Source organism: Benincasa hispida, chromosome 11 (assembly GCF_009727055.1).
Source record: "Benincasa hispida cultivar B227 chromosome 11, ASM972705v1, whole genome shotgun sequence".
Lineage (NCBI taxonomy): Eukaryota > Viridiplantae > Streptophyta > Magnoliopsida > Cucurbitales > Cucurbitaceae > Benincasa > Benincasa hispida.
Genome location: NC_052359.1, coordinates 82,690,186 through 82,762,274, shown reverse-complemented (window position 1 = coordinate 82,762,274; position 72,089 = coordinate 82,690,186). Strand labels below are relative to the sequence as shown.

The following is a 72,089-nucleotide window of genomic DNA, read 5'->3' as shown; positions in this document are numbered from 1 at the left end:
GTTTTTGAACCAACCGGCCATCATGGAAAACGATTGGCTTAGGCAATTTATCGACGGTGACCGGCTTAACCTCCTGCTTCGCTGGAACTACATATCCCTCTTTGCAGAGCTTCATAAAGGGGTAATCAGTTTTTCGGTCACCAATCCCAATGTCTGGCTCTGGAATTTGTTCGACAGCTGTAGCCTTATTCTTGCCGACTATGATTCCAGGACTCTGAATCAAACCTGTGGCTCGTTGGCCGATTGTGTGAATTTCAGTTCCAATGACCACGTCAGCACCTAAGAACTCTTTGAGAAATGGTTCCACCATGATTCTAGGGTTCGCAGTTAAAACACACCGTTTTCCACATGATGAGAATACCCTCCATGTCTCCACATGCAAGTCATGTGCGTAGAACTTTGGTAGAACTGCTCGTGCCACTGACTCGATGTCGGAAACCTTTGTTGCAAAGATACACAAAAACAATATTATCTGAGTTCAATATCTTGTTTCCATTTTAACTTTTAAAATTTAGATACAAAATAGTCTTTTTTTAATATTATTTGGTGGTAATTTAACTAGTATTTATTAACAAAATGAACAATACAACAAATTAAAATCCTTCGTAACATTTTCTGTTTTCAGTTTTCATGCATATATCTATATATCTATATACCATCTAAAAAAAACTATGATAAAAATATTTGATTTCTCATTTTACCTATGATGATTATAGGGTTATTTGGGATAATTTAACATTTAAATCATTAAAAAAAAATCTCATACCAATTGACTTTATCATTCACGTGGATTTATTAGTTTCAAATTTGATTTTTATTTGAATTTTTTCTAATATTTGATTTAACATCAAGATATTATCATGATTGAGTTATTTATTTTTCTTTTTCAATTTTGTATCTCATAAATTATTGGTCTATTCAACATATATATATATATATTAATTTAAGTATTTACTAAACATAAAATTTAAATTTTAGAATTTTATTTTACATAAAATTCAATTTATATATTATACATCAATTATCCATAAATATTAAAATTGAAAATTTAAGGATATAATAGATTAGACAGAAAATTCAATGATATTAGACATAAAACTTAAAATTTAAAGATTTATTAAACACTTTTAAAAAATTCAATGATCAAACAGACACAAGTTTAAAAGCTGAAAAACTAAGGCTCTGTTTGGTAACTATTTGGTTTTTTGTTTTAGTTTTTTAAAATTAAGTCTATTTCATACATATTTTTTACAATAATTTGTATCTTTTTAAAGTAAATGGTTGAATTGTTAGTCAAATTCTAAAAACAAAAATAATCATTGATAAAAGAATAGATAACAAAGAAGAAATTTGAAAATAAAAGTAATATCCATAAGTTTAATTTAAAAAAAAAAAAAAAAAAAAGTAAAATAATTAAGAAACGACAACTAAGGAATTGAGTTGAATCGAAGAATTAAGTAAACTCACATTCATTCCCGCAAAAGTGGCAAATATGAGCACACGGATTCCAGCAGACTCGGAAATGAAGTAGTACAAAATTCCAGCAAAGGGGGAGGCCAACAACAAGAACAAAAGCCTCAACACTCCACCGGCCTCAAACGCGATGAGGGCAAAGTAAGGGAACGAGCTACGGCCACAAAGCAACGTCCCGTCCATGTCGGCAACTACCGTGTGCTTCTCCCGACCGATGGACGAACATCGGTCAATACTCGGAAACGTCTGGTGGTTCATGAGAGATTGTTGATCTTTACCTTCCGCCATTGTTATTGGAGAAGTTGGTGTACACAGTAATTTGAATTTAGTAGCTTTGTGTTTTAGAAGTTCAATTATGGATTTCGTTTATATATATAAAGAAATGAATAGTGGAAGTTATGAAAACGACAACTTGTTTGGCTTAAGAGACCAAAGAGCAAAGGCGGCGCCGAGAGATCTCATAAACCGACAAGTCGTTCTAGGACTCACCGATCTTTCTATGTTCTTTATAACTTTCTATGCTTTGGAAAATCAACTTTGGCTCCTCATGGGTTAGAACTTAGAATTAGCTACATCTCCAAGCCTAATATATACATAATAATCATATATTAAAGATCACTGAAAAAATATATTATCTATAAATAATAAAAATAAAGTACCTTTTTAATTTATTTCACACGAAAAGTTCTTTTATTTGTACTTTCAACATATCGTTGGTTGATATTTAATTGAATTTTTTTCTTAATGAATTGAAAGCTTAAAAATACTTTTAAACTTTAAAAGATAGTTCAAAAATATTTTTACCACTAGTTTTGGATAGAAAACGTTAGTATTTTGTTTCAAAATATCTTTAAACTTTAAAAAATAGTTCAAAAATACTCTTGCAGTTTGGTTTTGAATGAAAATCGTTAGTGTTTTATTTCCAAAGTACCTCTAAACTTTCATAATTTTTAAAAACCCTTAAATTTAAACAAAAAAAAAAAACCCTTCACTTCAAAAATACCCTTACGGTTAGTATATATGAATACAAATCGTTAAGGGTCATTTTCAAATATAGAAAATTGAATAAAAATCTTTACAAATATAACAAAATTACACTGTCTATCTGCAATATACCGCAATCGACTACTATCTGTGTCTATCTGGATCATGATAGACACAAATAATAGTCTATCATGGTCTATTGCAGATAGACTGTGATATTTGTTATTATTTATAACATTTTCAGCAGTTTTGTCATTTAAAATAATTTTTCAACTGTTAATACTCATTTCAAAAATATCATTAAGCTTTCAAAAGTTGTATTAATACTCTTAATCTTTCTAAAAGGGTTAAAATATGCTCATATCATGTATAATGATCAATTTATTTGAAGCTTTTTTGAGCTTGAAAAGTACCAATTTTAAAATAAATTATATAGATATCTATTTTTTTTCCCAAATAGATACTTTCATTTTTCTTTCATTTGTCTAATTCTTACCCGGTTTTCTCACAACAAAATATAAAATAAACCTTCAAAGCTAAAGCATTAAAATCCCGCAAAATCTCACAAAATTTCAATGTTTGAATCTTCTCTTAAAAATTAGCAAAACAATAAATAGTCAAATACCTAAAGAATATATTTGACTATTAACACGCACTTAACTATTAACTATTAATGTATAATCTTGTTAAATAGTTTATTGAGAGTACTCTTTCCCTAATCTTTATTAGTCGTCCCGAAGAAAATATGATGTCAGTGCTAAAATTTTCATGATTATTTTCTGATCCGATATTTTTATTATTTATTACTACTAGACTGAATGAGGCAATGGTTCAATTTCCCTGGATCAAGATAGAGATTTCCCATAAAAAATCGTAAGGATCAAGTTATTTGTAGAATTAATAGTTTTGTGTTTTGTTTTTTTTTTGTTTTTCTCTTTTGAAAAAATACACTTGAGATTTGGTTTAAGTTGCATCTTAGTGCATGTATTTTTAAACTTGATAATTTTATTCTCGACATTTGCTTTTAGTAGCACCCAAGATCCATTCATTACTTCTTCTTTTTTACTTCGAACAAATGGTTAAAAGACAACTATTTTTATTAATAAAATCATTATTTTAAATTATTATATTTTATAACATTTATTTTTCTCTTCTTTTTTCTCTATAAAATTTTGGCAAAATATTTCCACATCTAGAAAATTAAAGAAGTGATGGACTCCAATGACTATATAAAAGGAGCCTATGACAATTTTAGTTTCAAATTGACTCAATTATACATACATATATATATATATATATATATATTATCAAATATGATAGTGGAGAAAAATATGTGAGTGATACAAAACCTTTGATAGTGTGTTCTTGTAATTGAGATCTAAAAGAGAATTATGTATGATTGTAGTTATAATTCTTTTACATAATAGATTTCTTTCATGTGGGTCGCGGTGATTTCTCCAAATTTGGATTTCATATGGTTTTTTTTTTTTAATTTTCTCAAGTACTTTCTAATTATTTTTGTAGAAGAAGTAGGAATTTTTTTTCTAACATTCTCTTATGTCTTATTTCTCCGGACCTTTTATTGTTGGTCATCATTGGAAATTGTCATTCAATAACTAAATAGATACCAAGAATATAAGAAAGGAAAGTACTAATTAAGAGAATTGCAGCTCATACATAATTAAAATAAACATAAACCATAGTTTTATATTAACAAAATCATACAGGTGTTATAATCAAAGTTTGTGTAACAAAATATAACAACATGCATAGGAACAAAGTAACACAATTCAGAATGGAGAAATTGAATCTTTCTATAAATCAATCAGTATAGATATAGTGAAAGAGTAAACCATCAAAACATAGTAAAATTGCAACTATTAAAAAAAACGTGAAGACAACAAAATATAGAAAGTAGCATGTACCCATTTGATCAACACAATAATAATATTTTTGTACATCATATAAAAAACTTAATAAATATACACAAAATATATATTTAAGGAGCCGTGCCCTGTGAATTCACCTTACTTACTAGTCTAAGTAATTGATAACATATGTTAATACATTTGTGTTAAATGAGACCTAACAAAATAAGAATAAACCAATTTAGAGAGAATATACTTTTTTTTAGAGGGGAAAGAGATGTATTATTAAAACATTTTAAGACTCAAAAAAGAAATAATAATAGTAAAATTGATATCATAGGTAAAGAGATTAAAGACAAAAGTTATAACAAAATCACTTAAAATTGTCAATTAAAATAAAATTAAAAAGTCATAATATTAAGAAGAAATAGGTGAAAAAAAATCCCTCGAAGAAATCCACAACTTTGTTTAGTTCGCCAACTTGCCAAGGTTTCGTGGTGACCTAGGTCATAGATGCTCCCTCCATTGTTGGACCGTGACTAACACGATGTCGTTTCGTTGATCATTTTCAAGTGAAAAAAATCAAATATTGAAAAATAAGAAAGATTTGAAAAAGACGGGCAAATACCATATTGAACGTTTAAAATCTTTTTTTTTTATATGGACAAAACAGTTCATAAGAAATATAAAACAATACAAATATATTTCCAATGCTTATCGATACATACTCGTAAACACCACGGCGAGTTGCACAATCTTTTTCAACTTTCTTTCTACTTTTTTGGTAAAGGTTTTTTTTAAAAAAAAAAAATAATATTTTTGGTTTCTAGGTTTACGTCTAATTTTTATTAGTTTCCAAGCTTTAAAAGGTTGTAATTTTGGTCTTTTAACTTTTAGGTTTAATATGAATTTAGTTTACAGGTTTCAAAATATTATAATTTTATTCTTGGGATTTTTGTTTTGTTTTTTCCTACCAATTTTAAGATTTATACTTTAATCTCGATTTTTTTATTAAATACCATCCCAATATTTGATACTAACGTCGATTAATTAATTTCAAAATAATTATGATGTGAAATTTTAAAGTTAATTTTAAATAGTGAAAATTTTTTCTTTTTTTTAGGAAAAGAACAATTAGATTTAGAAATTAGAAATGCCCAAAGGGATATTAACCCGAAATGTCTGTTAAGATAAGGGATATTTAAAGATTCAATCCCTTTTTAAAACTTATTTTTATAAATATGCAAACTTTTTGATATTTTCGTATATAAGATTTAATCGATTTTTTAAGTAAAATACGTGTATGTACAGTTGGAGAGAGAAATAGCACTTTCCATATGTTTAGGAGAGAAATTGCATTTATTTCTTGAGAAAATGTTGGAAAGAGAAAATGTTTGATACTTTTGTATATAAGATTTCATGGGTTTTTCAAACTAAAATACCACTTTCCATATTAGCACTCTTAATATATGTTGATGAGAGAAAATCCATTTATTTCTTGAGATGTTATTCACTTTGAGAGAAAATCCATTTATTTCCTGAGATGTTATTCATTTTGGTTAACGAAGGAGAGAAAATATATTTATTTGTTAATATTTTATTCATTTGTTTAACTAAGAGAAGTGCATTTATTTGTTGAGATTTCTTTCTCATTTCAAGGTGCATTTATTTGTTGAGATTTCTTTCTCATTTCTAATGGGGGAAAATGTATTTAAACTGATTTTATTTTTCATTTAATGTATTTCACATATCAAATAACTAGTTCTACTCACCAAAAAATCATGGTTATTTTAAAATATACCTTAGAACAGTGTATACCATATATAAAATATAATGGTAAATATATTTGATATGTACTCAATTACAACTGGTTTCACGACAACTTATTGGGTTTTTTTTTTTTTTTTTTTTTTTTGCAGAGATTCATGATTATTTTTAAATATACTTTAGAACATTATATTAGATGTTTGAAAATAACCTAACCAATGTATGCAATATAATGGTAAATCTATTTGAAATGTAATCAAATATTTCACGACAACTTGTTGGTTTTTCTGGCAGATTCATGGTTATTTTTAAATATTCCACAGTTTTCTTTTTGTGTCTTTTTACTAATTGTTAGCATAAACATACCTTTGTATGTGTTGAATGTAATATCTACCCTAGGTATTTTGATTTTTTCTATTATATTTCACGTTGATATCACATATGTACCAATATATTTCATATAAACCTTTTACATCAACGAGAAATCCAAAACAATCATTAATACGCATATACTTGATAAACCCCCAAACAGTATCATATGACATGGTATATATCAGAAAACATTGTAGTATATATAAGTTAACATTTTTTATGGATCATTTATACCAAAATATATAATATAAATCACTCTTCGATATCCCAATATATTTCATATAAACCTTTTTAAAGTAGTAATAGAAATCCACACATTCATTAAGAAATAGATACATAATAAATCCCCAAACATATCATATGATAGAGTATATAGTATAAAACCTAAAGCCTAAGTCCCAAATCATCTTAGTACTCGGATGTATATTACAGTATATATAATAAAAATAGTACATTATTTCAATCGTATATAACATATTCTAATTGTCAAAAGAAGAAGAAAATCCCAACTGTATGTCAAAAATCAAAGAAATCACAAAAACTAGAACTAAATTGGTTTCCTAGGTCCGAAATCATTAAAAAGTCGTCTAAATAGCTAAATCATTTAGTCACCGACGAAATTGAAGGGAAATCGTCTGAATTGTCCTTGCTTGGTCTCTTTTTTTTTCTTTTTTTTTTTTTTTGAAAATCATCGGATGACAGCTGGATCTAGTCGTAGGTGGAAGGATTTGGTCAGCGAGTTGAACAGAGAAAGCCATGACTATGGCTATCGATGGCAAACTTTGGAAAGAAAGTTGAAGTCTAGAGAGAAAAGCTAATGGAGAAAGTGTTTGATTTAGTGTCCTAAATCTCGTATATATTATAGTTTATATTTTGAAAGAAAAAATTATTTGTTTAATAAAATAAGAGGTATTTTATTTGACATTCAGACTGTATTAATTCAATCCAATAAACTAAGATCCAAGGTTATATGATATCACTTGAACAGTATATGGTAGACATAAAAGTGGTGAAAGAAATCAAGTATGAGGATTTTCATGAGCAGCAGAAGGATCGTTCCAAATTTCATTCGAATTGAACATACACAATTACAGTACAAGAATAGAAACTAACAGGTCATGCATAACTAGAAATTACAACATGCTTTCATAGAATCAAGTGATAGAGTATGCATGCCTTTGAAGAAACTCTTCAAGAATCCCTTGATCAATCTCCATGCATCTAAGAACAGCAACACAACCCTCGAATGCAACGATCGATGCACAACACGATCAACAGCACGAACACAACGAATGACCAACGACTCCTTGAAACCAATCGAGTTGAGTGAGGACACCACCACAATGGTTACCTTGGTATTCTCGATGTGAGAATCTAGGAGTTGTGGGCTCTGTATGAACTTGGTTAGAGGAAAAGATTGGAGGACAACAATCGTGTAGACGATTGAGCAAGTGGGAGATATGAAGTTTTCTATCGTATAAACGATGTACTCAATCGTGTAGTAAATGGCATCATATCGTATGACAAAGCCACGCATTCGTTTAGCTAGATTAGCTGATGAACTATCACATAATCAAACTCCATGATTGTTTACTCTTTCTATAGCTATCACTTAGTGAAACACTTTTACTTGATAGTGTTGCCTTTTTGGTCCTTAATCTCAAATTAATTAATTTTAATTAATTAATTAATCAATTTTTTTATGATAATAAACTCAATTTTTAATTACTGAAAATCTTAGTATTTTAATATGTCCATAGCGGAGAGCTCAGAACAATGATTCCAACACCTCTTGATCACTCAAATCGGAGCTAAAACGAAGACGATATGACCGAAACAAGTCTATAGAGAAAATATCGTGGTAGATATGTGGCAACATATTGGTTGAATGGTGGATCATTAAGAGATTAACATATGACGGACTTTTGATTTTTGGATTGATTTAAAATAAAAAAAATTGAAATTTAAAAGAAATTTAAAAGGAAAATAAATTTAATATTATTTTATATTTGTGTCTAACGACTAGTTTTTTTACACATGGTATATTTTTTGCTTTTGGATTGACTTTAAAGAGAATGAATTTAAAAAAAAAATGAATTTAATATTATTTTATGTTTGTGTCTAACGATTAGTTTTTGACACATTGTATGTTTTTTTATTTTTTTGATTAATTTTAAAAAGAAAATAAATTTCAAAAGAAAATGAATTTAATATTAATTTTGTTTGTATCTAACGACTAGTTTAGTTTAAAATCTCCACCATTGACTTTTCTTTTCCAAAATCTAATGGTCCAAATTAATTGTGATTTCTAAAAAATTTTCCATTTCTATATAAAACTATCTTCCTCTCCAAATTTTAAACCAACAAATTTTACATTTCATAATCCTCCAAAAAGTTCAAATGTTGCTCTCTCTAAGCTCCCATTTTTTTTTTCCTTTTCATCTTATTCTTGAGAGAGTGTTATTGTATTGTGAGGATAAACTTGTTGAGTGCTTAAATTTGTAAATCCACTATAGTGAGAGTTGTATTGTGTTATTCAAAAATTCCAACATTTGTAATGGTTTGATCCTAAACCGTAGAAAGGATCGGGTTTTCTCTTGAACCCGTAAAATGAGCGGTGGTGTAACGGTTGGACTCTAATCCGTGAAAAGAGTCGGAAAGATTTTATTCAAATTCCCAAGAGGCGCTTGGGGAGTAGAGTAAGTTGAGTTTAACCAAACCACTATAAAAATTATGGTGTCTTCTTCTCTAACTCTTTCTTTTTTATTTTTGCAATTAATTTAAGTAATTTATTGTATGTTTTAATTTGTTCTTATTTATTTGCTAAAATTTGATAGAATTAAATTATCATATTTTTTGTCATCTTATTTGTTGCACAATTTGAATTTTTCTTATTATTTATAAAAAGTGTATTAATTAGTTTAATTGGGTTAATTTAGAAAAAAAAAAAGTTTAATTAAACCCTATTCACCCCCTCTAAGGTTGTCATATCGATCCAACAAATAGCTTTCTCCATGAGTTTTTTCGAAAGTGGAAACTCTTCTAAATTTAGGAAAACATTTTTCCTTTTATCTCACGGTTACCATAAAACCACCAATAACCTCACATTCAATCGGTTATTAGAGAAAAATATTTAATTATCATATAATTAATATTATTGTAAATAAATATGATAACCAACTTACCATATTATATTTATAACCTATAGTTTTAATCTTTCATCTCATGAAATATACAAACCATAGTTCTTTTTCTATTTTATGGTACTTAAGTAAATCATATTTATATTAATCCTCCACTTGATATATCTCATACATCACACAAATAATATCATATATAATTGAATTTCCCTTCGATAATTTGAACACTTCAAACTAACTCCAAGAACTGATTCTCAACTTGAATCCATTGAGCTACAAGGGGACCTTATGAACATGTAGCTTGAAGCTCCAACGGTACGTAAATACCTAACTAAACTCTTTAGTCACAGGATCAACCATTCGTTAACTACCGGTCACTCCACTAAAGACCGACAGCTGTACTCTTCTCACTATAGATATATTTCTGTGTTCATATCAGCCAATCAACAGTGCGATAACCCTTCACAGATTGCTAGTAAGAACAACTGGGCCAATATATTGTTTTACCCCTATAGTTATATCTAACTGAAGGAATGATATATCATGCAACGAAAGATTATAGAATTAATAAGCACTTAAACTACATTTAATTTGAGTTTTAAGCATGTTGGTCATATGATATTCATAAGAGGGTTTGAAACATATAGTATCTTTGAAGATTTCTCCACGAATTTAGTTGAAAAATACCAAGATAGAGCTTGAATCACAGAGAGGACTACCACAAAGATCTTCTCTATTATGCTCAAGCTGGAACGTGTGGTGGAAACACTAAATCAAGTTGAATTGATGAAGAACACAAGTAGGGTTTTCAAGTTATCACTTCAGCAAGCATATCATCGAATTCTCATTGTTCTTCATGCATGGAGCTTCTATATATAGATAGAAATCATGCAAATATACAGGGTTGCATGAAGAGCAGCTTCAGCTTGAAGATCATCATCAACTAAAATGGATTTTGGTGATTATCCATCAAGTGTGTTAGTGGGTTTTTCCCAAAAATGGAAAAACCCATTAACCTAAAATGATTTCAAAAAATCATTTTATATAAATTAATTTTATAAATAATTCAAAATAATTAATTTAAATAAAACTAATTTTAATTTATTTTTAATAATATTAATTTAATATCTAAATATTAAATTAATAAAATATTAATTTCACCAATGAATCAATTTTATATTTAAATCATAATTTAAATATTAATTGATTTTCCAATTTCGTTTAATTTCAATTAAATTGAACGTTTATAATTGTATCATATACAATCAATCAAAAACCCTAAAAATGAATTTGAACATTTCAAATTCGTAACCTGAATTTCATACATCAATACTTAATTTGTTATTCCAATTTAATGAGCTAGTAGAGGGACCTAATGGTCCTACAGATCATGAGCTCCAACGATCTGTAATTAATTTGTTAAAACTCTTTAACCGAATTAATTAATATTCGTTAACTATCAAGACACACCACTATAGCTCAATATTTGCACTCTCTTCACTGTAGATATATTTTTGTCCATATAAACCATAATCAGTGAGTCGATTCTTCAGCTGTTTGTAATTACAGCTAGGTCAAAATTACCATTTTATCCCTATAAATACATATCGTTCCTTAAGTTCTCACTGACTCTCTAATGAACAATTCAATTCATAATACTACTTATGAACCATGTCCTTCTCTATCATAAAAAGGTGGGCCCCTGATTGTTCAAAACCTAGAATCAGTACTTAAGAGAACAACCTATCTGCTAACCCTAAAATGGATAGGAGTGAATTCCATCTTGCAGGGCTTGTCCCCAGCTATTCATCCGATCTTATCCCCAAAATGGAAGGCTTATTGAGCAGTGCTGTTGGACTACTCTCACCCATGCAGATCAAAGGATAATCCCGAATAAACATGAGTTCATAGCTAGCTCAGGATTAAGATCAAGTTATCTTAAGTTACTTAAGTATGAAATAAACAGTTTTAACAATAAACAGTCATATAAATAAAAGTGACTATTTCGTGGTCCAGTCTATATGCAAACTCATTGCATAGGATGCCTACACTCACATGCCTCTACATGAATGATCTGTGGATCACATCATTTGTATTACCTATACAAAATAGGTTGCATCCAATAGTGTTACCAGGATGAGATACCCAATTTCATCCATATACTTATAGACTATTTAGGCTATATACTATTAACTCGATCCCGTTTATGTCACCACATAAAGTTAAAGTATTCATACTATAGCTATGGATATGTTTATTGATTTTTATAATAGAGTGCAAAATCATTAACTCTATTGAATAAAATACTCAATAATATTTTATTGATAAATAGAATGCTTAACACAAAATTTACGAACTGCGAGTTCTAGGACATTTCCAAAAATCCTCCACTTGGACTAAAACTCCAGTGAGACAAATATATACAATACAATATTGAGAAACATAAAGGAAAAATACAATAAACTAGGGCATTCTCTAACACCATAGATATTTTCCCACTTGCCCTAGATTACGTTGCTCGGAGTCCTAGTCCAACCAGGTGACCCTCGAACACTTTAGCTGAAAGGGCCTTCGTAAATGGATCGGCAAGGTTATCTGCAGATGCTATCTTCGTGACGATCACGTCTCCTCGGTGTACTATCTCTCTGATGAGATGATACTTTCTTTCAATATGTTTTCCACGTTTGTGACTCCTGATGTGTTATTTTATGTGGTGAAATTATGGAATGAATTTCGGTGATGGAAATGCATTGAGCAACAAGTTTTCTCAGCAAAATCCAAGTATAAATCCCACTAAGTTTCCTGGTAAGTTCAGGGTCAAATTCAGGGACTAAGGAAAACGGTATGCAGTGATAATTTTCAATAAGACTTTGCGGTAACTAATAAATCAAATAGTTGTTTTGGATTATTGTTTGCAGTATAAAATAAATTTATGCGACAGATTTGAGAAAAGATCGATTATGCGGTAGATACACTGAGTATGCAGAGGAACAGGTTGAGAAGGTCTTTAGCTAGTGTTTCCCGGGAATACATCAAACTATGCGTTCATGCTACACTCAGGTGACAGCAAATCATTTTCCAATGCAAATGCGGTGCTCCTAGTCCTAGGACGTATGTGTTGAATACAATAATGTTTATAGAGCTTATTACTAAGTCTCTACTTTTTTCCTATGCGATGATTCAAGATGCTCACAAAGATAAGGTGACTGCACACAATCATATCCTATCTCTAGGATGCATGTGATGCGTTAATAGAAAACAGTATTTATTCCTAAGCTCATATCTCTTGATTATGCGTTCTAATCTAACTCTCTCGAGCCTAGAAGTAGGCTATTCTATCTAAAGAAAAACTAAGAACAAAGCTATTCTATCTAAGGAAAAATTCTCTAACTATCCGAACTTCTTTACTGAAGGTTTCCTTCAGTATTTATAGAGCTTCCGGTGAAAGGCATATTCTCCTTTATGATTGCACTAATGGGATGGCATTAATTCTCTGTCTGATGCACCGAATATTTGTCACCGAAAAGTTGAGTGTACTTGCTACAGTAGTTCATTAGTGGCTTGTCAACTTAATTCGGACTCGACCATCATCAGCTTTCTGTCCCATCGTGATTTATTATGCTTTTCACCCAGATGTGGCGACTCTATGCGGCAATCCTTCTTGAGCAGATAATTGCGAGCATAAATCACCGAAAAGCCTTGTGGTAATGCTGCGCTCGATCGTTGCTTTCTTGTGATCACATTTTATGCTTTGCGTCAACGAATATTCTGCACAAAAATACAAAAGTTAACTGTTTTTATTCGATGAACGCATATGACCACAATGTCATAAACTTAATGCTTTTTGGACGCGATCTTATATATTTTATCAATGCAAACCTGCATTGTTTAATAACTTAGAACTGTAATAACGTGCATTTCTGCCGTTATCACACCCTCAAATTTAAACAATGCTTTTCCTCAAGCATAAGCTAAATATTTTCTTTACAAAGTCGACCGCAATCTCTTTTCCTAGATTTCTCACGGATACTTCATTCAAATCCTATACACCAAAATTTCCTTAATTCTTATTCAAGTCTCTTCTTAAAATATTTCTAAAATCTAGGAACTGCAAGTTTAACCTTAGAAAGAACTTTTACTAGATTCTAGGACATCGCATGATTTATTTCAAAAAAAGCTTTTTTCACTGGGGTGTTAGATGATTTTTTTATCCTTGCATATTTTTGACATTATTATTTTTCTCTGACCTCGCGCTGATCCAAGTGCCTCGCCTTCGTTTTGGCTTGCCTCACGTGTGTCATGTGGACATCCAACTACGAGCAAGACGCTCTTTCTCAGACTAAACTCATACCTACACGACAGCGGAGTTGCGGTCATTTATTTATGCGTTGATCACGATTCCTACCTTCATTTTGGCTTGCCCCCACGTGTGTCATGCGGACATCCGTGAGGTGACTTTTCTAAGTTTAAGATGACTCTAGTGTATACGAAAAAATAGAAGCATGTGTTTCATCATTGAAATCATAATTGGTAAAAAAAAATCATGCGGCGACTTACTAAATTTATCAAAGTTAAATGATTGCGGTAACCAAAGAGGATGCAGTGATAAAATTTTCAAAATTAAAATGTGATGCGATAGTGCAGAATTTGGAATAAAGTCGAGGAAAAATACAACCCCCAAATTTGCACTGTCACCCGCATTATTTGTTGACATATCCTGCTTTGCAACGATCTTCTTTCTTTGCAATGTGGTGAAGAAATAAAGTAGTTGTGTCTTCATGTAGCACCTCCACAATCGTGTACCTTGATCGTTTGCAAAGAAAACATTGAGAGGGTCAAATAATAATAAAAAGAAGTTAACAAAATCATTTATCGCAATTGTTCAGCACGATCGCATTTTTTTAAAAGCGAAAAAGTAAATATGCGATAACAAATAATAACAAGGTGATGAAAGTTCATGAAGTATTGATGTAGAAAAAGGATATTCAAAAGGTTTGCGTCCCTGATGAGGTTAAATCACATAATGACTCAGGGACTACTTATTCCAAGCTGGGTTTTTCACGTCCATGATGGCTTTTTCTTCTTTTCTCGATCTTCCGGAATCTTGACTTCCTTAATCCGAAGCTTTTCCCTATTGATGTTCATTATGATTTCCCCCTTGTACACATCAATCTGAGCGCGACCGGTCGAGAGGAATGATCGTCTCAATATGATGGGCGCATCTTTGTCCGCTTTATAATCCAAAATGATGAAGTCTGGCAGCAAGATGAATTTATCAATTGAGATTGCGGCATCTTTCAACTCTTCTTCAGGATGTATTCGGGATCTATTCGCAAGCAGGAGAATATCTGTCGTGGGCGTGAGTTTTCCCATATTCAATCATTTGAAGATTGATAGCGGCATTACGTTTATATCGCACCAAGATCGCATAGTGATTGGCCACTGTAGACCTCTCCAATGGAGCATGGTATCGTGAAGATTCCTGGGTCGCACATTTTTTGTGGGATCATAGCATTTTGTGTTACTGCCACTATCGCGATCTTTTCTTCATCATTTTGTTTCTCTTTCACTCTTTGTGGGACTGGTGGTAGCTGGACTTCTTCTGTCTCATTTTCTAAAGGCTTGAAGGTGGACGCAACTTTGAGATTCATTTTCTCGAGCTTTTCCGAATTATAAGTCAACGGGTCCTTGGATGTTACCGCATTCAAGTTGGTCGTGATGGGTTCCACCCTAACTTCCGTAGTCATTTTGTCGCTTAGTAGGGAGACTGCTAAGCATTATTCCTTCCCTGTACCCTCAGCGTTGCGAGGAAGCTCAGTTGAGCTCGGCAAAGCTCCTTGCGGTCTATTTTTGAGCTTACCTACAATTTATCCCAACTGAATTTCGAGATTTTGAATGGACGTTGCTTGATTCTGAAGCACTGATTCGTTCTTCTCAATGTACTTCTTTAATAAGTTCTCTAAGGACGAAGATTTCGGTGTCTGCAAACTGCTGGCTTGGTTATGCGTTGGACCATTGGTTCGCGGGAAAAATCCAAGTAGCCCTTCTTTTTTCACCACTGGTTGAAAGCTTTGTTGTTGATTTTTTTACGCGAAATTTGGGTGGTTTCTCCACCCAGGGTTGTATGTATCGGAGTAGGGATTATTCTTTATGAAGCATATTGACTGCGGGTTTTCTGGGCATTCTTCCATCGGATGGGCGTCTCCACAGATGACACAACTTGTGGTCGTTTGAGCAATTACGTTGACCTACCCTTTTTTTCGCTCCCGTTGCTATTAATTGCGATGCTTTGTATCAAACTCATCATCGCAGTCATTTGATTCTGAAGGGATACGATGGCCCCATTGTTCACATCACTATCTTTAATTCTTAATCTTTGATCACTTTCTCGCCAGTCCTCGTGATTTTTAGAAATGCGATCAAATATATTTTTGGCCTCATATGTTTTTTCAAGTAGACCACTAGCTGTTGCCGCATTGGCAGCGGTCTGCAAAGCAAGGTTCAGTCCTTGATAAAAGATCTCTATTTGCTAGCAGTCTGGTAATCCATTGTGTGGACAGTCCCTTACCAGCCTCTTAAACCTTGGCAAAAAGCATCGCTGAGCGATTTGTCAATTTCTTGTTCAAAATTCGTTATTAATTTCCTTCTTCTAGCATTTTCAGTTGGTGGGAGGTATTTCTTCATAAACTTCTCTACGACTTGTTCCCATGAAGTGATCTCCCTCAGTTCGTGAGAATACACCCATTTTTGTGCCTGATCACATAGGGAAAATGGGAACAAAGTTAGTCGAATTTCTTTGGTAGAGATATTCAGGAACACAAAAGTGTTGCAGATTTCTATAAAGCTCTGGAGGTAGGCGTGCGGGTCCTCGCCACGACGTCCTCCGAACTGTCCTACAGTCTAGATCATGTGTAGCTCACCGGTTTCATTTCGAATCGAGATCCATCAAGGGCAGGCCTCATGATTCCTGGAGAGAAATTGTAGAGGTTTAGCGATGCATAGTCCCGAATGGGCCTATTACGATCGTTTGCTAGTAGGATTGGATTCGCCATGACATTGTTTTCGTTTGGTGCTCCATTTTCAAGCTGCTCCGCCATATCGTCTTTATCTGGTTGTTTTCGTTGGCGGCTGTCTTTTAATCTTCATCGAAACGTCCTCTCAATCTCCAGGTCGTAATTCGCCAGAGATTGAGAACTGCAAAGAAATCAGAACAATTATCGTTGGCACACTGAATTGTCGAAGTCCCTGGCAACGACGCCAAAAACTTGATGCATTATTTTATGTGGTGAAATTATGGAATGAATTTTGGTGATGGAAATGCGTTGAGCAACAAGTTTTCTCAACGGAATCCAAGTATAAATCCCACTGAGTTTCCTGGTAAGTCCAGGGTCGAACTCAGGGACTAAGGAAAATGGTATGCGGTCATAATTTTCAAGAAGACTTTGTGGTAACCAATAAATAAAATAGTTGTTTTAGGTTGTTGTTTGCGGTATAAAATAAATGTATGCGGCGGATTTGAGAAAAGATTGATTATGCGGTAGATGCACTGAGTATATAGAGGAACGGGTTGAGAATGTTTTTAGCTAGCGTTTCCCGGGAATGCATCAAACTATGCGATCATGCTACACTCATGTGACAACAAATCATTTTCCAAAGCAAATGCGGTGCTCCTAGTTCTAGGACGCATGTATTGAATGCAATAATGTCCATAGAGCTTATTTCTAAGTCTCTACTTTTTTCCTATGCGATGATGCAAGATGCACACAAAGACAAGGTGACCACATACAATCATATCTTATCTCTAGGATGCATGTGATGCGTTAATAGCAAACAGTGCTTATTCCTAAGCTCATATATCTTGATTATGCGTTCTAATCTGACTCTCCCAAGCCTAAATTCTTACCTGACTTTTCCAAGCCTAGATTCTGTCCTTAGACTACCCTCTCAAGTATCCCTAATAGACGAATGATGCATACATAATACAAGATAATCACATAGAATGAAGATCCCCAGTTATGCTAGCTAAGTGCTTCTCAACCCATTCGATAGATTTAGCTATTCATGCATAATAAACAGAGAGTGAATAGATATAAAGAAGTAAATTCCATTTTTATAGATAAGTTTAAGTACAAAATGACAATGGAAGATAAGGATAGAGAGCTTGGTAGCAATCCCTTGCTTCCCAAGGCTTTTATACTGTCAACTCTATTATGTTCAAAAGATATTCCTGCTTCCGCAGGAGCTGGCCCTCTCTCAAATCTCGACGCTTCTAACACTCTTCCAAGTTCACTGGAACGATCTCTCGGCACAATCTCACTTCTCTCGCTTCCGCCTTAAATAAAAAAAAAAAAACTAAGAACAAGGCTATTCTATCTAAGGGAAAATTCTCTAATTATTCGAACTCCTTTACTGAAGGTTGCCTTCGATGTTTATAAAGCTTCGGGGTGAAAGGCATATTCTCTCTTATGATTGCACTGATGGGATGACATTAATTCTTTGTCTAATGCGCCGAATATTTGTCACCAAAAAATTGAGTGTACTTGTTATGGTAGTTTGTTAGCGACTTATCAACTTAATTCGGACTCGACCGTCATCAGCTTTCTGTCCCATCGTGATTTATTATGCTTTTCACCCAGATGCGCCCACCAAGTTGTGGCGACTCTATGCAGCAATCCTTCTTGAGCAGATAATTGCGAGCAGAAATCACTGTAAAGCCTTGCGGTAACGCTATGCTCGACTGTTGCTTTCTTGTGATCGCATTTTACGCTTTGAGTCAATGCATATTTTGCATAAAAATACAAAAGTTAACTATTTTATGTGATGAATGCATGCGACTGCAATGTCATGAACTTAGTACTGTAATAACGTGCATTTCTGCCCGTTATCAACTCCTTGGTTCTTTCGAGTTGGCAACAATACCACTATTGTTACAATACAGTGTGATAGGTAGTTACATATCTGGAACTATTTCCAAGTTAGCGATATAACTTTTCTTAATGTTTCTTCAAACTATAGCTTCTCCATTGAAAGTGAAAACTGATCCTGAAGTAGATTTCCTGGAATCTACGTCAGTCTGGAAATCAGAATCGGTATATCTTGTAAGGATGAAATCATTAGGTTCATACACAAGCATATAGTCCTTCATTCTCCTTAGATACTTAAGGATGTTTTTTACAGCAGTCCAATGATTGTGTCCTAGATTGGATTGGAACCTGCTGACGATTCCAACTGCAAAGCATATGTTAGGACGTGTAAATAGCATTGCGTACATCAAACTCCCAACTGCAAATGCGTATGAAATTCTTGTCATTTCCTCAACATCTTGAGGTGTCTTAGGATACTGTTCCTTTGACAAATGAATTCCATGTCTAAGAGGTAACATACCACTTTTGGAATCTTGCATATTATATCTTGACAACAACTTGTCAATATAAGATGTTTGAGATAGTGCTAGGGTTCTATTCTTTTGATTCCGAAATATCTATATTCCTAAAATGTATCGAGCATCACCCAAATCTTTCATTTGGAATTGTGTTGTTAACCATCCCTTTACATCAGTAAGGAAACTTGTTTCATTTCCAATGAGCAAGATGTCATCAACATAAAGAACTAAGAATGTTACAGTCTTGTTGACTATCTTCTTGTATACACAAGGTTCGTCAACATTCTATTCAAAACCATAAGATTTGATCGCAGTATCAAATCTTATATTCCAGGATCTTGAAGCTTATTTTAACCCATAAATGGATCGTTTAAGCTTACAGAATTTCTGCTCCTGTTCTTGTTCGATGAACCCTTCTGGTTAAGACATAAAGATACTTTCATCAAGATGGTCATTCAGAAAAGCTATCTTGATATCAATTTGCCATATTTCATAGTCATAATATGTGGCAATGGATAGAAGCATTATAATTGATTTTATCATGGCAACAAGAGAAAAAGTTTCTTTATAACCAATCCCTTCTCTTTAGGTAAAACCTTTTGCCACGAGTCTGGCTTTGTAGGTTTGCACCTTGCCAGTTTGGTCTCGTTTTCTCTTGTAGATCTATTTGCAACCTGTAGGTTTAACCCCATGTGGTTGATTTACAAGTTCTGAAACAGAGTTGAAGTACATAGACTCCATTTCAATGTCCATGGCTTTTATCTACTGTTCCTTGACAACATCTTCCATTGCCTTTTTAAAGGTTAATGGATCCTCTAAACCATCATCACGTATGATGTTCTGAGTTTCTGTTAAACCCATATAAAATTTAGGTTGTTGAATAGCCCTCCTACTATGTCAAGGCATACTTAACTCTTGAGATGGACGTGACGAGACAACAACAGTTGTTGAGGGACCAGTTCGATCAACAACTCTTGTTGATGTTTTTATAGCATCTTTGGTCATTTCTTGCAATATTAGTTTACTGCGATGTAGATGATTTTTTATATGATCTTCTTCCAAGAATGTATCATTGGTCGATATAAATACTTTGTCTTCTTGGGGATCATAAAACATTCCTCCTTTTGTTTCTTTAAGGTATCCTACAAAAAAACACAATTTCGAACGTGTTTCCAGTTTCTTAGGATTTATTACCAACATATGTGCTGGACAACCCCATATATGGAAATGAGGTAAATTAGTTTTATGTCCTTTCCATAATTCATACAGTGTTTCTGAAACACTTTTTGAAGGAACAACGTTTAGAATATATACTGCAGTCTGTACTGCATACCCCCAAAAGGATTGAGGTAACTGAGCATAACTCATCATTGATTGGACCATGTCTAACAAGGTTCGATTTCTCCTTTATGCAACACTGTTTTATTGTGGTATTCCAGGTGTTGTGAGCTGGGATTGAATTCCATGATCTACTATATAGTTCTGGAATTGTAAATCCATATATTCACCACCTCGATCAGATCAAAGTATTTTAATTCTTTTACTTAACAAATTTTTTGTCCCAGTTTTAAATTCTTTGAACTTTTCAAGAGTTTCAGTGATTAAATAAATGTAGCCATATCTCGAGTAATCATTAATAAAACTAATGAAATATTGATAGTCTCCTCGTGCTTTTACATTCATCGGACCACATAAATCTAAATGTATAAGTTCGAGAGGCTCTTTGGCACGAAGAACTTTGTCAAAAAAAGATCTTTTTGTCATTTTTCCCTCCAGACATGATTCACATGGAGGTAAAGAACTATCCTCTAACTGACTTCGATGACCATTTTTTTTACTAATCTTTCAATCCTGTTGAGATTAATGTGACCAAGTCTGAGATGCCAAAGATGCGCGTTAGGAGAAATTTTTCATTTTTTTATTTTGAGTCTCAGCCGTTTTAAATATCTCTAGCTTTAGTGCATATTGCATGGAAGCTTTGGTACATCAACATTTGATCGCCTAACATGTACCGGCACAACGTCTTCAATACATCAACATTTGACAGCCCTCAAAGCATGCATTTTCACCGCATCAGCGCACAGAACCTTGGATGCGTCAACACTTGATTGCCCTCGGCGCACGTTGCTCCAATGCATTTGACGAATCAACATTTGACTATCAAAAGGTGAAGCTACTACGCTGAAAGCATGGACACATAACATTGAATGTGCAAATGCCCAATGCTAAACTTCGTCACTAGCATAATATGTGATTGCTCAAAATAGCATGTGTGATTGCCCAACGCATTGTGAATGATTTCCTAGAAACTGCTTCTTTCTCTGTTTTTGTGATTTTTACCTCTGTTTTTCAGTCACCTTCACAACAAACGTTTTACCACGAACGACCTGGACTTACAGACTCGATTATTAAATAAAAATTTGCCCAAAAACAAAAGGACCTTACTTGATCAAATCAAGTAAAACAATAATCCACGATGCCAAACTTGAAATTATCTATTTTGCAAACCATATTAACACTGTAGAAAAACACCCACTTTTTTCAATATTTTTCAATTTCAAAAAAAAGAAAAAAAAATACACGATACGGCTTCATACCAATAAAAAGAATTGAATTCCTTGGTGGAAGAGCATGAATACGTGTGCCTTTGATATTCATTTTAGAAACTACATAAAAATAGTGAAAAATAGAAACATACATGGATAAATATATCTATAAACATATTGATTAGGGAGAAAGAAGAATACCTCTTGAAGACCATCTTCAACAAATTCTTTATCCTTGTGTCGATCTCACAAACAGTCACAAACTCGAGTCTTCTTCCAATTCCCACAAATAGCAACAACTTGGACACTACCACTTGTGCTTCCTTGCTATTCTCGAGACAAGATTCAAAGATGGTGGGATCCTTATTTTGTAAGGGAGAAATTTTGAGAGAGAGAACTTGAGGAAGAAGATGAAGTTTGTAGAGAGAACTTTTCTCTTCTATTTGTGAAGCCTTGGAATTGATCCATCCAATTTTCCCTATTCTTTTCTTTTTACGTGAGAGAGTGAGAGTTGTTTGGAGAGGGAGATACAACTCCGCTCCACTAACTTACAATAACTCACCATAGGAGTTATTTAATTTAATATATGTTAAATCAAATTTAATACATATAATTAAATAATATTAATTAATTAACAATTAATTAATTAATTAATCAAATATCACATATTTAATTTCATTTAAATCATAGTTAAATAATATTCTCTCACATAACCTATAGTTTAATATGAATCCTATTCATATTAATTTTAACCTATAGTTTTATATGAATCTTATTCATATAATTAATATTTGAATATTATTCAAATAGTTATCTCTCATATAAAGTATAATTTTGAATCTCATTCAAAATTAATTTCATATTATAACGTATCCATAGATATTATATTAATTGTATCTCATACCATTAATTCCCTTATTTAATTTAAACAATTCAAATTAATCCAAAATTAATTGATTCTTGTTTTATAATGAGCTAGCAAGGGGCTTAATGAACCTACAGATTAGAAATTTCAATGATACGAGATTAATTAATTAAACTCTTTAATTAAATTAATCAACATTCATTAACTACAAGTCACTCCACTTAAAGATCCACAATTGCACTCTTCACACTGTAGATATATTTCTATGTTCATGGATATAAGCAATCAATAGTAAGTCGACCCTTCATGAATTGCTTGTAATTACAACTGGGTCAAATTACCATATTACCTCTATAATTGCATCTATCTCCTTAGGTACCACTGATCCATTTAATGAACAAACAGTTTATAGTCCAACTATAAATTAATCCCCCTCAGGCCAGTGTAACTTTGAATCTTGAACAAACAGTGAGAAGGTGAGTCCTCAGTGTAATTGTAATTGTGGGTCTTGAACAATGAGGCCTCACCCTCTCATTATTTGTACTCCAACACAAACTTCAAAGTTATTTAAATCAAGGAAATCAAGAATCCTATTGACACAAGTCTCTAAATTCTTTGTTAAGAGATGTGACCTTACGCTTGTGCCATAAAATAGCGAATTTCTTTTTTAATTTACACTTTGTACCACATGGGTTAGATAATAGGATCTCATTTAAATGAAGCAAAAGAATAAAGCATATATAAATTATCAATTAAAGAACTAGTACCTATAAGCTTGGAATTTTGAAAGAAACTAATTTTATTATTTCCAAAAGAACAAGAAAAACCAAATTTATCCTAACTAGAAATAGAAACTAAATTTCTTCTGAATGACGGTACAACAAAAGTCTCATTCAAATCCAAACAACAGTTAGTTTTTAAACGTAATCTAAAATTCCCAATAGCTTCAACTGGAATTGTTTTGTCATTGCCTACATAGACGAATCTTTCAGCATCACTTAGCGGTCGGCTCCACAGACAACCTTGCATAGATATATTTATGTGAGTAGTAGCACCAGAATCTACAACAAAGTATATGTAGGTACAGAAGCTAAATTAACTTCAGAACAAACCAAAGTAAGAAGTTTACCCTTCTTTACACGCCACTTGGCATACTTGAGACAATTTTTCTTGAAGTGACATTCCTTTTTGCAGGAAAAACAAGGATTCTCAGTAGCCTATTTCTTGCTCTTATTCTGCTAAGATGTCCCTTCTGTAGTACCAATACATTTTTTTTTCCTTATCACAAGAGTCAATTGCCAAATGAACACTTTCTGTTCTTTCTCTCTAAATCCTATCTTTTTTTGCATACATTGAGAGATCATTTCATTAATACTCCATTTATCCTTCCGAGTATCATAACTTATCTTAAATTGAGTGAATTGTATAGAAAGAAAGATAAGTATCAAATATATGAGTAAATTGTCATTTATCTCAAGATCAAGTGCCTTTAACTTTCCAGCAAGATTGGACATTCTCATAATGTACTGCCTTATGTTTCCATTGCCCTTATACCTTATGGAAGTCAAATAAGTCAAAAGACTACTTGCTTCGCCTTTTTCTTCTTTAGCAAAATATTTATTGATTTGAGCAAAGAACTTATTGATATTTTCACTCTTCGTGATAAATCTAAAAAAGACTCCAGAATGGAGTACCTAATGATCATCAGACACATGTAATTTGATCGTTCCCACTTCTCAATATTAGTTGTGTTCGGTTGTTCCTCAATAGAAGTAGGTATATATGTCCTTAATGAAAGGTCTAAATGCATACATCCGAGAAAAATCTCTCAACTTTCCTTCCAAATCTTGAAGTTCGATTCATTCAACTTAGGGATTGAAATCAGATTTCCAGATATTTGAGTAAGACCAACTAAAACAAGGAACAAACAAATAAAGCATATACTCAAAATTAATACAATATTTCATAAAATAAAATATTACAAAATAATTTCACATATATGGTGGGGCCCTTTTACAAGATACCTAGCACAACATTGATGTCTAACCTTTGGGTAAAAACACCAACTGTAAAATGGTACTCTTAACATAGTAATCAAAGTATAGATAATAAACTCTGTCAAAAAATAGTCTTTCTTTGGACCGACTATTTTTCATGTGAACAATCCTTATAGTTGTCCCATACTCATTACTACATGCATATCCATAATTTGGCCAAATAATTATCTTTCTTTAGGTCGATAATTATATGCATAAATCTATGAATATGGCACATCTTGAATTCTAGAATTAAACTAATCTAGATAAAAAAAGGCAAGTTTGGTAACATATTATTTTGACCAACTCACTCTCAAATATAAGACACAATATAAAAAAAAAATAATAGAAGAAGAACACCAAATAGTTTTTACCAAATTCACTCAATAATTGCATATATAAAATACAATTAATGCAACATAAACATGTGATATCACAAAAAATTATCAATCAAATTTAAATTTAAATCACAAAATTATCAATTAAATTTAAATTTAAATTTATGGAATAAAACCCCTAGGGAATCCATGACACACAAAAAATGACAGTCATATAGTCAAAAGCTTTTATGTACACACAATATGATAACAGTAGCACCCTGTACAGAAATTTCTTGGGTCTGCACTCCGAATTTTGTTTTTCACCTATGCTTTGAGCCTTTTTCACAACAAAAAAAAATGGCCACAAATGACACGGCCTTACAATACTCGATCTACAAATAATTTATCTAAAACAACAAGCCTGAACAATGATCAAATCAACATTAAACTGTAAATTTAAGATGCCAAAAAAATTAAAAACATCTATTATACAAACCTTAAACCTTTTTTTTTTACAAAAAAAAAAATCAAGATCAATGATAAACGAATATAAATCGGCAATCTAACATATAAATCATGCTCTTATACCACTTGTTATCATAATTACTTTAAATCTGTATTGAATAGATTAATTCTAAGATCATTCATGTATAATTGTCAAGAATAAATAATATACCGAATTCCATTGAGAGATTGACGATAACTTTAAGATGACTATTTGCCTTCTTCAACCACAACTCTGAATACCTTTGTTGGGATCTCTCTCTAGATGAGATTTAAAAAAGATTGAGTGCGTATTGTTTTGGTATATTGGGGAACATAGTCTTAACGTCTCTTTATATATTAATTCAACTAAGGTTCCCATTAAACATTAATTAACTAGGAATGGGCTCCTACCCATTACATCCATACTCAATTAGGAATTTAGGGTCTTAATTAAATAATTCACGTAAGAGAGCCCAACCTAATAAAATAACCCAATGTAATAAAATATCAATCCACATACATATTTCATATTTTAATTATACGTATTATTATTTAAAATATGTCTAACATGTGGGTCATTTGTATATAGATTTAGGGTTGATTTAGTTTGGCCAATTATCTTTAGTTATGTATCATTTTTCTTTGTCGCTGACGATTTTAATATTTTTTAAAAAGAAAAAAATTGTCACATGACATCTTGTGTTCGAACACTTGAATGAGTTGATCTAAGTATTTTCTTTCTTTAATACTTTTCATCACATTTGTGAAAGCCTCGACAGAGGGGATACTTCATGGCAAACCAGAGAGACCAAAAACAGAAGAAATTTAAACCTACAATATATATTCAAATGGCAATGAGATAATCATAATAATAAGGGTGATTTCCATTGCTTGAAGCAAACACAGAGAGTTTACATCCACTTCTCATGCATTTGGGTTTTAATTAATGTATAGCTAATGATAATGCTTAAAGGTATGCCAACACAATCATGTCACTTTAATAAAGCTTCTCCATATGTATCAAATCTTGAAGTATAATTCAAGCAGCTTCAACATATAATAATGTGGCATCTCATCATCCACTCCCCCATTTTCTATAAATAAACTCTCTCATTATTCAATCCCTTTTATCTTTCACCCAATCTCTTCAAATGAAGTTTCCCAATCGTTTACCTGTTTTCTTCATCTTCTTCCTCTCTTCCATTTTCTTTTCGTTTGGTAATTCAATCATTAACTCTCCCTTAATTTTTCTATATGTTTACCTTGTTTTAGACTATATAGATAAAGGATGTCTTCAATTCAAACTTGATCTCCCTTCTATTCAGCTGGTTAATATATATATGCATATTTATTTTTGACAATGTATATGGTAAGTAAATCGAACCTCTAGTCATGTTGATAGTACATATTTTATATTAGTTGAATTATATTCATTTTGACAGTAGATTGTTAATGCTAATAAAAAAAAGTAAAAATTTTGTCACGAAATTTTTCGATGCACCATTTGAGTACTATTCGATATGTCTTGAGTTGACAACACTAATATCTCTAGTAGAGAGGAACAAAATTTTATATTTCAACTTTTTATATAATAATTCATTTATGACCCTTTGCTAAAGCAATTATAGTTCAACAAGAAAATTTCCTATATTACAACTTATTGTGTGTCACATCATCGAATTTCTAAAAATAGGATGTAATCCAATAATATTAATGTAGGGTCCACGTACAAATATTTACTAACACAAATTTATATTATAAACAAGAGAATATAGTACTATAGTGGTACTAGAAAAATTGGGCTCAAGATATATGTGGTTCAAATCTTCCTATCTCCAATTATATTAAAAAAACATCATTTATGAAATTATATAGCAAAATTTATCAACTGTCAAATCATAATTATCTACTGAATATTTGTTAAACTGTACAATGAGTTATCTTAATTTGTATATGCAGAACAGGGCAGGGCGCACACAGTGACATTTTACTTCCGAAACAAATGCCCATTCACCATATGGCCAGCGACGGCGGCAAACGCCGGCCAGCCGATTATTGCCGACGGCGGGTTCACTCTCCCTTCCGGCCAAACACAGCGCGTCACAGCACCGGCATCGTGGACCGGACGGTTCTGGGCCAGAACCGGCTGCAACTTCGGGCCTAACCAACAACACTCGGCTTGCGAAACCGGCGACTGCGGCGGAAAACTCGCCTGCAAGGGGCTAATCGGAACCCCACCAGCGACACTCGTCGAAATCACCCTCCAAGAAGACAAATCGAAGCCCAGTTTCTACGACATAAGCCTTGTCGATGGATTCAACCTCCCGATTTCAGTCAACTCCAAACAGCCGATTTCCCCCAAATGCGCGATTGGAAGTTGCGAGAAGGATCTGAATGAAATTTGCCCAGATGAATTGAAGGTATTGAATGGGAATGGTGAAGTCGTGGCTTGTAGAAGCGCTTGTTTGGCGTTTGGATTGGACTCGTTCTGCTGCAGAAATGCGTACGGAACGCCGGAGACTTGCAAACCGAGTTTGTATTCGAGGATGTTTAAGGAAGTTTGTCCCTCGTACTATAGCTTTGCGTTCGATTCGCCGGCGCCGTTGGCCAGTTGCTCCGCCAGAGAATTCGTCGTCACGTTCTGCCCGGCGGGTTGGGGTAGCAGCGATACGGCAGCGACGGCGAGAGAATAGAAGTGGGTCGAGTGATGACAGTCACAACCACGAGGATGTGGATCGGCTTTGGTTTGTTTAGTTGTGTTGTGATGTTTATATGAATGATAAAATCTTATTTTAATTTCAAAAACGTCTTTGAAGAATCGGAAGGAAAAAAAAAACAGAGAATATGATGTAGAACTTGCTATTTTTATTTGGTCCTAGGTTAAATGTTATGCTGTTAGTACTTTGCATTTTGAGTTTGATTTTTGTTGGTTTCAAGATGTTGCACCTCATTTGATTTTTAGTTTTTAGTTTTTGAAAATTAAGTTTATAAACATCTCTTGTACGCATAGATTTTTTATTTTATTTTCTAGTTTTTATCCATGTTTTAAAATATATAGCAAAATTTTAAAAACTAAGGACTTGTTTGGTAAATATTTCATATTTGGTTTAGAGTTTTTGAAAATTAAATTTATTTCCTCCTTATTTACTATGATTTGCATCTTTATTAAGTGTAATAATTGAATTCTTAATCAAATTCCAAAAACAAAAACGTATTTTTAAAAACTACTTTTTTTAATTTTCAAATTTTGGCTTGGTTTTTTAAGCTATTGATAAAAAGTAGATAACTAATGAAGAAATTTGGAGTTAGAAGTAATGCTTATAAGCTTAATTTTCAAAAACAAAAATCAAAAACCAAATTGTTACTAAACGGTGCTTTAGTTTTCAAGTTTAAGTTCTGTTTCGTTTTAGTCCTTAGTTTTCACAATTTATACATTTTAATCTTCTTTTATAAATACTCAAATTTAATTTCCGTGTTAATATCTATTAATTAATATAAATTTATTATGAAATAAATTTTTAAAATTAAATTTAATAAGGATGGAAAAATAGTGACATTTAATTAATTATAATTCTTTTAATGATGTTAAATTAAATAATAAAAAATTGAAAGTGAGTGTTTAGTGAAAAATTAAGGTTAAAAAGTGTAGGTCTTGAAATATAGGGACCAAATTAAAATAAAATTCAAATCAAAAAGATAAATTACAAACTTTTGAAGCGGTATCTTTCGCAAAAGTATTATCCTTGAAATTGCCATTAGTTTTACTTCTATTGTAATTTTGGTTCTAAAGTGTAGTTCTATATGCGCTAAAAAATAAAATCCGACCATATAAAATGTTAACGAGAATTTTGGCATGGCATTCACTACGAGGAAAACAAATTAATCCAAGATATTTAAAAGAAGAAAACAAAATTTGGTTAATTTGCATGAGTTACTTTTATTGTAGTTTTATGTTAATTTAATATAAAAATAGTAGGAATGAAAAATAGCGTGATGAAAGTGCATGTGAATTATTGTTGAGTTGAACTCATTTGATAATCTAAATTTTATCAATAATTAAAATATGGTATCAATGATGTATTATTAATATACTTTATCAATATATACAAACAGATACATATGAGAGACAACTTTTGATTTTCATATTCTAAAGAATTCTTAAGGGATAACAACACATAACACCTTAATAAAGACTCTACATTTCAACTATGTCAACATTTTATATTATTTTCACAAATGTGTAAGTGAATTAGTTAATTACACAAAAATTAGGATCTAATTATCTTTTAGTTCCCAACCTACAATTATACAACTTATGGTGGATGGTTGGAGAGAGAAAATGCATTTATTATATTCTATTAATTATTTAATATTTCTTCTCATTTTCAATTATAGAGAGAAAATGCATTTAAGATTCTATTTTTCACTTAACACATTTAGACATATCAAGAAACTAGTTTTTCTAACTGATTCATAGTTATTTTATATATACCTTAAAACATTATTTTAGATGCTTACAAATGTTCTAACCAATATATAAAATATACCACAGTATATAAATCAAAAGTTGACTCAATATTCAACATAAATTCCAGTATATATTGTAAATTTCTTTTGTATCATAGTGTATATAATCGCAATAAATTAAAATTTTAACGACGACTCCCTAACAGAAGTGTAATTCAAAATTAATTTAACAATTTCAATATTCCACAATATATAAATCACTCAACGTTCAACATAAATCATAATATATAACATAAGTTTCATTTATATTACAATATATATCATAAATTCCATTTAAGTAGTCAGAAATCTCAAAAGATTCCATTAAGCTTTAAATGTGGTTATTATATATTATTAATTAGTTGGGATTTTTTTTTCCATTTGATATTAATGTGATTTTTTGTCCCAAGTTTTACTTCAAACATAAAAATTATTGGGGTTGATGCCCTAAATCTCGTGGATCCTATAGTTTGTAATTGTAGTGTACAAAAGATTTATTTATTTAATAAAACATGAGATATTTTTATTCAACATTTAGTAGCATTAACCCACACAACCATTAAACTAACATCCAATGTTATCTTCTGTAGCTTAAACATGTAGATAAAGACATATAACTGGATCGTGTTTAAGTGATAACTTAATGGTCTGTAGTAGATGGATAAGACTAGATACCTTATCCTAGTGACACTATGAATACAGCCCACTTCGTAGATGTTACAATTATGGTAAAGTGCTACAAATGATATGATATGATCATTCATGTGGAGACATGTGAGCGAGAGTGTTCTATACAAAAGGGTTTGTATAAGACCGAACCATAAAATGAATAGTCTCATTATATAATGCCATTAAGAATAAAGACTTACATTTCACTAGAACGATCATAGGTGACATTATTGGGTTGTATGTCCTAAAACTTGTAGTTCTATAAACAGTAAACATATATGAAGTTTATTCAGACAAGTATTGTTGATTGTAATAACTCTAAATCCAATAAACTACGAATCCTTGGCTATTGTCATGAATACTTGGACTTTATGTGGAGACATAAACTTGATCAAGTTCAAGTAAAATAGCCTAAATCGTCTATAGCACATGGATTAGGTTATGTACCTATTTCTGGAGATACTATTGAATACAATTGATAGTTCGTAGAAATACAAGCTATTGTAGCCTTTTACTTAGAATTATGAGGGTTAACAAGCAGAATATGTGTTGATAATACTAAGAATTCATGTGAAAAGTGAGCTTGCGTCAATCAGCACCAAAAATCCTCACTAACCCTATACCATGCATTATTCTGCGTCAAATTGTCCATTTTTGTAGATATTATAGGAATTGATCACATGCGTCGATCCTAGACCACTGCAAGGTTGATCACATAAGTTAATTGTCATAAAGATTAGTTCGCCGCATGGAATGTTGCGTCCACAGAGTGACAATCGTGATAAAAGACTGCTCACAAGGTAGATGGAATGTGTTAGCAATTTAGGAGAAATAAGCTTGAACGTATACCTTAGAAGTATCAACAAGATAAGATGACGTTGACATTGTCCATACCGCGACAAAGGTAGCGGGGAAACGGAATGCAATCATGAACGTTGTTGATGTTTAAGCTCTATAAATAGCACCTTGGACCTTCACTTCAAAGCATCCGAGCTTCTGCCTTAAGGTAGATGTTTGCGATTACAGATGAGAGCATGAACGAGATTTTCTTTGAGGATTCTTCACCTCCACAAGCCATTCCAAGTGACGGCCGGAGTTTTCGTCGAAGATAGAACTCGAGAGAGATTTCTCCACCATCCATCCATGGTACCACCACCAGCCTTGACGCATTTCAGATGAAAAGCAAGAGATTATTTTCATCTAACCTTCCATTTCTTCTCTTGTCCCTGTATTGTATTACATTTTGGCTTAAGACATTAATACATTTTGTGATCAGTGCATATCTTAATTCCTTCAACACCATCTTATTCATCTCCTTCATCTTTGTCATCATTTACCTTCATCATTTAGTTATCAAAGGTAATCGCATACTCAACTGTGTAGCCTAGAGATAGGACGCATGTACCAACCCACCGAGAGGTGTGCGTTGTGCGAGTATAGCGAGTTAATCCTCTTCGCTTGGTGTGAGGATGTAGCAACGCTTTTCTAGGGGCTGCTCGTCTATGAGCTGTTTAGCCGCAACTAACAGCCTGAAAGGGTGAGTAGTGGAACACACTAAAGCAAAGTATGCATTGTTCCTAGAGATAGGCACGATCTTATGCTCGACGCAACCATGCATTATAGAGATATAAGCATTCGGCCAGCCACCAAGAGGTGCGCGATGCGTTAGTGTGGCGAGCTGGGATTACTCGGACGACCTAACATAACAAACATTAGTATGTGTTAACGACTGTTGTATCTCTATCAGTTCTCATAATTAAACTTCCATTGCTTAATTTGTTTAGTTAGGAGTAGGAGTAGCATGTAATCCTTTAACTTTTATCTTTTTACTTTTATGCATCGCCTCAAACACATTACTTCACAAACAGTATTGAGTTACAAGCCCCTGTGTTCGACCTCAGATCATCCCGAGAAACTTGCGTTCTCGTTATACTTGGCGAGAAAGCGAGAAAACTTGTGGCAAGAACATATGGTCATCGCATAAATGCTTAAATGCATATTGTATATTTTCTAGTCCAACGCGTGACCATCGGCGCATGGAGATCAACGCATAACATAAATTGCATATTTATTTTCCTCTCCCTTTTCTAAGTCAACAACGATCCGCTTTATGATTGTTACAAATGTTGTAAAGTGTCATAAACAATGTGATCAGTTCGTTCATGTAGAGACATACAAGCGGGGGTGTTCTACACGGTGAGATTTTGTAAGACACCATGAAATAATCACTGTTACATATTAACACTATTTACTGTTAACACTGATTAATTTCACTTCTTGATGACCTAGATAACTTGATTCGAATCCTGAGTTGTCTATGAACTCCTGTTTATTCACGATTGTCCCTTGATCTGCATAGGTAAGGATAAGCCTAGCGTCGCTGCTCAATATGTCTCCCATTTCAGGGATAAGACCGGGTAGATGGCTTGGGACATAGAATTTGCAAGATAAAATTCACTCCTAAGAGGGAATAGATTTAGTGATTATGATTCTAAATCAATTGTTCATTAGAGAGAAAGTGGTACTTAAGGAGAAAAGATGTAACCCAGGGCTATTTTCGATATTTAACCTAGCTGAGGTTACGAACAACCTGTGAAGGATCAACTTATTGATAACAGTTATATCAAATAGACACATAATATATTTATAGTGAGGGGAATGCAACTACAGGCTATAAAGGATAGTCATGTTTGGTAATGAATGTTAATTAACTATATTAAAGAGTTTGACTGGTTAGTCTCGGATCGTTGAAGCCCATGATCTATAGGTCCATCGGGTCTCCTTGCTAACTCAATACGGACAAAATTGAAGAACTAGGTGAAGTGAGAATTTGAAATATTCAAATTCGGGTTTTAGAGAAAATTATATTTTATATGAGATATAATTTACGATTAAACAATTAATTTGTTTATTAATTATTTTTTAGAGTATACTTGATCATTAGCATGAAAGTATTTATTAAACTTGATTAATGTGATTAATTAAAGTTAGGTGTCATGAACAATTTAATATGTGATGTTAAATTTATTTTTTTTTATTTAATTGAAATGGTTTTAATCAAATAATTTCTAAAATGTGAAAATTGTATTTCATTTTTTTTAAAAAAAAACTAGTTAATGGAAAAATCCAATTGTTGAATTTTCCCACTAACTAAATGGACTTTGAAGTGGCATTTTCCAAGCTTGACATCTAGAGATTACATGCTAGTGGAGTTTGAGGTGGAAGATATGCAAAATGGGATTTTGCATGTGTTTTCTCTACAAAAGGTTTTGCTTTTGAAATTTGCAAGACTAATGCTTTCACAACTTTTGACTTAAACTCTTCCACCTCAATTCTCCTTTACTCTCATTCTTTCTATAGTGAAATTCCCTTATTTTCACTAACAAAACAGTCCCATAACGTGTTCTTCAATTAGAGAATAGCGAAGATTTACTGTTGGTGGTGTCGTTCGAGCTCGGGAGAGGAAGTTTGTGGTGGAGTCTTCAAATGTTGTATTTTCTATCCCTTTTGCATGCTTATTCTTGTTTTTATTGCAATTAGAATGTTGTCAATTTCATCTTCCGTCATGCATGCGTTCTTTATGTTCCATCAGACATGACTTGAATTCTGAGTGAGTTGTGAACTCTTGCCTATGAAGGCGGTCTTTTGATTTGTATGGGTAAAAGTGGCTAGATCACCGACTCAATAGCCTACCATATTAGGGATTCGTCTGATTGGGGAGCTGGGAACACAACTACACAAGACAAAATTCACTCATTCCCTAATGTCGGGATAAATAGGTAATTTGTTCCCTTAAGGACTGATTTCGTGACGTCACACTCTTTCTTGGGCTCAAGAGAGGTTTGGTCATAGTTGGACCATGACTTATTGTTCATGAGAGGGATCAGTGGTACTTAAGGAGTTAAATGTAACTACAAGGGGTAAAATGGTATTGCTGGCCAAACTGTACTTACGAGCAATCTGTGAAGAGTCACCGTACTGTTAACTGGTTATATCCAATGGACACAAAAATATATTTGTAGTGCGAAGAGTGCAGCTGTCGGCCTTTAGTGGAGTGACTGACAATTAATGGATGTTGGATAATTTAATTAAAAGAGTTTAATTAATTATTCAAGTACCACTAGAGCTTCAATCTATAGGTCCATAAGATCCCCTATGTAACTCAATTAGGATTATTGAAAATTGATTTTGGATTAATTTGAATCGTTCAAATTAATTGAGGAAATTGATTATATATGATATAATTAATTTAAATTAATTATATTCGATATAATTAGTATAATGTATTTGATATATAAAGTTTATTTGAGATGAAATAAATATTTAAATATGATTCAAATATTAATTATGTGAATTGGATTCATATAATTAAATTTAATATAAATTTGATTTATATCAAATATCATGAATGATTGTGAGAATTAAAAACTATAGGTGATATTGTATTTGATACAATATAAAAACTATAGGTTATGTGTTATATTTGATATGACATATAGTTATATATATAATAATAAATTAGTTATATATATATATATATTAAGTTAATTTTATTTTTAAAATTAAAGAGAGGGAGTTACAACTTCTCTCCTTCTAATTCTCTAAAAAACGTGGGGATGTGGGATTCTTTTTAACGGACTATTCATTCTTCTTCGCATAAGATATCACAAAATCGTGCTCTTTGTGTGTTTTTTCCGAGTTTTCCTACAGAAATCTTCCCTGGAAAATCTCTTCTCAATTTCTTCCTTCATCTTCCCAAAAATATCAGAGCCCACACACTTATGAAAATTCTCATACCCTATAGAGAATACATGAGGCTCTTTTTTGGTGGTGTCCAAATCTCTGGGATTACTGTACTTCTTGTTCGAGGAGATTTTGTGAGTTCGTGACTGAATCGAGAAAGAATTTCATGAAGACTTTTGGCTTCAAGGGTAAGTAATTGTTTTCAACCCTAATGATTCCTTCTTTAAAAGCATACTGTAAATTCTATATAATACATCTTTTGTTATCTGTAATTTTAATTTTGTGAAAATTGGGACCGCTTCCACTTCCACAATGGACCTCACGGTTCCTTCAATATATATACTCTAGTATATGTACTCGTATATGCCTTTGTTTATTTAAAAGTATGAAATGTATGATATATATACTATGATATAAATAGAATTTATGATATATTGTGGTATATTGATGTTGTTAAATTAATTTTGAATTACTACTTTTGTTAGGAAGTTATTGTTAAATTTTGATTTATTGGGATTACATATTTATGATATAAAAGAAATTTATGATGTATACTGAGATTAATGTTGAACATTTAATCAATTTCTGATTTATATATTGTGATATATTTTATATATGGATAAAAAAACACATTTAAAACAATGTTATAAGATATATTTTAAATAACCATGAATTCGTATGCATTAAATGAAAAATATAATCATATCAAATGCATTTTTTTATCCCATTGAAAATGAGAAAAAATCTCAAATAATTAATAGAATATAGTAAATACATTTTATCTCTTCAATATTAAAATTGCTTTGTAAATATGAAAAAATATACATTATTTTCTCTCTCCAGCCGTCCATCTCAAAAAGTATTTTTTTGTCGAAAAATAAGATTAAAATCCTTACATAAAAATATCCAAATATTCAAACATTTATGAATATAAGTTTTTAAAATGGATTAAATCTATAATAATCCCAATTCTTAAAATAGACAAATTTTAAAACTACCCTAGAAAGTAGGGTGCGATATGATAACGTTTGCAATGTACTATTGGGCCAATGAAAGTTGGACTCATCGTTTGGTTGGGCCGACGGCCCACTATGTCAATTGCTCAGAATTTCCACTGAAAGGGCAAAACCCTTCGTTCTCCTACTGGCTAGGGTTTCTTACCCGGCGGCGAAATTAGACCTATAAATAATCGCCTCCATGTTTAGGTTTCACAATCCTTCTCTTCCGCTTTGTACTCTGAATCTATTTTCTTCACAAGCTGTTCTTGGTGTCTTTTCTCTGTTCGCTCTGATGTTATTTATCATTCTTTCTTTACGTGAATCAAGTGATGAGAAAAAAACTGCAACAATATGAATGGAAAATATGTTCCATATCCATGATTTTTGGTATTTAAGTCTCTGATGATCTAGCTTTTCTTTCTTTACATGAATATTTGTTCGATCAAGTATTTGATTATTTGATTATTTGATTATTTGATCTTGAGATTTGATGAGGTTTTTATATTGGTCCGTGTTTCTGATTTAACCGTGACTGTTTCCATCTCCTATTATGCCCCTGATCTCCATCTCTTCGACCTGTTTTGCTTTTCTCTGGAAATGCGTTTTTTCTGTAGCGGTTGCTCTGTGATTACATGCCTTAACGGGCAATATACGCTATTCTGAAGTTGAAAATTGTGTAGAGATCTATTAAAACGATATGAGAGCTTCTGCTACAGCGTGTATTTGTTGTGATTTTGTGTAGTGGTTTAGGGATTTTCGCTTCTGTTGCGGTGATGAATTATGGATAAAATTCACATGTCAGACTTCAGAGATTTTTCTTTTCTCGGAAAGATAAGTCGATGAGAATGAATGTTCATATTCTGAGCTTAACTTTCGGATGAATTAAAAATAAAATTGATTTCTTAGGATCGTATTTTTGTTTTTAAAAATTAAATCCAACTTTCTGAAACTTACTTTTTTTTTTTAATAAGTTCTCAAAATTTGGTTTTATCTTTTAAAACATTAATATTCGTTAGAATGATTTAAGTATTATAGTTGAATTTTTAATCAAATTTTTAAAAACAGGAAACAACTTTTTGAAAGTTATTCTTAAAATTTGGTTGTTGGGAGGGTGGAGTATGTGTTTTTCTTTATTTTAAAAAATAAAAATAAGAAACAAAATGACCTTAATAATCGATTTTATTAAAATTGATTTGGATAAAAATCATTTAAGTGAGGGAGTGATGCTTTAAGCATATTTTCTTAATCTAACATAAAGACAGATTACAAACTCAGCAATCGCTTGAGACTTGAGAGAGATAAAAGAGAAGAGCATCTTTAAGAAATAGAACAACCACAAGCATGCTACTTTGGCAGACCCTAAACGGGTCAATCTACGAGCCGTAGTATTACTCACACGGGATGTCAACCTACTAAAAAAGCATTTGAGATTGAAAGAAATTAGAGGGCTAGAAAATTATATGAAGTTGAAATTATCAGAAGGAAAAATTGGGTTTAATTAGAGAATTGAGTAGTACATTCTAAAAATACCTGTTTAGTCAATTTTTTTTAAGTAAGTGTGGTTGATCCTTAAATTAGCCATTTTAATCTTAAATTTTCAATAATAGATCTAAAAGGTCCTCCTCATGTCCAAGTAGATTTTAAATGTCGATGTCGATGATTGGATTATTTATTTAAAAAATACTTACTAAAGAAATCTCATATTTTATGACCTAAATGAGATTCTAAGGTACGATGAAATGTCTTGCTTAAACCAATCCCATGCGAAAAAAATATTCTTCACAATGAAACTTCATCCAATGTTGAAACTTCAACGACTGGTCTATTGATTTTAACAAATTTCGAGTAAAAGTAGATCAGTATTTATCTTTCTTCATTGTCTAGGTGAAGCATTTTACCACCACAATCTGTAATTTTTTGTTTTTTTCCTAATGCTTTGACTATCCTTCTATTTGTCAAGTGTTCAATAACCTGTTGTCCTTCCATTTGTTAAGTGTTCAATAACCTACAGTTTAGAGGTAAGTGAAAATAACATATGCAATTCTTTTGAGGCTTCTTTGTGACTTTTGTTTTCAGTTTGGTTTAAATTTTGGTGCCTTGAAATTTTAGAATAAACAATGACTCTTAGTACTTTTCTAACCAATAAGAAAAACCATACATTGATGGTTTGGATTTTCTTTTTAATTGTAGATGTATGATTTATTGTATATCACATTTTACTTTAATGGCAAAATTGTTTTTCATCCTATAATAAAGACATTGGGAGGAAAGAGATAATTATGAAGAATTTAGAAATTTATATCTTGTCAATTATTAAGTTGAAGTCAATAATGAATGAAAAGAAGATACACAACTAATTTTTTTTTTTTTTGTTTTTTTTTTTTTTTAATTATGTAAAACTGGGACTTACTCTTCAAATTGGAATGATACCCATATTAATTAACGATGATGGTTTCTTTACTTGGTGACAAAAGGATGATGCATATGTATGTTGAACACGATGCATTTATTTAAATAAAAATTAAAAATAGATGGAGCATCAGAGTTTAAAGTTGAGATTGATATGGATCAAATTCGGTTTTGTGTTGGTATGAAATTGTCCTAAAATTTTAAAGGATGCTATTAAGAACTATGCACTTTACAATGTGAAGCTAAAAAAGAATGATAAGAAAAGGGTCACTGCAGTATTTTTGGATGGGAGTAAATGGATGTTGCATTCGGGCATTGTGGAGGTAGGCAATACATTCCAAATTATGTCTCTGATTAGTGAACATATATGTCCTTGGATGTTTAAAAATAGAAATATGAGCTCAACATTGTTGGCCGAGAAATACAATTATTGCATTAAAAGTGAACCTAATTGGAGTCTCATTGAATTTATGGAAATGGTAAAAAATGATTACCAAGTTAGTATTTCAAGGACTCGAGCTTATAAGGCTAGAAGCAAGGTTTTGAAAAAAAATAAAGGGGAACATTATAAAAGATTAAATGGTTGGACATGGTTTCTTTCGATCCTTCAAGATGAATAAACACCAATAATTCAAATGCTTGAGATTATTCAAATATTGGTTATGTCTGGATTGTCAAAAAAATATGAACTTTATAGTTGAATGAAAGGAGAGTTAGGGCCCAGAGTGCAGAAAAAATTGGATAAATCTAAGACTAATTCTAGAAACTGTGTAGCATTGTGGCCCAGTGAATGGTTCCTCTTTATGGCCAAGAAAAGATGTTAATGAAGTTGTGCCATCTCATAGTAAGAAACGCATTCAAGTAATTACTGAGTGTAGTCGGTGTAAAGGTATAGGTCATAATGCAAGAATGTGTAAAGGGCCATTTGCAGAAAGTTCAATTAGGACTATGAGAGATAACACCTCTTCATGGGAATGAAGATTTCAAGGACTGTAAGTGTTATTTAGAAACTTTTTTTGTGAACTTTGATTTTTTGCAACAGTAAGATGACAACTTCTCATATATATTCTTTTTCTTGTGAACTATGAATTTGTGTAGCAATCTAATGGTGCATAATTTGTATGGCCATTACTATAGTTGGTCCATATATTTGTCTGAACAAAGTCTAAACAGTTCTTTTTCTGAACTTTGATTTTGTATAGCAATAAGACCATTTGTTATGTTCTGAATTAAAGTTTCTCCTTCTATTGCTAAAGAAGAAAATTTCAAAGACAACTCAATACATTTTGACTTGTACATATATTCCAATTTCACTAAATTTTGTCAACCTTCAACGTATACAATTCAATTATAATAACAATCCAATCAATCTTTCTCATCTTGCTCGAACTTCACGAGAAATAAACTCACAACTTTTCATCATTTCTGTCTTTTGTCTCTTGAAGTTTGTCTTATAAAGTAACTTCATGAGATGAATTTCACGAGACATATCACAATATAAGAGTTTTAGTGGTTAGAATCAGATTTAATCTACCAAGAATCTACCTATTAATCCAAAATTTTAGTCCTTGAAATGTATTTGGATAGTTTGAACTCACAAATTGAAATTTACAGATAATGGAGAATTCAATTCTAGGTCATTCATGGTCAGTGAACAAAGAACAAGCGTGGATTTTGTGTTCATGTTAGTTATTTTAGGGCTCAAATTTAGTTTTCTTTTCCTTTTTACATTGAAAACTACTAAAGTGATTAATTTGAAACTTCAGGACCAAACACACCTATTTAAAAAAATTTGGGGATTAAAAAGGTATCTTTTAAAAAGATATTTTCCCTTTTCTTTTTTATCTTTTATTAGGATTCTTCTCTTCAAAAGACGTATTTATCTTGAAAATTGTGTCACATTCAAAAGCGTTGAAAAATGTAATGAAAATTTACCGATGATTTAATTTAGAAAAACGCTGAAAATCGTGAAATATTTTTTTTGTTTGGTTAGATTTTAAATTTCTTTAAATTTGTCATCTTAATTATTTTAATATAGTTAGTTTAAAATAAACCAAAATATTAAGAAGAATATATATATATATATATATATATATACTTTAAAAAATTGAAATAGAGATTTTGATTAAAATTATACTTTATTTAATCTATTGTTTTAATAATTTGATATTTTAATTTTTCTAGATCTTGACATAAAATTCTATAGATTTTTGTCACTTTAACTAATTTGAAAATGATCATTTTTTTTATCATAATATGCTAACTTAAATTTAAATTAAACTAGTATTTTAATATTAAACTCTATTATTGAAAAACTATACTTTTTTTTTATCGAATTACATTTGAGAAATAAAAAATCATAAATTTTGAGTTTTAGTTTTTATTTGGTTGCTAATTGTTTTAGACATTTTAAATCTTTACATTTAGAAGATGATTCTAAGTCTTTGAACTAGTTAAATTGACCAACCAAAAAAATGAAAATGTTATTAAATTAAATTAGGGCTTTCTACACATATAGTCTAAATAAATGTACTTATACAATTGGCAGCCTGATGACAGGAATGACTTAGAAAAAAATATCTTCCAAAAATTCATTTTTATTGAAACACTTTTGATAAAAACTTATTAAAATAAAAAACATACATGTATTGCAATTCTTTCTTAAGTGTTTTTATATACAAATTTGTTTAGTTTGTTATATACTAAGAATGCTTTTATTAATGCTTTTCAAGGTTGGCTGGTGGCATCGGAGGTTGGCTGAGGAGTTAGTTGTCGAAATTTTTGCAATGTGAGGGGAGTTGGCCGACGACAGTCGTCGGAGGGTGGCAGTCGGAGTTGCTTAATGACGGTCGCCGAAGGGTAGCGATTGGAGTTGGCCAGCGGCTCGAGTTGGAATTGGCTGACGATAGTGAGGTGGAGGCCGACGGTTGCCAGAGGGTGGTGGCCGGAGTTGGCGACCGACGGTCATCAGAGGGTGGCAATCAGAGTTAGCCGAGTGAGGTGGCGGCCGGCGGTTGCCAGAGGGTGGCGACTGGCGGTCGCCAAAGGATGGCAGTCAGAGTTGGCCGACGGTAGTTGTCAAAGTGGTGTGTCTGGAGGTTGGCCAACGTACTTCCTGAATTAAATTAGACAAAAAAAAAAAAAAAAAAAAAAAAAGAAGTAACCCATAGATTCAAACCCATAGAAAAAGAAGTTTTCTAAATCCTTGTCTCAAACAAGAGTTGGACTTAGGATACTTAACCTATCCGATCCCAATCTTTAAAACAAACGCTCCTGGATGGTTTTCCTTTGCATCAGGTGGAAATCTGGCCAATAACAAATTATCATTTTCTTAGTGTATATATATATAATATATATATATATATATTTTGTAATTTTCCATTTAATTTTATACTAGTCAAATTATAAGTTTTATTTTATGCGTAGTTATAATATATTAGGCGATTTAATATTAAATTCAGAAATAATCTCATTATATTCTATTATATTAAATGTATAAAAGTTTTACCTTAAATTCAAAAATAATATTTAATCTATTCTTTTTGAGTATCACGTTAAATGCATGTTTTTTTTAAAAAAAAAAAAAAAAATCTAATTTATCTCATCATATTCACATCAAGTAATAGTCATTTTTTGTCGAGGAGACATTAAATTAAAAAACAAGGCAATCAAATCTAAATAAAAATAATATAAATATAAATAATTATTTTAGTTACTAGACTATTCTTGACATTTGGAATACTTGTTCTTTCAAATATATATTTTTAGTACTTGTTAAAATTTGATAATTTAATAACTTTCAATTTTATCTGAGTAGATTTGTGAATTTTGAAAAACTGGAAAATTTAGCCCTTACTTATTTACTATTATTTTTTTAAAAAAAATAGTATTTAAATTATAATTTAATGATCTATCTAAATAAATTAAAATGAATATATTTATATTAATCGCATAACAAAATACCCGAACCAAGGTTGAGAATGAAATTACAAGATTTAATCATCAGTCTAAGACTTTAACTCCATCCGATACGTTTTAATAAAGGACAAAAAAAAAAAAAATCATATTTTTTTAAATAGTTTAAAATGTATCCCTTTTCACTGATATTTTTTTAAAAAAACCACACTATTCTTCTAATTAATCCGGAAAAATGTGAAGAGGCAAGGAGAAATCTAGAGTGAGAAATTTGATAAACTTTGATAGACATGAAAATAATTTAGTGCTCAATTGGGGCAATTTCTCCAGAAATCTTGTATTCCTACAAGTCGTAGCAGGTTAGAGACGTTTTGGTCTAACTCTACCATGGTTATCCATTTTATGAGTCTAAACTGGGAAATAGAGCAAGATTATAGGCATTTTGTATTTGTCCCTAAAAACAAAGAATCAATGACAGTGAATATGACCATTTGGTGAGTATTGGCCAGTACGCTGAAATTATTTTACATCAATTCATATAACAAGCATATTAATACAACAATCATATGTCCACACAATGCAACTATAATCCAGTAATCATCACAAATCTAAACTTGCCCATCTTCTATTATAATCCAATCAATTAAAGTTGATATGAATCATCACCCTATATTGGCATCATGCTTCAATCGTTCTGTTTTTTCTCCATGTGACCATTCTCCTTTACTTGTTTGGTTGCAGCCCCATTGCATTTACATTCATTATTTTTGTTCTTCTCAGATGTTTCTTTTTCCTTCTCAGCCTTTTCTGCAGCTTCAGCTTTCTTCTTCTCCTCTTTTTCCTTCTCTTCCTTCTCCTTCTCTGCCTTTTTTGCAGCTTCAGCTTCTTCCTCTGCTTTCTTCTTCTCCGCTGCAACTTTTGCATTCTCTAGAGCTTCAATCAATCTCTTAAAACACTCCTCTGTTTCTTCACCTTCATATTTCGGCATCAAATTCTCCGCCACGTCCGCCGGAGTCATTTCCGTCTCCTCTAACAACTCCCGGATTCTGTCATACGAATCATCCCATTCAACATCCAAGTAATTCATAGCAAGAACTTTGAATGCTTCAAAACCACAATATGACATCTCTATATGTTTGTCCATTCTTCCTCTTCTAATCAAAGCTTCATCAAGCTTTTCCTTGTGATTTGTCGTGAAAATAATCAACCTCTCTCCACCACACGCCGACCAAATTCCATCGATGAAATTCAACAACCCAGAAAGTGTCACTTTGCTCTCTTTATTCTCTTCGTCTTTAACCTTCTTCTCAATGTCTTTCTTCTTCTCTTCATCTTCCTCCTCTTTTTTCTTCTTTTTCCGTTGCCCAGTAAGATCAAGCGAACAATCAATATCCTCAATCACAATAATCGATTTATTCGAAATCTCAATCAACAGCTTCTTCAACTCTGTATTATCCTTAACAGATGTCAGCTCGAGATCATAAACATCATACTCCATGAAATTCGCCATGGCAGCGATCATGGTGGACTTTCCTGTTCCCGGTGGACCGTACAGAAGATACCCACGTTTCCAAGCCTTCCCCACTTTCTCATAATACTCTTTTCCCTTCTTAAACTTTACCAAATCATTCACAATCTCTTGTTTCTTCTTGGGATCCATAGCTAGAGTTCGAAAATTTGCAGGGTGCTCCAAAGGAACATGTCTCCAACTACTTTTATGCCACCAATTCGTGTTGGAATTGTTCATATAAAGCTTCCGTTGCCGGTTTTTGAGCTCCACCGCCTTGCCTTCTTCCATAATATGGTTAATAAAAGACTCGAGAATGGTTTCCCGGTGTCGCCGGTGGAATGTTAGCTTGTAAAATCGTCTCTCGTCAGAAGCAGGGTAATAAGAGATACTCTGTGTTTTAGGCACGGTTTTACTAGAAGTCCACCAAATCTTAATGCCTTGAAATTCATCAATAACTTCTTCGTTATCATCCATACTAAGAACCAAAGATTTGCTATCTTTGACCGCCTCTGCTTTCAGCCGTTTGGCCCGAATTGAGCTTCTTGAACTGAGGTAATTTTGGATGGCGGTAAAGGCTTCACTTTTCCTGAGACGCTCGCCTGTGTGTTCAGGGAAGGTGATTGTGATGTAAGGGTAGAGAAGACCGATGAATTTGTGGACGTATCTTTCGATATGGGCACGGAGATGGTAAGGGAAATATTGCTGAATAATTGCCCATACAAACATGACGGTCGCCATTAAAGAGCCGACATTAGTCCAGAGCTGTCCCATTGCCGTTGGGGTCATGTTTTGTGTGAATTAGAAGGTTTTTGGTAGAGAAGTAAAGAGGGAAAGAGGTGAGAGGTGGGCTTTAAATAAGAAGGACGGCGACGATGGAGATTTGTTACAGAGTGGAAGTCTTTGTTTAAGGACTCAGCATTTTCGTCGCTATATGGAATTTCTTCAGACTTCATTAGGATTTTTTTAGTATTAATCAAGGAAACTTCGTTTTTATTAATTTTCATTTTCATGACGGCTAACATCCACTTAAAAAAATCAAATTGCAGTATCCTGCACGTCCAATGTTTTGACTGTATGAAAAGAGAAGATACATCATTGGATTATTAAGGAAATGATTCCGCACATTGACAAGTCAAATATCCAGCCAGTTCAGTCTAAATGTATCACCCAGTACAGTCAGATGAGCAAAAGAAATATCAAGGAAAAAAAAAATTCAGGAAGCATCGCTTGGTTGAAAGCTATAAAACATAGACACGGATACGACTACACGATACGGATATGATCTTCGTCAATTTCTAAAAAACTAAGATACAGATATGTCTAATGATGCGTCATTTTTTTAAAAAATATTTTTTAATATATATATTTCTAAAAAACGAGGATACTGATACGTTGAAAATATATAGTTTTTTAAAAAAAATCTAGAATATAGATAAATTTAGCATACAAGTTAATAACAATAGCATAAAATAGAATACAAATACTGAAATATAATACAAAAAAGCAACATCTAAGATGTTGAAGTACAATAGTTAATAGAATGTAATAGAAAAATGACTTATATTGCAAAGAAAAAGAATAAGATTAGATAAAGAAGTATGAAGATAAACGAATAACTTATTGTTGAAAATATTCAAATGGCTTATATTTTAGTGGATTTTGTGGGGATTCAAATGTGAAAATGGAGATTAGATTATTCTAGTCTATGGTTTGGTCCGTTATTTTTTTATTTATTTTTATTTAGTTTAGTTTTGGACTCAATTAGTGAGCTTTTTAAATAGGTTGCCTAATTTTACATTGGGAAAGATTAGATAAGTTACTTGTCTTTTTTCTTAAAAAAAATACGCATAGAAATAGATACGTCAAATCACGTGTCAGATACGTATTTGGAAAGTATCTGAAAGTATATATACGTCAAATCGCGGAAAGTATGTGGAAGCATCAGTATCTGATACGTGTCTGATACTGATTCTTTGTCTCACATGAAGTATCTGTGCTTCATAGGGTAAAAGATTGTTATCGGGAATATTGACTTTTCCTATTATCTTGCACTAGAAGAATTTCGAGCTTTAATGTCGGTTGGAAAAAGTGAAATCGGATGTATAATGTCGATTTTTTTTTTTTTAAAAAAAAGGGATCTTTAATGTCAGTTTTAAACCGACATTGAAGATGGGCTTTAATGTCGGTTTTAGTGTAATTATTATTTTTTTCTTATTTTATTAAAAAATTAAACAGTACACTTACATTCGCTTTTTACCCTTTCATCTTTACCCTATCGCGCGCGCCGACCTCCATTTCTCTCTTACCCAAACCTAACTGATCTCCTTCACCGTCTGTCTGTCTGTGGTTGTCTGTCGGTCGTCCGTCGGTCTTCGTCAGTCTCCATCAAGTTTGTCGTCCGTTGTCCTTCAGTCTCCAACCGTCGATCTCCATCGCATTTACATCCATCAAGTTTGCCATCGATCTACGTTGATCTCCATCGCGTCAGTGTTCAGATCTGTAGCCGTGGGTACAAATCTGCCAGTGGGTCGTCAGTCATCTCTGCTAGTGGGTTGTCTCTGTCGTGGCCGATCTCCATCGCGTCCGTTAGTATGATATTTTCTTATATCCATTTTTTTCAACTTGTGATATATTATTCTCACAAGATCCAATAAACTATCTGCTCTTTCATCCCTAACCATAGATCCAATATCAATGAAAGAAAATGGTCCAAAGGAAGTTTGAAAGGATATTTCGACTCCAATCAAGTATATATTTTCTCTTTGATGAAATATGAGAATTGGTTACCTCATTGTATTATTTGACTGAAATGAATTGATGCCTAATTGAGTTCATTGTCATGTATTTTACTGCTTCTGTTGAACAAATTGGGGTTCAATTTGAAAAATGGACTGACCCATCCCAATACTCTTGTTGTTATAGTTTTACTTGTACATGGTGGAACCAATGTTATATAGTTAAAATTTAATATCTATGGTTTGTAATTAGAACTTAATCCCTATAATTTAGATGCTTGGATTTCTACAATTGATAGTAGATCTATCGATCCAAACAGATTTGTCCATCAGTAATGGGGTTTCGTGCTTTAGCACTTTGATTTCATGTTTCATAAACTTCCATCAAATTTTGGGCAACGCTGGAGTTTCTTCACATAATTTATATAAATAACTTGGAAGGTGGAGATGTAGCCATCTTTGCTATTAAATTTTTGTGCAGAATGCTTGAACCCTTTGCTAAATTTTTCTGGATTCACTTAACCAAGAAAACAGGATTTCACAATTTTGTCAATAAGCTTTTGGAACGTTTACTGCAATTATTGTATGATATAAGCCTTAAAGCTGATGGATGTAAGTATTGTTGGACAAGAACATTGATGAAGTTACTTGGAGAAGTTCTATCTTATGCTTTGTTTCATACTGTGCATATCCTATGCAGTAAAATAGTAACTTTCAGAACCTAAAACTGAAATGTTGTATGATTTAAGATTGTACTCATACTTTTGTTATTGTGTTGTTTTCAAAGAAGAAAGAGGCAAAATGGGTATTTGGGTTTGTTTACTTCAAGATTTTTGTTCTAGTTTAGTACTTCAAAACTCTCTTTGTAGGTTTCTTTAGACATTCTTCACGTAGGGTAGTATAGGGATTTGTGGCGTCATTTCGTAATTTTTGAGAAATAGAAGTGTTATGCAATTGTTTCTATATTGTTTCAGAACATTTTATGAACTTGAAGAAGCAACAAAATTTAATTTCGTATTAGAGAAATCTCTTTTTCCAAATACTATAGGTCTTGAAGAACATCGCTTGGAGAAGAACAAATGTTTAGATGTGTAAATCCTAAATTTTGTTATGTGTAAATCTTGATCTATTGATTGATTGTTGGATGTTTAGATTTTGTTATTGCTCCATAGAACTACATGTTAGATTTGTGATATGTTTCCATATGTTAGATATTTTATTCATCGTTAGCTTTTCTTGAAGTATTTATAGAAAGAGTCTAACTCTAAGGACACAGTTTATTGGGATATTTGTTTGGATTGATGGAATTTTGAACTTTGTTGAGTTTTTGTTTTTTGGCTTTTCTTTTCATTGATAGGAACTGAGTCCTTGATATTGACTCATACAAAACACGGTCTAAGAACACGGTTTATTGTGATATTTGTTTGGATTCAATACTTGATTTTGAGTGAAGTTTTTCATTTGTTAGGTTCAAGTTTGACTTGTAAGGCTAAATTTTGATTCTTGGAGATTTGGAAGGAAGATAGGAAGATTGCATTGGACGTGTTTTAAGAACCTTGACAAGTGGAGAAGGTGCACCCAACACAAAAAGGACTTCATAACAACATTAATAACAAGTACAAGGTAACATTTATAAGATGCTTATCTTAAAAGTCTATTTGTTCTAAATTTGTTGATGTAGCATATTTTACAATCATAATTTTATGCTTTTAAATTTTCCTGTTATTGTTTTTTTTTTTTTTTTTTTTTTTTTTATAGATTAAGTTTTTGCATATTTTACAATATGGATAAGTCATGGATGAAAATGAATAGAATGTCAGCTGAATATGGTTTAGGGGTCGAGATGTTTATTAAAAATGATCTACAACAGTCAAAATTACTGAATGTCATGAAGTTGTCCATGTTTGAAGTGTGTGAATGCAAAAACTCTAGTTGTGAACAAAATAAGAGACCACTTATTTTTTAATGGTAAAATCAAAAGTTATCAGACATGGATTTTCATGGTGAATCATTACCGATTAAGAGAAACAATGAAAATGTGTCTACTAGTGAAAGAGACGAAGTTGGTAAGAATGATGTTGATTGTTGATGAACACAATTGGAATGTTTGAGGCTACATACTAATAACTATTTTAGTAGAAATATCTGATAATTTTTGAAGATTATTAGATGATGCGAAGAACCATTGTACCCAAAATTGTAAACTTTTTTCCAAAATATCTACATTGGTAAAGTATATAATAAAAATCTAAATTGATGGAGCCGATTAAGAGTTTTACTGAGTTGTTGGAATTTTAATTCATGACTACCTGGTCCTAATGAAATTCCAACTTCTACTTATGAAGCACAAAACGATGTGGGGTAGCTCTTGGAATGAAGTACGAGAAAGAATCATGCATGCAGATGATTGAATTCTTAGTTTAGAAAGAACTCCCTAATGCAAATATATGCCCCATTTGTGGTTACGTCAGATGGAAGCTCAAAAAAATTTTAACGAAGGGCTAAGATTCCCAAGAAAAGTCATGTGGTATTTCCCCCAATTCCAGATTTGAAAGAATGTTTCGAAGTAAAAGAAAAAATGTTATTGAGCATGGCATGCTAATAAAAAAGGAAACAAATGCGTTATTAAAACATCCCAAAGATGCCCTTCGTAGAAAAAATAGGACAATTTTGGCTCAGAGTTTGGATCAGAACCTAGATATTCTTGTTCTGTTCTTTCGATAGATGGGTAAATCCACATGAAGATCTTAGTAGTAGCGATGTTGTTGGCCAGTGATGTTAGTGACGTAACAATCTACCTTCATGTTTGTGATGAGCGAATTTTTTTTTATATGGACTGCACATAATTATCTGGTCCTTTAAACAACCATGAAGATGACATAGATGTTTATTTACCTCCGTTAGGTAGATGACTTAATAAAACTTGGAAAGATGGGGTAGGAATGTTATGATGCATCAGGAGAACAAATACGTTTCATGCTTAAGCCATTTTATTATGGACCATTTAATGATTTTCCTACGTATGATAACTTGTGTGGTTATACAGTTAAAGGATATCATGCATGTCCAATTTGTGGAGAGAATACTTCATCCACTTATTTACCAAAAGGGAAGAAGATGGCATATCTCGGGCATCGCAAGTTTCTACCCCGCCATCATCCATATAGGAAACAAAAGAAAGCTTTTATTGGCGCACAAGAATTAAAATTTGGTCCAGAACCATTGAATGAGGAAGAAATTCTTGCAGAAACAAGTAAGTATCAATATTCATTTGGTAAGAAAAGTAAAAAAGAAAAGAACAGTGGAGATAGCACTTCAACTTATTGGAAGAAAAAATCTATTCTTTTCGAGTTAGAATACTGGAAGTATCTTGACGTACGACATTGTTTAGACGTGATGCACATTGAAAAGAATGTATGTGCAAATCTTATAGGCACATTGCTTGATATTCCTCGTAAAACGAAGGATGGAATAAAGACTTGATTATATTTGGTGGAACTGAACATTAATTCATGTTCATGGTAGTTTACTAGTTTATTGTTTAACTTATTTTTTCATTGTGCAGATGTCGTTCAATGTGGACTCTAAGTCCAAACATTGTACTAATGTCTGCATCTAGGAAGTTTCGGACTTTCAAGACAATGTTGACTCAAAAATTCATACTTCCATTTAAGGATGAACTCTCGATCTTGCAATTTCCACCCCAACAATATTCTCATATAAAGCAAGATCATTGGACATCGTTCATCAATGAATGATTGAGTGAAGAATGGGAGGTAAGTTATTCACAATAAATTACATGTCAACATTATCATTGTTTTGATAGGTAACTTCAACTAGATTTGTTGTACAGAAAATCAGTCGTCTTCAAAATAAAAGACGTGCAAAATGTGTATATAATCACCACATTTCTCGAAAGGGCTATGCGAATCTTGCCCAAGAATTAATTAGTTATTTGACTTAAATTAAATCTTTTATTCTAATATGTTTATGCTAATGAAATATGTATGGTCATGTAGAACCTATCGAATGACCCTTCTTATCGGGTGACTTTATGGAAAGAAGCAAGAAAAGGAAAGAATAATGAATACTTTGATGAAGTTACTCGAGAATGTACCAATCAGATTGTAAGTATATATTGTGCAAAGTTTAAGATGACATATATATAATGTTTGGAATTTGTGATGATATAGATATTGTGTGAAAATTGTAATATATTTTACAAGATAAATTGGCTGAAGTTCATGAAGGTGAAAATGTTCTCACCGAAGCATTGGGTACGGAAGAACATTGGGGACATGTTGGAGGAATGGGTGATTTTGTTTCCTATTCTCAATATTTCAAATTAGTAAAACCAAAGCCCTCTATGAGCCAAGAAATTGAAGGAGGCTCTAGTCAAAAAAAATGTTCGACATGGTAAAGTGTCAAGAGAAAGAACTCACAACAAACAATCTCATCAGTTCAAATCATCTGTTGGAAGTGTTGCACTAAATGCATCTGAAGAAGAAGATACGGAGAAGATGTCTAAAGAAGATTTGAAGGTAATTTATTTATTGTGACTTTTAAATTTTAATCATATTGCGTGCTTAACCATACATGACATAAGTTCTCTTAAATTTGTTAAGGGGACACCATGCTACTTAGCTATAAGAACTGTAGATAATATTGTTGCAGTAGCCACAACATTTGATGATGATGTGTCATGCTTAACTGTTAAAGTTCTGATTAACATTGTCATTGGAGAAGATTTGCCTATACCAATTCCTGTGAAGGATAAAATAGAGTTCTTAAAGCAAGCAATGGGCAACTTCGTAAAATGGCCTCGTAAACTTGTAGTTATGGTTGACGAGAAAAAAGTATGTTTCTTTTTCAGTATATGAGTTTGGTTATTTATTATTTTTCCTACTTTGAATTTTTGTAACTTTGGTTATGGTAGGACCATTCACTAATTAAGAGCTTCAACCAGTCCTCCAAATATACTAACGCTAATGGTACTATCAAACTATTGAACGGACATGCCCTGCATAATATAAATGATGTAGACATGATCCGTATCACTTTGGACGAGCATATATGTGGAAGAGACATATTTATTTATTTAGGCTGCGATGATCTGATCCAATATTGTAATATGGTTGAAATAGGCTACATGTGTATTTTGACATACATTGCGTAAGTATTACTCATCTAGATTCACTCATATATACTTTGTTTCATGTTTATAAATAATAACTTTTACTTTGTTTAGGTATCTTTGGGATGAGTGTGATCGTGATATTACGAAGATTTTTTTTTTTATTATTATAATTGATCAAGCAAGAATATCGCCACACGTAAAGTCTCAAGATATCCAATCCAGAAATTTACCCAATCAATAGAATTGACTAATTTAGACTAATTAGTCCTCATTCCATATAACACAAGGTAAGTAGATACAAGTTCTTAAGTTATTTTTAATTTGCATTATACACGTACTAATATTTCAAAATTGTTGCTTATTATAGTTATCATTGGATATTGATTGTAATCAATCTACAAGAAAATTGTGTTTATGTTTTGGACTCTCTTCGAAGTAAGGTTCAAGAGGATTTTCATGGAGTTATAAATATGTAAGTGTAATTGAACTTTCTTGGCTCTTAATTGAAGTATTTATGTTTAACTAATGTTTTTAAACTATTTAGTGGATTGAAAACATGGCAAGCCAAGCACGATCTCCAACACCATCGGTCTTCTCCAAAATGGAAACCTGTAAAGGTAAATTTGCATTTATTTTTTAACAATTTATGTTAATTCGACTTTTTTATAACAATTTAACAATTGTTTTCAACTTCTTTATATGCAGTGCCCTCGTCAATTAGATTTTATAGGATGTGGGTACTATGTGCAAAAGTATATACACGAAATAGTGCATAATCCTACTACTCCCATTACTAGCCCTGTACGTAAATTATTTATTTTTTATGTAGTACTAGCTTTAATTTAATAAATTGACGTAAACTTATGTTGAATTTTTTTTTCCCTTTTTGTAGTTCAATACAAAAGATGCATATACACAAGGAGAGATTGACGTAATTCGAACCTAATGGGCAAGTTTTGTTGACTGTTTTGTGTAAGGATGTAATTCTTGTTTTTTTGTCTCAATAGAATGTAAATGCTACCTTAGAATGAATGTAAATTTATCTAACCATGATCTTTGTGAATGGAATTAGTACTAATTGATATTTATGAATGAGAGAAATGATGGCTTGGAGTAAGTATTCTATGAAAGTCTGGTTCTGGTATTGTGATTCTTGTTTGTGGATAAATTCATAGGTGGAAGACATGATTTGTTTATTATTGAAAGATTTATGTATAATATATTTTTTGTATTCATGGGGTATTCGGTGTTAAGTATTCATGGAATTAGTACTAATTGATATTTGTGAATAAGAGAAATGATGGCTTTGGTGTAAGTATTCTATGAAAGTCTGGTTCTGGTATTGTTATGCAAATGTTGGTGGATAAATTCATAGGTGGAAGACAAATATCAGGGCTTGCCATGCAAATTTTTTTATACTTTTTAATATAAAACAATGACGGACATTTCCTGACCCAACACGAGACATATAATGTCGTTTTTAATTTATTGGCCAAAAAAATGGATTCGGCAATGGAATTTAAAAAAAAACGGACAGATTTGGGCTTCAATGTCGGTTGGAAATTTCACCGAAGTCCTTTAATGTCAGTTGCAACCGATATTGAAGACTGTGTTATTGAAGCCCTTTAACGTCGGTTTTAAAATCGGCATTAAAGGCAACCGATATTAAAGGATTTTAATAACACTATAAACCGACATTAAAGTCCGAAATTCTTCTAGTGTTGTGACATGTGTATATTCCTTATTTTTTCTCTGATTTATTTATTTTGCACTAATTGAGGTCATCCTGTATAAATGACCCAAGGGTCTGTAAATAATGTATACAATGAAGAGAATAACACAGCATTCTTCTCCTTTTGCCTTGCCTAGTCAAAATCTATTGTTGTTTTTCCTTAAAAAATTTATTAATTTCATATAAGAAAAAAAGATCGTTTTAACGATATTTGGAATGAGAACAGTTAGATGGTTAAAAAGACAACAATTTCTAAACTTTAAGATTTAAGATTGCAATAATTAAGTTTTAAGAGCAATTTGATGAATTGAAAATTTAGAGTTAGATTTGATATAATTGGAAATATTTTTCTTTTCCACTTTGAAATATAATAATTTCTATTCTTTATAGTCATTATCAAAGATGACAATGACGACCACAACAACAACAAAATATAAGTCTCATGGGTTATAGTTAGAATTTACCACATTGTTTTAATTTTATCCAAGACCAAATTTGGAATTTAATCAAATTTAATTCATAATACATATTTTAATTTTTTTAAAAAATTAAATTGAATTTATAATATGACATACTATATTTCTAAATATTTTTAATCTTTATTTCATACAACCTTACCTTCTAAAATTTAAAATTCAAATTTTGGATATAATGAAAACATAAAATTGTTGTTTTTAAAATTTACATTATTTAGATCATAGAATCCAAAATAATTTTAAAAAATAGAGGATTGTTTGCCAAATATATATTTCCTACATTAAAATCAGGAACGTAAAACTGAATTTGGGTTGCAACATGAACAGTCTATCGTTTTTAATTAAAAAAGTCGGTTGCTTTTAGTGATTACCAGTTCAAATAATAAAAATTAAGTAAAGACTAAACCTACGTGGCATACTTTGATTGCATTTTTGAATTTAAAAGAGAAGAGAGGAAGAAAAAATTGTGATGTATCATGCATCCAAATGTGGATGATGTCATGCACATACAATAAGAGAGAAATTATAACAAACTTTTTTTTTTCAATTTTTATTTTACGTTCTTTTTTTCTTTCCTAAAATCTTTTTATATTTAGGAGGCATTGTGTCGGAGTGTAACCTATTTTAGTTTGGATTATAATAGTATTTGTTTGAGATATAAACTATTTTAATTTGAGAACAAAATAGTAAACACTATAGCAGATAATAAAAAAATTGATAAATGTAAAATAGTAAAAACTATAGTAAATACTAAATATTAAATACTGTAGTAAATGGGGATTTTGAAATAGTTGACGGTAATTATTTAGAAGTTTTGAAATAGTTTTTACTATAGCAAGAGGTGGTTATTATATTTTGATGATAACCCTTACCCCAAATGTTTCCTTAATGTTTAAATTTTGTATAAAAAGTTATTTTTATTTTTGTTGCAAACCTTTCTTTTATGGTTTTGGAAAAAAAAAAACACATTTACATCTGGTTTTGGCGAAACATCCGACATTTAGCTTAGTACATATGTAATAAAACTCTTTTGATTTAAGTGAATAAGTTGATGAGATATATGAACAAAAAGATGTGCTTCATGCCAAATTTGTACATACAAAAAATTTCTAAAAAGTATAGGATGATAAAGATTGCAGCATATTATTTAAAATACGTAATCATATAATTAAATTAAATGATAACTTTTTCTTAATGTTAAATAGGAAAGAGACACGAAAGTTCATTTGATTATTTTGTATATGTATTAAAAAATTCAATTGTTTTTTAGACTAAAGGAAAAGTGTAATTTTCAAAAGTAAGATTAATTAATTAGAAGTCTTCTAAACGTGATAAAGAAGTAAACGATTTGTAGAGCAAGTTTACTTTAATTCCTAGGTGTGATGTGATGGGAATGTGAACACAAGACTAGTGGGAACGGTTTTCCCCCATAAAGTTAAGAACACAAGCATGCAACATGACGTCTTTTTCTTTTTCTTTCTTTTCTTTTCTTTTCTTTTTTTTTTTCAAATTTAATTTAATTTAATTAATTTATAATAATAATAATAATTTTCAATGGTTATTTCATTCCTGAGAAGAAGGTAAGAGAGTGTTTTTGTTTCTTCTTTTCTATTTTTGTTCCTTATTTTTTAATAAGAGCACTAGTTTAATAACGGTTTCCATTTCTTATTTCTAAATTTTAAGAAACATTTTCAAAAAGAGGTCAAGTTTCTCCTGTTTTTATTCTATTAAAATTTTGTCATCACAAACAACCATCTTTTTGGTCTATTGGTATTAAGTAGAGATGTCCAATTTTCGCACGGGGATGAGTCCTATGGGACTCCACCCCAAACGGGATAGGGATTTCCCAATTAGGTGGGGAATGGGGAAAGGAGTGAGGAAAAAATTTTCCATNTTTTACATATTTATTTAGTATAGTTATCTAATATTATGTTATTATTATTATTATATAAATATTACATTTAAATTTTAAATTTGATTATTTATTGGAAAAAATAATGAATATGTTTAAATTAAATATTTAAATTTAGATTATATATGTGAATAATTTGATTTATATTTATTTCTTTCTACCAAAATAAAATTAATTAGCTTTTTTAGGCTAAATTTGAGTAATTTATCTTTAAATTCAAATTGTCATATAAAACTAACCATCATAAACAATTTAGTGATAAAGTTAATTATTTAATTAAAATTTACTGATTTAAATTAATTGGCTTTTTACAAAAAATAATAATAATAATAATAATGGAAAAAAATTCCTCGTGGGGAATCGATCCCCGACTCGTGTGGGAAATTTCACGGAGATGGGGAATGGCCTCCCCGACCCCGCCTCGCCACATGGACATCTCTAGTGTTAGATGTCCAAGGTTTTCAGTTTTCTTTAGCTAGTCATGAGATCGAATCCCATCTGAAGCGTTTTTTTTAAGAATCTATTTTCTATATTACATTTCTTTTGTTTTTTTAATTATATATTTTTTAAATTTTCTTTATTTATATATTATTTTCAATTTTTCAAATTTCAATATTTTTCAATTTACAATTATCAACAATTTTCTGTTTCTATTTTTTTTTTTTCAAGAAACAGGAAATAGAAATAGTTGTCAAACATATTTCTGTTTCTTCATAAAATACAATAAACATGAAACAAGAAATAAGAAATAGGAAATTGAAAACGAGAAACGAAAACGTAATCAAACGGGCCCTAAATTGCCCTACATGATCAAGCCAATTCCAAAAGCCATGTGGAGCCAAACAATAAATTGTGGAATTGAAGTTAAGATGAATATGATAGAAAGAAACCTAACGAAAATGAGCTACCCATAATTTACATATAAAACTCAAAAAGATCACAGTGTCCTTTTTAGACATTTGAATTATTGATTCATTAGTGGCTACTATATTAGTATATTTACAAAATTATAATCATAGTATTAAATTTTTATTGACATGTCGATATGTCCATCAAATATTTCTATGTTTCCATATTCGATATGAAAATAAGGGGTGAATCCATTATATCATAGAAAAATCTTCGAAACATAATAATTAAGTAATGAAATATCACTAATATAAATACTAGACATGATAACTTGTTTAAAAATTATAAAATGAAAATTATAAAATGTTTATTTACCAATTTAAATTATTTTTTAAAATTTTTGATTCTATATTTTTTTTCCAGAAATATCCATAGAAATCAAAATTTTCTCGACATTTCCATTAAAATTTCCATAAAATTAAGAACTCAATATTTCCGTCAACATCAAAAATCATTTATTGATATCAAAAATACTTTTTTATTTTGTATATTACTAAATACGTACCAACTCTTTATCACTAATAAAGTATATCATCTATACACCATTTTTCTATTGTGTATAAAGCATGCTATTGGTGTTTTTACCATAATAATAAATGTTAATATGGGGATTTGAACATTTTCCCTCAAAATATAGATGTGTGCTATTGGTGTTTTTACCATAATAATAAATGTTAAAGTGAAGATTTTAACATTCGACCTCAAAATGTATGTGCACGCACTTGTTAGGTGAGTAGATAATTTTTATTACTTGTTTTGGTTCAACAATGTGTCAGGGAAGAAAGAAAAGTTGAATCTCTTACATTTTAGGCCACATTTAGATGGGGGAATGAAAAATGGTGTAATTTAGGTTGATTCCAATTGGACCATCGATCGAAATGAGCCTTAATTGTAAACCAGTGTGATTGTGATTATCAGTGTTTACTCATCTAATTTTTCAAAAGAAATATGATTGTGATTGACGTTGTTTATTTCAAACCATTAATTCAAATGTGGAATGAAAATGACAATACTAGTGTCGTCACGCCATTTGTGATTAACAACATCAAACACCGCCATTGACCCAATTTCAAATAATCTGTCGACTGTTTTAACCTACACTTCTTTACTTCTCACCATTCCGCTTCTGCTTTCCATTTTTCAGTGTTCATCGATCATTTGTTCACTTGTCCTCATGTAAGTGTAACATATTCTACTTTTTACTTTGATTTTTTACGTTTTAATTGACAATCGTCTTCGATTAACTGTTTATAACATATACAATTAGGGCTTCGAGGAATGTTTACATTTCAATATTGTTCGAAGCTAGAACTTGCATGTATGATGTTATTACTTTTCAAGTAGTACAAAGTTGCCATTAATCTGGTCACATTAGTTTATTTAGTATTCCATTTATTCATCGATACTCATACCGACTCTATTTGATTTTTTATATATTTTAGTTAAACTTATCAACGTAAAAATCAACTTTCTTATCATCTATCAGTGTCATTGTGTGCTTCATTGACGGTCATGTCGATTTGGTCATATAACAGTAAGTCAATAGTAAGAAGGATATATCAATAAATCGATACAAATTAATCAGTAGCGGTAGAACTGTAATATAGTCGGTATCGGTAAATGTAGAAAAGTTTATGAAATGTGTTGTTTGCTAACTGAATTTCATGGAAATCAAAATTTCCAGATAAGCAATGACACAATCTCGTTACAAGATTTCCTAAGAACAATAGTTTCCCGTACAGTATACGAGCCTATCCCATATCAAGAATGCAAATGTTGCTATTAAACGTGTTGTATCCGAACTTGTTCCTTCTCATCCTCCTGTTTCTTTGCATAATATAGTCAACGTTGATGCAAACTTGCAAGATTATTCCACAGATGATCCCCCACACAATCTTGCCACCGTGCCTTCTTCCATGCCAGCAAGTAGTAGTGGCATGGAGCAGCCATCTGTAGGATGGGTACCATCAGTGTCTACCTCTGACGATAATAGGTTCACTGCTTTAGAGTATCACCTTTGTAAATCAGTGATAGTTGGAATGAGATGAATAATAAAATGAATGCTATGATGAGCATGATATCGGATATGTTCGATTGCATGCGGTCAATACAAGAATTTATTGACTTATTTAATCTCAAAGGTAACCTTAATACCTATATCTTTGGATGTTAAACTATTAATACATTATTTTCTATTAATAAGGTCCTAATTCGTGACATTGTTGTAACTAGGTTAAAGAATTCTTCTTCACTAGCCAGAATCCTCAATGCATCAATCCCCATACGATCCCGATTCCCCGAGCAATATCTCCAAACTGTAATAGTGATGAGAACCTTGTTGAAAATTATGTTAGCTCTGTAATGAATCTAGTCCCCACGTTTTGCTAAAGAATTTGACCCACAACTACAACCTTCTCTTCCTCAACCCATCAATACAAGTGTACAGAACAACCATAGAAGACCCCTCTACCTTAGAAAAACCTCAATCCGTTTCACATGATAATCCCATTCTTTTACAAAAGGTTGACAACAATTCACAGGTTGGGTGTGATCCAATCCACTCCATTCATAATAAGAATCAAATCCCAACTGAGTTTGATGCTCGATCTCTATCACCTACGACTGAATCAAGTAGGTTTGGACTACAAGAAGAAGATTATCCCATAGTGATGAGACATGAATCAGATGTTAATGACACAACATTTGAATTACAACCATTATATGCCACTGGCTCACTTCAAATATTGGACATTGTAAACCACTTTTCTATTAATACACAATGCCAACAACTAGTTGGCCTCATAATTAGACCCGAAGTTTAGATGAATGAACCCAATGATGATGAATTTTAGAACTTTTTGGAAGCACAGGATCCGTCCTTTAGTAAATCACCAGAGAGAGTTCCTATGGTCAACCCACCATCAACTTGACCACATTTAGGTCCATCCGAAAATAGTGAATGAGTATTCTCCCTTCCCTCAAATACAATGCTTTAACTTGCCCCAAATGTTTCTAACTCATAACACACACATTTGAGTGACCATGTGGCCACTCAAGAGACGAAAATTCAATCCAAAGATGTGGCATGTGGTGTAAGGATTTTCATTCTTTCAATTATACGTTCTCATGATGTTAAGTTTTTTCTTTCAGTATATGAAAATTGCCTCACTCATATTATATTTATAGGTGTCGATGACTAGGAAGAGTATAGGAATGGTTAAGCAGCGTAAATTACACATACCTCCTACAAAGCCAACAAAGAGGAAGGAACCTATATTGGGACTATCGAATCTTCGTTCCAAGACAACGTCTATGCCGTTCGTCCCACCCAAGGTAATATATGGATTGAGTTACATTTGTTTAGTGAATTATGTTATGTGAGGCAATAGTGAATTATGTTATGTGAGGCAATGTCTCATATTTGACCTTTGAAATCAATTACTATGATTGTTTATGGTAGGTTATTCGCAAACGACTGTCTATGAAACAGGATGATCGATGTAAGAAGACTAAGATATCACCTACTAGTATGGAATCATCAGAGCCAACCAACAATGAAATTACATACATCGTTTTTTTAGTGGACGATGCGATTGGTAAGATAATTGAAGTGCATGGTAAATTTGATTAAAAAATGATGTATCATCCTTTACACAATCTTTCGACTACTGCTAGAGTGAAAGTTATTCTGTGGTTGGCTTATGAAAAAAATAAAAACGAGGTTCGCAAGTGTAGGTGGATGATGAGTGGTTTCATTAAGAATTAACGGCACACATTTGGCACTTGGGTCCATAGTGATGTCTGTGATTTTTTAATTACAGAGTGTTTTACATGTCTTACATCATGTTTATTGTGTTAAATCAGATTTATGTGTGGTTATTGTTGTATACATGTACACGATGCAGGTGATGGACATGATCATGTTGCTAATAAAGCAAAAAGTTCGGATAAAAGATCTTAATCGACATTCTTTCATAGTTGTTCTTGAAGGAACTCTTATTAGAGAGTACCTCTGGGCGGAAGCAAGATCGTTCCAAACTCATTGTGACAGAATTACCACATTCATAATCAAACAAACTAGTTATGCAATATACAATAAATTACAGGCATGCTTTGAAATTTAAATAACAAAGAGAGAAGATACGTAACAGTTGAAGAACCCTTATTTACCAAAATCTCGCTCTCGTCTAAGGACTGCTACTCTCACTCTCGCTGAGAACGTCCAAGCAATCGTCTACCAAATCGTCTACCTACGAACGGCCTCCTCACGAACATGGTAGCAAGGAAGACACCATCACTTGGAACCCTTGGTATTCTCCGTGTGAGAATCCAGGAGGTGTGGGCTCTGTTGGATTTGGTAGAGGGAAGGAGGAAAAGCCAATCGTATACCACGACCAAGCAAGTGGAAGAATATCGAGTGTCTATTGTACAGACGATGCTTGATTATTTAGGTAGAGGTACACGATCGTTTAGTAAAAAGGTCGCGATCGTATAGACGATCGTTTAGTAAACGCTCGGGCGCGCGATCGTTTAGAAAAGAGCTAGACGATCGTTTAGCAAAATCTATGCAATCGTTTAGTAAACTGCGCGCGTGTATACGATCATTTAGAAATGTTGAGCTATCGTGTATGCTCTCAATTTGCTATGCGATAGGCAGTATACACAAAACGTGAGTGAATGCTAATCTCTATGCAAAATGAAAACAATTTTCATTTTATCCTTCAGTTACGAAAACTGAATGCAACCTCCCACTATCATTCGGTTACGGAGAAAAAGTCGTCACAATTATCCTATAATTGTTAAAGTTAAATAATAAATATAATCATATTATATTCATTAACCTATGGTTTAGTATCACATTATATGCAATACATTAACCATAGTCTTTTTCTCCTCCACTAGATATAAATCATATTTATATCATTTTCCTCAAATTAATGAATCTCATACATCATGTCAACTATATCATATATAATTGACTAGTTCAATCATATCATATATAATCGAACTTCCTCTTGTCAATTTGAATATTTCAAACTGACCCAAAAACTGATTCTCAAGTTGAATCCATTGAGCTACCAAGGGGACCTTATGGACCTATGGCTCAAAGCTCCAACGGTACATGAATAGCTGACTAAACTCTTTAGCCACGAGATCCACCATCTATTAACTGCGAGGCATTCCACTAAAGACCGACAACTGCACTCTTCTCACCACAGATATATTTCTGTGTTCATCGGATATAACCAATCAACAGTACAATAACCCTTTACAGATGCTCGTAAGTACAGCTGGGCCAATTTACCGTTTTTCCTTTGTAGTTACATCTAATTTCTTAAGTACCACTGATCTCTCTAATGAATAATACAACATAGTGTGGACATCTCTCGGGCCATGAGAAGGTACGTGGCGTCACATCGTTCAAGCCTCGGAATCAACTCTTAAAGGAGCAATCTATCTACTTACCCCTGCTTTGGGGAAGGAGTGAATTCCATCTTGTGTAGCTGAGTTCCCAGCTCCCAAATCAGACGAATCCCCAAAGTGATTATCAGTTCAGATAATAAAAATTAAGTAAAGACTAAATCTACATGGCATACATTGATTGCATTTTTGAATTTAAAAGAGAAGAAAGGAAGAAAAAATTGTGATGTATCATGTATCATGCATGCAAATTTGGATGATGTCATACACATACAATAAGTGAGAAATTATAACAAACTTACTTTTTTTCAATTTTTATTTTACGTTTTTTTTTCTTTCCTAAATCTTTTTTTTACAAATGTTTAAATTTTGTATAAAGAATTATTTTTATTCTTGTTGCTAACCTTTTTTTTTTATGGTTTTGAAAAAAAACAAAAAAACACACATATTTACATCTGGTTTTGGCCAAATATCCGACATTTAACTAAGCATATATGTAATAAAACTCTTTTGATTTAAGTGAATAAGTTGATGAGATATATGAACAAAAAGGATGTGCTTCATGCCAAATTTGTACATGCAAAAAATTTCTAAAAAGTATAGGATGATAAAGATTGCAGTATATTATTTAAAATACGAAATCATATAATTAAATTAAACGATCTTAACTTTTTCTTAATGTAAAATAGGAAATAGACACGAAAGTTCATTTGATTATTTTGTATATGTATTAAAAAGTTCATTTTTTTTAGAGTAAAGGACAAGTGTAGTTTTCAAAAGTAAAATTAATTAATTAGAAGTCTTTTAAACGTGATAAAAAAGAACGATTTGAGACCAAGTTTCCTTTAATTCCTAGGTGTGATGTGTTGTGAATGTGAAGACAAGACTAGTGGGAAAGATTTTCCCCCAAAGTCAATAACGCAAGCATGGAACATGATGTCTTTTTCTTTTTCTTTCTTTTTCTTTTTTCATATTTAATTTAATTTAATTTATTTATAATAATAAAAATAAATATTTTTAATGGTAATTTCATTATGAGAAGAAGAAGCTAAGAAAATGTTTTTGTTTCTTGTTTCCTATTTTTGTTTCTCATTTTCTAAGAAATGGACTTGTTTGATAACTGTTCATTGTTCATGTTTCTTGTTTCTAAATTTTGGGAAATATTTCTAAAAAGAGGTCAAATTTGAGAAACTATAAAAAGTCGTTTCTTCTATTCTTATTCTATTAAAATTTTGCCATGCACAAACAACCATCTTTTTGGACTATTGGTATTACGTAGGGATGTCTAATTTTTCCAGGGGGATGGGGCGGGAATTCCCCGATTAGGCGAGGAATGGGGGAGGGAGTGGGAGAAAAAAACTCCCCATAAGCTAAACGGGGATGGGGATGGGGAATGCATCCCCCGCCCTTTTGCCCGTCCACGTTCCAATTAGCTTTTACATATTTATTTAGTATAATTATCTAATGTTATGTTATTATTATTATATAAATCTTACATTTAAATTTCAAATTTGATTATTTATTGGAAAAGATAATGAATATGTTTATATTGAATATTTAAATTTAGATCATATATGTGAATAATTTGATTTATATTTATTTCTTTCTAAAAAAAAATTAATTAGTTTTTTAGTCCAGAATTTGAGTAATTTATCTTTAAATTCAAATTGTCATATAAAACTAATTATAATAAAAAATTTATTGAATAATTTTTACTCACATTAGTAATTTAAATTAATTAGAAAAGAAAAGATAATGAGAAAAAATTTTCGGCAGGGAATCCCCACACCGATCCCCGTGGTAAATTTTACGGGGACGGGGAATGGTCTCCCCGACCCCGCCTTGCGCCGTGGATATCTCCCCAAGGTTTTCAGTTTTCTTTAGATAGTCATGAGATCGAATCCCATCTTAAGCTTTTTTTTTTTTTTTTAAGAACCTATTTTCTATATTACATTTCTTTTGTTTTTTTTAATTATACATTTTTTAAATTTCCTTTATTTATATATTATTTTCAATTTTCTAGATTTCAATATTTTTCAATTTACAGTTATATAACAATTTTCTATTTCTATTTTTTTCCCTAAAAAACAGGAAATAGAAATAGTTGTCAAACATATTTCTGTTTCTAATTCATAAAATACAATAAACATGGAACAAGAAATAAGGAACAGGAAACGAAAAATGGAAAACGAAAATGTTATCCCTGCCCCGATCCCCATGGCGAATTCCTCGTAGAAATTTCACGGGGATGGGAAATGGTCTCCCCGCCCCCGCTTTGCCCTCTGGACATCTCCCCAAGGTTTTCAGTTTTGTTTAGCTAGTCATGAGATCGAATCCCATCTGAAGCCCTTTTTTTTTTTTTTTTTTTTTTTTTTTTTTTTTTTTTTTAAGAATCTATTTTCTATATTACATTTCTTTTGTTTTGTAATTATACATTTTTAAAATTTCCTTTATTTATATATTATTTTCAATTTTCAATTTTCAATTTTTCAGATTTTAATATTTTTCAATTTACAGTTACCAAACAATTTTCTGTTTCTGTTGTTTTTTTTTTTTTTTTTGAAGAAACAGGAAATAGAAATAGTTATCAAACATATTTCTGTTTCTAATTCATAAAATACAATAAACATGAAACAAAAAAAATAAGGAATAGAAAACGGAAAATAAAAACGTTATCAAACGGACCCTAAATTGTCCTACATGATCAAGCCAATTCCAAAAGCGATGTGGAGCCAAACAATGCAGAATGGAATTGAAGTTAAGATGACTATGATAGAAAGAAACCTAATGAAAATGAGCTACCCATCATTTACATATAAAACTCAAAAAGATCACAATGTCCTTTTTAGACATTTGAATTATTGATTAATTAGTAGCTACTATATTAGTATATTTATAAAATTATAATCACAGTATTAAATTTTTATCGACATGTCGATATGTCCATCGAATATTTTTATGTTTCCATAGGGTGAATCCATTATATTATAGAAAAATCCACGGAACATAATAATTAAGCAACAAAATATCATTAATATAAATATAATATAGATACTAGACATGTTGACTTATTTAAAAATTATAAAATATTTATTTACTAATTTAAATTATTTTTTTATTCTTTTGATTTTATATTTTTTTCCAGAAATATCCATAAAAATAGAAATTTTATCGATATTTCCATCAAAATTTATGTAAAATTAAGAACTCAATATTTCCGTCGACATAAAAAATCATTTATTGATATCACAAATACTTTTTTATTTTGTATATCACTAAATACGTGCCAACTCTTTATCGTTAATAAAGTATATCATCTATAAACCATTTTTCTATCGTGTATAAAGCATGCTATTGGTGTTTTTACCATAATAATAAATGTTAATATGAGGATTTGAACATTTGACCTCAAAATATAGATGTGTGCTATTGGTGTTTTTACCATAATAATAAACATTAAAATGAAGATTTGAACATTCAACCTCTAAATGTGTGTACACGCAGTTGTTAGGTGAGTAGATCATTTTATTACTGTTTTCTTGTTCAACAATATGTCAGGGAAGAAAGAAAAGTTGAATCTCTAACATTTTAGGCCACATTTAGATGGGGGAACGAAAAATAGTGTAATTTAGTTTGATTCCAATTGGACCATCAATCAAAATGGGCCTCAATTGTAAACCAATGTGATTGTGATTGTTAGTGTTTACTCATCTAATTTTTTAAAAGTAATATGATTGTGATTGAGATTGTTTATTTCAAATAATTAATTCAAAGGTGGAACGAAAATGAAAAAAGTAGCGTCATCACGCCATTTGTGATTAACAACATTGGATACCGTCATTCACCCCATTTCAAACAACCTGTCGACTTTTTTAACCCACACTTCTTTACTTCCTCACCATTCTGATTCCGATTTCCATTTTTCAGTATTCATCAATCATTTGTTCACTCCTCCTCATGTAAATGTAATATATTCTGCTTTTTACTTTGATTTTTTACGTTTTAACCGATAATCATCTTTGATCAACTGTTTATAACACATACAATTAGAGTTTCGAGGAATGTATACGTTTCAATATTGTTCGAAGTTGGAACTTGCATGTCTGCTTCTGTTACTTTTCAAGTAGTACAAAGTTGTCATTAATTAGGCCACACTAGTTTATTTAACATTCCATTCGTTCATCGATACTTGTATAGACTCTATTTGATTTTTTATATGTTCTATTTAAACTTATTGACGTAGAAATCAACTTTCTTATCGTCTATCAGTGTCATTGTGTACTTCGTTGACGGCCATGTCACTTAGGTCATATAGCAGTAAGTCAATAGGAAGAAGGATATATCAATAAATCAATATCAATTAATTAGTAGCGGTAGAACTGTAATATGGTCGCTACCGGTAAATGTAGTAAAGTTGAACCTCCATTCCAAGACAATGTTTATGCCATTCATTCCAGCCAAGGTAATATATGGATTAAGTTATGTTTGCTTAGTGAATTCTCTTCTGTGAAGGCAATGTTTCATATTTGACCTTTGAAATCAATTACTATAATTGTTTATGGTAGGTTATTCACAAACGACCATTTATGAAACAGGACGATCGATGTAAGAAGACTAAGATATCACCTACTAGTATGGAATCATTAGAGCCAACCAACAATGAAATTACATATATCGTTCTTTCAGTGGATGATGTGGTTGGTAAGATAATTGAAGTGCATGGTAAATCTGGTTCAGAAATGATGTATCATCCTTTACACAATCAAAGACTACTGCTAAAGTGAAAGTTATTCGGTGATTGGCTGATGATAAAAATAAAACGAGGTTCGCAAGTGTAGGTTGTCGATGAGTGGTTTCATTAAGAATTAACCCTAGAGGATATGCACACACTTGGCACTTGGGTCCATAATGATGTATGTCATTTTTTAATTACAGAGTGTTTTACATGTGTGACATCATGTTTATTGTGTTAAATCAGATTTATGTGTGGTTATCGTTCTATACTTGTACGCGATGTAGGTGATGGACACGATCATACTGCTAATAAAGCACAAAGTTCTGTTAAAAGATCTTAATCGATATTCTTTCACAGTTGTTCTGTACTTGGCAATGATTTGTATTACTCAATTGTTGAATTATCTAAAATTTTCATGGAAATCATATTATTGTTGGGGTCGATGCCCTAAATCTCGTAAGGTCCTATAGTTTGTAAAAATTATCAAACAAATTCATTGTGTATTTAATGAAATATATGGTATTTTATTAAAATTCATTGTCTATAAAATATATGATATCTTAGTTGTATTAACCACAACCAATAAACTAATATCCAAGGTTATCTTTGTAACTTAAACATTTATGTAAAGATATACGGGTGGATCATGTTTAAGTGATAACCTAAATGGTCTTTAGTGGATGGATAAGGCTAGGTACCTTATCCTGGTGACACTACGAGTATGGTCCGCTTTGTAGGTGTTACAATTATTGTAAAGTGCTACAAATGATCTGATCTTGATCATTCATGTATAGACATGGGAGCGGGGATATTCTATACAAAGGAGTTTGTATAAGATCAGACCATGAAATGTTGAGTCTCTTTATATAACGTCGTTCATAATGGAGACTTACATTTCACCTGGATGAATATAGGTAACATGACCTGAGTCTTGAGTTAGTTGTGAGCTCCTGCCTATGAGGGCGTTCCTTTGATTTGTATGGGTGAGAGTGACCAGATCCCCAACTCAACAAGCCTACCATTTTAGGGATTCGTCTGATTGGGAAGTTGGGAACACAACTACATAATATGGAATTCACTCCTTCCCCAAGGTAGGAGTAAGTAGATAAATTTCTCCTTTAAGGGCTGATTCTAAGTTTAGAAGTGTAGCACCACACCCTCTCCTGGTCTGAGAGGGGTTTAGTCATAGTTGCATTATGATCTATTGTTCATTAGAGAGATCAGTGGTACTTAAGGAGTTAGATGTAACTATGGGGGAAAAACGATAATTTGGCCTTACTGTACTTACGAGCAATTTGTGAAGGGCCATCGTATTGTTGATCGGTTATATCCAATGGACACAGAAATATATCTATAGTTTGAAGAGTGCAGCTACTGGTCTTTAGTGTGTTGGGGTTGATGCCCTAAACTCTCATAGGGATCTGTAGTTTGTAAACATTTGTATGAACAAACGCTTGTGATGTAATAATTTGAAATATTTTCTTCACTGATGTCTATGAAACATGAGATGTTTTATTTGCATTTGCCACAAACCAATAAACTAAGATTCCTGGTTGTCGTTTTAATTTAAGCATGTATGTGGAGACATACAAGTGGATCATGCCTTAAGTGATAACCTAAATGGTTTGTAGTATATGGATATAGGAAAGAAACCTTATCCTGGTGACGCTACCGATACGATCCGCTTTGTAGAAAGTTACTAGAAAGTTACAAGTGTTGTGACGTGCTACAGATGGTTTGATCCTGATCATTCATGTGGTGACATACGAGCGGGGGTGTCCTATACAGAGGAGTTTGTATAAGACGGGACCACGAAATGTTTAGTCTCGTTATATAACTATAACGACCCGACCCCCTAGGAATTAAGTTAGGCCGTTACTAAATACATGCATGCCTCTGTTATGGTGAAACAAATGCTAATTAAATAAGGTAAGTTTAAAAGACTTTGCATTTAAATTCAAATATTAAAAAACAATGATAGGGTACCCTTAAATCATAAATGATAATAAATAAATCTGAAAGCGATTCTTAATAGTAAGTTTTAAACATCAAAACTGAAAGTTAAGAAAAACATGAAAAGAAGTCTAAATCTCATGAGCGGAAGCATGAAACTAGTCCGAGTGGCTTGATCATGAATTCTGCTTGTCCATCGCTGGTGCATCTTTACCTTTACCTGAAACAACAACATGAGAAAGAATGAGTATAAAATACCTAGTAAGTAACCCCACTACTAGGGTCAGGTTAGGCATCTATGTCCTCTAGATGCCTACCTCTAGTGAAATATATAAACTGTCCTAGTCCTCATGAGACACATACATACATGAAGAACTGATTTCTATCCTACTGTAGCTAAATATGCCCACTACCTCTGGTGAATCCCAAAGGAAACACAATAATTGGTGAATCCCAAAGGAAACACAAACTGGTGAATCTCGAAGGAGACACAAACGGGTGAATCCCGAAAGAGACAAAATAACTGGTGAACCCCGAAGGAGACATAAATTGGTGAATCCCGAAGGAAACACAATAAATGGTGAATCTTGAAGGAAACAGAAACTGGTGAATACCGAAGGAAACAAAAACTGGTGAATCCTGAAGGAAACACAATAACTGGTGAATCCCGATCGTAAGAGCAAAAACCACTGCTGCTAACTCCAAGTCGTGCGTGGGATAATTCTGTTCATGCTTCTTTAGCTGACGTGAAGCGTAAACAACTACTCTGCCCTGCTGCATCAGTACGCATCCTAACCCCTTCTTGGACGCATCAGTGTAAATGACAAAACCACCTGATCCATCTGGTACTACAAGAATTAGGGCTGAAACCAACTTCTGCTTGAGATCTTGGAAACTGCTCTCACAAGCCTCATTCCAAACAAAAGGGGCTCCTTTCTGGGTCAATTGAGTCTGAGGCGGCTATACGAGAGAAGTCCTTTACAAATCGTCTATAGTAGCCTGCTAACCCCAGGAAACTGGGCATTTCACTGACTGTGGTTGGTCGAGCCCAACTTGTAACTGCCTCAATCTTTGTAGGATCCATAGAGACACCTTCCTTCGATACTACATGCCTTAGAAAGGACACCTACCTCAACCAAAATTCACATTTAGAAAACTTAGCATACAGCTGATTGGCCGGCCCTCAACGTCTCCAAAACTTTCCGTAAATGCTCCTCATGTTCGGCCTCCGTCTTGGAATATACCAAGATGTCATCAATAAAAGCGATTACAAAGGTGTCGAGGAATTCCTTGAACACCCTATTCATCAAATCCATGAACACTGCTGGTGCATTCATTAGACCGAACGATATCACTATGAACTCATAATGCCCAGAACCTGTCTCTTATACACATCTAGATGTGTATAAGAGACAGGACCGAACGATATCACTATGAACTCATAATGCCCATACCTCGAACGAAAAGCTGTCTTGGGTTTGTCACTGTCTTTTATTCTCAGCTGATGGTATCCTGAACGGAGATCAATCTTTGAGAATATTGTAGCTCCTTACAACTGGTCGAACAAATCATCAATCCTAGGGAGGGGATACTTGTTCAGCTCCTTGTAATCAATGCATAGACGTAACGATCCATTCTTCTTTTTCACAAACAAAACAGGCACACCCCATGGTGACACACTAGGGCGTATGAAGTCCAACAAATCCTGCAATTGGTTCTTTAGTTCCTTTAAATCTGCCGGGGCCATCCTGTATAGGGCCTTCGAAATAGGGGTTATGCCTGGCTTCAACTCAATAGCAAAATCTATCTCCCACTACAGGGGTAGTCTGGGCAGATCCTCTGGAAAAACTTCTGGAAAATCTTTCACTATTGGCTCTGAAGTCAAGGTGACTTCATTCTCTCTAGTGTCCACCACACTGGCCATAAAGCCCCAGGCTCCCTGGTCAAACAGTCTATGGGCCTTCAATGCTGAAATCACTTTGGGTAGGACTACGGTTCCAACCCCTTTAAACTTAAAATTGGCCCCTGTAGGAGGGTTAAAGATGACCTCCTTACGGGAGAAATCTATGCTGGTATGATTAGCAGCTAACCAATCCATGCCCAATATCACATCAAAATCACGTATATCTAAAATTATCAAGGTTACATCTAATATGCGATTTGTTACCTCTACCTGACATGCCTTTATCTTGTCTGTAGCTAATATGATTTCTCCTGATGGAGTATAAATGGACAATGCAAATGGCAAAGGTTCTTAGTCTAACATGGCATGCCTTACAAATACAGCAGATATAAACAAATGCGAAGAGCCAAAGTCAAACAAAACTAAAGCATGGTGCCCCAAAATGGAAAGCGTACCTGTCACCACTATGCCTGACTTTTCGGCCTCACGCCGAATGGTAGAAAACACCCTACCCTGCTGTTGCTGATGGCTCGAGCATCCCTGAAACGAGCTTATGGGCTGGCCCCTATGTTCAGGCGCGTTCCTCCTCGGGCATCTCTCTGATATATGCCCCTTCTGGCCACATCAAATATAGACCCTAGAGCCGACTAGGCAACGACCCTACTGTCGTGTACCACAAGTATTACATATAGGCCTATCCTCCTTGCCCAGTCACAACTTGGGAACCTTGCTGTCTCCACTGACATGGAGCACTCACTGCGTTTTGGTTCTTCTGCTGATGCTCAGGAGCCCTGGGCTCAGCCTTTCTTTTCTGACCTGCAGAGGTCTTAATTCCGAGCGACCTCTTGTATTCCTCTCCCACTTGGGAGTTAGCATCAATCATCACGGCAGCCTGCAGTGTTGTAGCATACGTCTTGAGGTCCAAGGCATGTACCGTACCTCGCAGTCCACTCCTCAGACCTTGGATGAATCTCTCAGTCCTCGTTGCCTTGATGGCTACTAGTTCAGGAGCAAAGTGGGACAACTTATCAAATTCCTATTCATACTCCTCCACTAACATAACTCCTTGTTTTAAGTTCAAGAATTCTGCCTGCTTGTTATACCGGGAGTTGGCTGAAAAATACTTCTCATAAAAGCGCTCATTGAACTACTCCTAGGTTTCAAGCTTCCCACCAGTATCAATCATT

General features: G+C 32.3%; 3 protein-coding genes and 3 non-coding genes across 6 annotated transcripts in view; 4 read left to right on the top strand and 2 right to left on the bottom strand.

Moving 5' to 3' along the window:
* LOC120092157 (glycerol-3-phosphate acyltransferase RAM2-like) overlaps positions 1-1,751 on the bottom strand; it is a 3,038-nt gene extending 1,287 nt beyond the window's left edge. Inside the window, exons 1-2 of the mRNA XM_039050384.1 lie at positions 1,468-1,751; positions 1-439 (exon numbers count right to left, since the gene is read on the bottom strand). The exon at positions 1-439 is cut by the window's left edge and continues 147 nt beyond it. Of these exons, the coding sequence (XP_038906312.1) occupies positions 1-439; positions 1,468-1,731 (703 nt within the window). The 5' untranslated portion in view covers positions 1,732-1,751. The remainder of the gene's footprint in view (positions 440-1,467) is intronic.
* Positions 1,752-26,345: 24,594 nt separating this feature from the next.
* On the top strand, positions 26,346-28,244 carry LOC120091349 (thaumatin-like protein). Its single transcript, XM_039049348.1, has 2 exons — positions 26,346-26,457; positions 27,199-28,244. The coding sequence occupies exons 1-2, from the start codon at positions 26,391-26,393 to the stop codon at positions 27,930-27,932; spliced, it is 801 nt and encodes a 266-aa protein (XP_038905276.1). The 5' UTR covers positions 26,346-26,390; the 3' UTR covers positions 27,933-28,244.
* An 8,230-nt stretch (positions 28,245-36,474) lies between these two features.
* On the top strand, positions 36,475-36,563 carry LOC120092268. Its single transcript, XR_005485977.1, has one exon. It is a non-coding gene; the product is annotated as a small nucleolar RNA Z199 (small nucleolar RNA).
* Positions 36,564-36,773: 210 nt separating this feature from the next.
* Positions 36,774-36,861, top strand: LOC120092269. The gene has a single exon (XR_005485979.1). It is a non-coding gene; the product is annotated as a small nucleolar RNA U54 (small nucleolar RNA).
* A 58-nt stretch (positions 36,862-36,919) lies between these two features.
* LOC120092271 lies at positions 36,920-37,026 on the top strand. Its single transcript, XR_005485981.1, has one exon. It is a non-coding gene; the product is annotated as a small nucleolar RNA R64/Z200 family (small nucleolar RNA).
* Positions 37,027-42,900: 5,874 nt separating this feature from the next.
* On the bottom strand, positions 42,901-44,878 carry LOC120091508 (AAA-ATPase At3g28580-like). Its single transcript, XM_039049576.1, has one exon. It carries the CDS (start codon positions 44,773-44,775, stop codon positions 43,165-43,167), a length of 1,611 nt encoding a protein of 536 aa, XP_038905504.1. The 5' UTR covers positions 44,776-44,878; the 3' UTR covers positions 42,901-43,164.
* Positions 44,879-72,089: the final 27,211 nt, after the last annotated feature.

Coding starts and splice junctions, on each gene's coding strand:
- LOC120091349 (XM_039049348.1), top strand. CDS start 26,391: ATGAAGTTTCCCAATCGTTTACCTGTTTTCTTCATCTTCTTCCTCTCT. Junction 26,458..27,198: donor TTCCATTTTCTTTTCGTTTG/GTAATTCAATCA, acceptor TTGTATATGCAG/AACAGGGCAGGGCGCACACA.
- LOC120091508 (XM_039049576.1), bottom strand. CDS start 44,775: ATGACCCCAACGGCAATGGGACAGCTCTGGACTAATGTCGGCTCTTTA.